At 42.4% G+C, this 60,948-nt stretch overlaps 1 protein-coding gene across 2 annotated transcripts; it reads left to right on the top strand.

Moving 5' to 3' along the window:
- The first annotated feature begins 30,486 nt into the window (after window positions 1-30,486).
- Window positions 30,487-60,732, top strand: LOC120064131 (pyridoxal kinase-like). 2 transcript variants are annotated; one of them, XR_005478568.1, is made up of 12 exons: window positions 30,487-30,891; window positions 31,546-31,600; window positions 49,388-49,492; window positions 53,435-53,518; window positions 53,641-53,675; window positions 53,800-53,885; window positions 55,460-55,505; window positions 55,618-55,729; window positions 55,830-55,966; window positions 57,172-57,401; window positions 57,536-57,602; window positions 59,439-59,481. XR_005478568.1 is itself a non-coding variant. In XM_039014496.1 (11 exons), exons 1-11 carry the CDS (start codon window positions 30,811-30,813, stop codon window positions 59,549-59,551), a joined length of 921 nt encoding a protein of 306 aa, XP_038870424.1. In that variant the 5' UTR covers window positions 30,490-30,810; the 3' UTR covers window positions 59,552-60,732. The 2 variants fall into 2 exon arrangements, 1 of the variants encoding a protein (XP_038870424.1); XM_039014496.1 differs by lacking the exon at window positions 57,172-57,401 and having other exon boundaries at window positions 30,490-30,891; window positions 59,439-60,732.
- Window positions 60,733-60,948: the final 216 nt, after the last annotated feature.

Consider the following 60,948-nt stretch of genomic DNA (forward strand, 5'->3'; position numbering starts at 1 on the left):
CTTCTGTCCAGTTTGCCCTAACTGCCCTACGGCTGGTACATTTCTGCAAACAGGTGCGAAAAGAAAGACATGCAAACCACACTGTCAGATCAATGAACTAACCAACTCAAGTGATTACTTGCTGGAATATTAGCTACATTTGCAAGACCTTGTTTTAATCTTGGGCACACTTCCACTTGAATTCTATCCATGCCTCCGCCTCACTACCCACAAAGTCAACTAGTGTTCTGACACAAAAGACTGTGGTAAGGGTCATTGTGAAAACTCCTAATCAACTCTCTGAGAAAATTAATTGTTTTCCATGGCTAATTCAAGGGGCATTGGCATAAATTGACAGCTGGGGTGTGCCATATGCATACGTAAATTGGTGAGTTAATTTCTAGGTCGTGTGGAGTCCTAGACATTGAGGTACAGTTAGCTCACAGAGGTCAGATGAAGGAAGCGACCCCCATCAGCATGGATGCCAACAGTGGAGTGCCACTTCAGCATCCTGGCTGATCCTGTTTGTTAGCAGAATTACACAACCCCCTGGGACACAACATCAACACAGAGACAAGGTCCCTTCTGAATCTTTAATTAGGCCATGGAGATAAATTACCAAAGTTTACCACATCTCCACAAAATCAATGACACTCTGATAACTATGGACACCCAGTACATTCTCTGGTGATATAGAGCTCTTCAGGTTACGAGGGTGTGTGCTTGAGGGTGTGGGTACGAGGGTGTGTGCTTGAGGGTGTGGGTATGAGACTGTGGGTATGAGGGTGTGAGTATGAGGGTGTGGGTGTGAGGGTGTGGGTATGAGGGTGTGAGTATGAGGGTGTGGGTACGAGGGTGTGTGCTTGAGGGTGTGGGTATGAGACTGTGGGTATGAGGGTGTGAGTATGAGGGTGTGGGTGTGAGGGTGTGGGTATGAGGGTGTGAGTATGAGGGTGTGGGTGTGAGGGTGTGGGTATGAGGGTGTGGGTGTGGGTATGAGGGTGTGAGTGTGTGGGTATGAGGGTGTATGAGAGTGGGTATTTTGATGTGGGTATGAGGGTGTGGATATGTGGGTGTATGAGGGTGTGGGTATGAGGGTGTGGTATGAGGGTGTATGAGAGTGGGTATTTTGATGTGGGTATGAGGGTGTGGGTATGAAGGTGTGGTATGAGGGTGTGGTATGAGGGTGTGGTATGAGGGTGTGGTATGAGGGTGTGTGCTTGAGTCATTGAATGAGACTGTGTTAGTAGAGATAAAGAGGAGTGTTGTTTAATTTGTGTATTTTCTAAGTTTCAATGCAGTCTATTTTTCCAATGAAACTACACTAGTTACTTTGCTATAGATTGCAGCATTGACCTTGAAACAAAGATAACAAGAATCTAGTTCTACAGAGATAGGGAGAAAACAGAGAGCTGTTTATCCCCAAATGGTCTATCAGAGTACCCATACCAAGTCCTGTAAAACTGGGGTTAGAGGTTCTCCATCCCTTATGTTTTTAGTTGTTATATTTACAGATTTTCAGGAACGTATAAACCACATTGCCAAAATATATATTGAATAGTGAGCATGTATCTCCTCGCTTGCCCAATCTTCTTTGTAATTGAACAGAGTTGGTCTTTGTAGCAGGGCTAACCTTTAATAATGACGCAAACAAGTATTTCCAATCAATGGGAATCTATGAGGCATGAAGATATATTGATCATTGTTTTGTTAGAGTTGTGTTATTACTCAACAGTTCTGTTAGTTGTGTTATTACTCAACAGTTCTGTTAGTTGTGTTATTACTCAACAGTTCTGTTAGTTGTGTTATTACTCAACAGTTCTGTTAGTTGTGTTATTACTCAACAGTTCTGTTAGTTGTGTTATTACTCAACAGTTCTGTTAGTTGTGTTATTACTCAACAGTTCTGTTAGTTGTGTTATTACTCAACAGTTCTGTTAGTTGTGTTATTACTCAACAGTTCTGTTAGTTGTGTTATTACTCAACAGTTCTGTTAGTTGTGTTATTACTCAACAGTTCTGTTAGTTGTGTTATTACTCAACAGTTCTGTTAGTTGTGTTATTACTCAACAGTTCTGTTAGTTGTGTTATTACTCAACAGTTCTGTTAGTTGTGTTATTACTCAACAGTTCTGTTAGTTGTGTTATTACTCAACAGTTCTGTTAGTTGTGTTATTACTCAACAGTTCTGTTAGTTGTGTTATTACTCAACAGTTCTGTTGTGTTATTACTCAACAGTTCTGTTAGTTGTGTTATTACTCAACAGTTCTGTTAGTTGTGTTATTACTCAACAGTTCTGTTGTGTTATTACTCAACAGTTCTGTTAGTTGTGTTATTACTCAACAGTTCTGTTAGTTGTGTTATTACTCAACAGTTCTGTTAGTTGTGTTATTACTCAACAGTTCTGTTAGTTGTGTTATTACTCAACAGTTCTGTTAGTTGTGTTATTACTCAACAGTTCTGTTGTGTTATTACTCAACAGTTCTGTTAGTTGTGTTATTACTCAACAGTTCTGTTAGTTGTGTTATTACTCAACAGTTCTGTTGTGTTATTACTCAACAGTTCTGTTAGTTGTGTTATTACTCAACAGTTCTGTTAGTTGTGTTATTACTCAACAGTTCTGTTAGTTGTGTTATTACTCAACAGTTCTGTTAGTTGTGTTATTACTCAACAGTTCTGTTGTGTTATTACTCAACAGTTCTGTTAGTTGTGTTATTACTCAACAGTTCTGTTAGTTGTGTTATTACTCAACAGTCCTGTTAGTTGTGTTATTACTCAACAGTTCTGTTAGTTGTGTTATTACTCAACAGTTCTGTTAGTTGTGTTATTACTCAACAGTTCTGTTAGTTGTGTTATTACTCAACAGTTCTGTTGTGTTATTACTCAACAGTTCTGTTAGTTGTGTTATTACTCAACAGTTCTGTTAGTTGTGTTATTACTCAACAGTTCTGTTAGTTGTGTTATTACTCAACAGTTCTGTTAGTTGTGTTATTACTCAACAGTTCTGTTAGTTGTGTTATTACTCAACAGTTCTGTTAGTAGTTGTGTTATTACTCAACAGTTCTGTTAGTTGTGTTATTACTCAACAGTTCTGTTAGTTGTGTTATTACTCAACAGTTCTGTTAGTTGTGTTATTACTCAACAGTTCTGTTAGTTGTGTTATTACTCAACAGTTCTGTTAGTTGTGTTATTACTCAACAGTTCTGTTAGTTGTGTTATTACTCAACAGTTCTGTTAGTTGTGTTATTACTCAACAGTTCTGTTAGTTGTGTTATTACTCAACAGTTCTGTTAGTTGTGTTATTACTCAACAGTTCTGTTAGTTGTGTTATTACTCAACAGTTCTGTTAGTTGTGTTATTACTCAACAGTTCTGTTAGTTGTGTTATTACTCAACAGTTCTGTTAGTTGTGTTATTACTCAACAGTCCTGTTAGTTGTGTTATTACTCAACAGTTCTGTTAGTTGTGTTATTACTCAACAGTTCTGTTAGTTGTGTTATTACTCAACAGTTCTGTTAGTTGTGTTATTACTCAACAGTTCTGTTAGTTGTGTTATTACTCAACAGTTCTGTTAGTTGTGTTATTACTCAACAGTTCTGTTAGTTGTGTTATTACTCAACAGTTCTGTTAGTTGTGTTATTACTCAACAGTTCTGTTAGTTGTGTTATTACTCAACAGTTCTGTTAGTTGTGTTATTACTCAACAGTTCTGTTAGTTGTGTTATTACTCAACAGTTCTGATTGAATTAGTCAAATTTGTGAGTTCTGCTGTGTTACAACAATCGCCTTTCAAGGTGATAAAGCTATTTATGGAGAGAGTGCGGATGGGGCTCCAGTGAATACAGATAAGGGAGGAATAGGTCTGTCGGGTAGAGAACACAATCAGCTGCAGAGCAGAAAGCACCAATGCCTCACTAGAGACATGCCTCCATTGTACTGTAAGAGACAAGTCTTAATTGTGCCTTTGAATGACTTGAGAAAGGCTGTCTGGCATCTGCAAAGAGACAGGCATTCATTTCCCAAAGCCATGGCTAATAGTTTTAATGATCAGATGTCCTTTTGTTCTCTCCAAAATATTATGATGTTTTCCAAAGCAACACGGTTAACTTTTAGACTTCTATGAGCATGACATGAATGGTTTTCATCAATTCAGTGCAATTTCCCTTTATTTACTGACTGACTGACTGACTACCTGACTAACTGACTGACTGACTAAGTGACTGACTAAGTGACTGACTAAGTGACTGACTGACTGTGTCACGTCTACTCCTGCTCCCCCTCTCTGGCGCTCATTGTGGCCAGTTCATACTATCATGGCTCAGGAGAAGACCCAGATGCAGACGGTTCGAAGGTACAAGGTGTATTACAAAAACAGGGGGCAGGCAAACAACAGGTCAAGGGCAGGCAGAGGTCAGTAATCCAGGGCAGTGTCACAAGGTACAGAACGGCAGGTAGGCTCCGGGTCAGGGCAGGCAGAGGTCAGTAAACCAGGGCAGTGTCACAAGGTACAGAATGGCAGGTAGGCTCCGGGTCAGGGCAGGCAGAGGTCAGTAATCCAGGGCAGTGTCACAAGGTACAGAACGGCAGGTAGGCTCAGGGTCAGGGCAGGCAGAGGTCAGTAAACCAGGGCAGTGTCACAAGGTACAGAATGGCAGGTAGGCTCAGGGTCAGGGCAGGCAGAGGTCAGTAAACCAGGGCAGTGTCACAAGGTACAGAACGGCAGGTAGGCTCCGGGTCAGGGCAGGCAGAGGTCAGTAAACCAGGGCAGTGTCACAAGGTACAGAATGGCAGGTAGGCTCCGGGTCAGGGCAGGCAGAGGTCAGTAATCCAGGGCAGTGTCACAAGGTACAGAACGGCAGGTAGGCTCAGGGTCAGGGCAGGCAGAGGTCAGTAAACCAGGGCAGTGTCACAAGGTACAGAACGGCAGGTAGGCTCCGGGTCAGGGCAGGCAGAGGTCAGTAATCCAGGGCAGTGTCACAAGGTACAGAACGGCAGGTAGGCTCCGGGTCAGGGCAGGCAGAGGTCAGTAAACCAGGGCAGTGTCACAAGGTACAGAACGGCAGCAGGCTCAGGGTCCTGGTGTAACAGTATAACTTTAAACCGTCCCCTCGCCCCGACACGGGCGCGAACCAGGGACCCTCTGCACACATCAACAACAGTCACCCACGAAGCGTCGTTACCAATCGCTCCACAAAAGCCACGGCCCTTGCAGAGCAAGGGGCAACACTACTTCTAGGTTTCAGAGCAAGTGACGTAACTGATTGAAACGCTACTAGCGCGTACCCGCTAACTAGCTAGCCATTTCACATCCGTTACACTGGCAGGCAGAATGGTCAAAACTAGGAGAACTAGAAAAGAGAGACTAGAGAAAAAACAGGAGTAAGGGAAAAACGCTGGTAGGCTTGATGAAACAAGACGAACTGGCAACAGACAAACAGAGAACAAAGATATAAATACACAATGGATAATGGGGAAGATGGGCGACACCTGGAGGGGGGTGGAGACAAGCACAAAGACAGGTGAAACAGATCAGGGTGTGACAGAGTGACTGACTGACTCAGTCTCGTTCCTCTAGGTTTCTGCCTTGCTAGTGAGTTTTTCCTAGCCACGTGCATTTACATCTGCATTGCATTGTGGTTTTGGCTGGATTTCTGTATAAACACTTTGTGACATCTGCTGATGTAAAAAGAGCTTTATAAATACATTTGATTAGACTGACTGACTGACCGACTAAGTGACTAAATGACTGACTGACTCATTGGAAGCAACATATTCTACATGCAGCAAATGGGGAAGAAAACAGGGGGACTGACTTGAACATATTTCACTCTGAGAAAAATAATACAAGAGCAAAACATTTTGGGGACAGCTTTTATGTCCCTCAATATTGTATGACATGCATCCACAACATGGCCATCACGTTTTGTTGACGACACAGTAAATAGAGGTTGTGGGAGCAATCAGCATAGTCTGACAAGCAGAAATGCTTTGTCTGGACACTCCTCATTTATCTTGGCTGTCTGATAAAGGTCAGCATTGGGAGAGGTGAGAACCCCAGTAAACAGATCAGCTGTGTCACCACAGAAACTTTCAACGCCGCCAATAAAATAACGAGATGACTAAACTGAGATGGTAATCAAGAATTGTGGGAAAAAAAGGCTTGAAAATTGAAATACGGGTTATTTTTGATACCAGTCTCTCCTCAAGCTGTATGATACAGTAGCCTATATGACCATGTATGAGTGCTGACAGTTCTCATTCTCAATCAGCCAACCACAATCGCAAAACAAATTCAAAAGTGACTAAATGTTTTTGATTAGCTTAAATGCAAGTGGAAAAGTACAGAATCACACATAAACATTGTAGACTCAGCGATAAGACGGTGCATGGATTTTGAGAAAAACATGGAAATATCAGGATCTTTAAAAGTTTTATAAAACAGATTAAAAACAATGTGCCCAGAAATGTACAGTTCAAGGAAATTCATTTAAAAATACTGATTTCAAACAAATCTGGTTGAGTAAATTCACCAAAGAACATGAATTAGATAAGCTTAGCCACTTTCCTTATGGAGGAGCAGGCCCATCACAAAATGTATGATACATTTTGAATGGTCAGAACGAAGCACAGGCTCATAGCTGAGGTTTTCTTGAAACATCTCTTCAAACTGTGAATTACATTTTAACTATGTATGTGCTTCCCTCTGCTGGATACAACCATAACTACATCCTCACTATGCATTCCATGTCAAACTCCAAATCAAATCAAAGTTTTTGTCACGTGAGCCGAATACAACAGATGTAGACCTTACAGTGAAATGCTTACTTACAGGCTCTAACCAACAGTGCAAAAAAGGTATTTGGTGAACAATAGGTAAGTAAAGAAATAAAAAACAACAGTAAAAAGACAGTGAAAAATAACAGAGGCGAGGCTATATAAAGTAGCGAGGCTATATACAGTAGCAAGGCTACATACAGGCACCGGTTAGTCGGGCTGATTGAGGTAGTATGTACATGTAGATATGGTTAAAGTGACTATGCATATATGATGAACAGAGAGTAGCAGTAGCGTAAAAGAGGGGTTGGCGGGTGGTGGGTGGCAGGACACAATGCAGATAGCTCGGTTAGCCAATGTGCGGGGGCACTGGTTGGTTGGGCCAATTGAGGTAGTATGTATAGTTAAAGTGACTGTGCATATATGATAAACAGAGAGTAGCATCAGTATAAAAGAGGGGTTGGGGGGGGGGGGGGGGGGGGGGGGGGGGGGGGCACAATGCAAATAGTCCGGGTAGCCATTTTATTACCTGTTCAGGAGTCTTATGGCTTGGGGGTAAAAACTGTTGAAAAGCCTTTTTGTCCTAGACTTGGCACTCCGGTACCGCTTGCCGTGCAGTAGTAGGGAGAACAGTCTATGACTGGGGTGGCTGGGGTCTTTGACAATTTTTAGGGCCTTCCTCTGACACCACCTGGTGTAGAGGTCCTGGATGGCAGGCGGCTTAGCCACAGTGATGTACTGGGCCGTACACATTACCCTCTGTAGTGCCTTGCGGTCGGAGGCCGAGCAATTGCCGTACCAGGCAGTGATGCAACCAGTCAGGATGCTCTCAATGTTGCAGCTGTAGAACCTTTTGAGGATCTGAGGACCCATGCCAAATCTTTTTAGTTTCCTGACGGGGAATAGGCTTTGTCTTGCCCTCTTCACGACTGTCTTGGTGTTTTAAGACCATTCTAGTGTGTTGTTGGATGTGGACACCGAGGAACTTGAAGCTCTCAACCTGCTCCACTACAGCCCCGTCGATGAGAATGGGGGCGTCCTGTAGTCCACAATCATCTCCTCTATTCTGCCCTTCTGTGATTCACATCCAAAGAATCCATTTAGCCTCTTGACATGATAAATGTTACAGGTTATGCAATATTCAGTAAACAGTTCAACAGACACCACAAACACACAACCCCTGGCTCATGTGCAAATTTTACATGACACTATGCTGGTTGTATTTAAAAGTAACTGCATCAAAATCAATTGAAAAGACAGGCCTACGTCACAAGTGGTAATTCAGAGTCCACTCAGTAAACATGATAATTATAGATAAGATGTGTGTGTAGGCTAGACTACTTCCTATGTCAGTGTTAGGTCAGATGGATCAACTTGCCGGCAATGAGGATGCTGCTGGTAAAAGGATCATTATTTTACTCTACATATAGTTCATATTAAGTCACACATACACGCGGGTTTACCGGAGCACAACCACAAGACATATGGGTCACTTCTGATGTCCCTCTACTGAACAGTGTGCTGTGTGTGAGTAGTTGTCACGTTCTGACCTTAGTTCTTTTGTTATTTCTTTGTTTTAGTATGGTCAGGGCGTGAGTTGGGTGGGTTATCTAAGTTTATGTTGGGTTTTTCGTTTGGCATGATATGGTTCTCAATCAGAGGCAGGTGTTAGTCGTTGTCTCTGATTGGGAACCATATTTAGGGAGCCTGTTTTCTATTGTGTTTTGTGGGTGGTTGTTTTCTGTGTCTGTGTGTTCCACACGGAACTGTTTTCGTTCGTTCACTTTATTGTTTTGTATTTCAGTGTTCAGTTTTGATCCATTAAATATTCATCATGAACACTTACCACGCTACGCATTGGTCCTCCTCTCTTTCTCCCAACGAAGATCGTTACAGTAGTTTAATTTAAGAAAACATGTTTAATTACGTAGTCTGTTTTTGCATAATATTATTGAAAGTTCCAAAAGACAAAAAGAACAGAGGCAAAACAAATCACAAAGTGTTAAAAAAAATTACACTGAAGCAGGTTTGTACTCTCCGTTAATAAACAGTGAATTGATTTCTTCTTTTTCATTTACAGTTTCTCATTTGTGTTTTTTGGAACTGTAGTTAAACGTACCAATAGCAGAACAGCCATGGTCAAATGATTAAATACATTTGTAGACTCATCATTTTCTCGCCTTTGTACCTGGATTGCATGTCTTAAACCCACTTTTGCAAAACTGTAAATACAAATGTCATCAATGAATACAAAATGCACTGTAAAGTGAATAAAGTCTAAGCCTTTGCACAGTATTGAATACATTGACTTGGATTGTGAGGATGCTGATGAATGAATCCTGTTGCTGCTTGCCGATGTAAAGTCTAAGCCTTTGCACAGTATTGAATACAGACACATGAATGATTCCTGCACACAATGTGCTGAATTCCCTTTTTTTATATGAAATAATATTGGATTTGATGTGTATGAAATTGTTTTGTGAAATATGCATAAAATGTGAGCAATTTTCCAAGCTGGTTGAGAGAATGCCAAGAGTGTGCAAAACTGTCATCAAGTTAAAGGGTGGCTACTTTGGTTACTACATGATTCCATAGGTGTTATTTTATAGTTTTGATGTCTTCACTATTATTCTACAATGTAGAAAATAGTTGTCAAAAATAAAGTATGTGTCCAAACTTGACTGGTACTGTAGTCTTAATGAATGTACTTTGAGAACAGACTACATTTTAAAAAATGCATTTACTGTCTTGAGAACACTTTTGAAAATCGACAACATTAATAAAAAACTGCTTGTATGTGTCTGAGAAAAACTGTCATCTCTTTTTCGATGCCAACACTTTGAAGTTGTATCAGTAGTCGCTTTGTTCACTTTGCATGCCAGTGTCTGAGTAGATGTGCCACTCTGAAAATGACTGACTCCCAGGCTTTCACACAGGCCCTGTGGGCCAGCAGAGATTATGAGAAAAAAAAGAGATGCTTATTTTTATATACAAACATAAGCAGTATGTGTTTTTTTGTGGTCTCTTGTTTTGAATGGAATATGTATGAAATATTTGTTATTCAAGCTAACAGCTTTGTTTTCCAGGGTCCGATTTAAGTTTTCTAAATATTGAAGATGACAAATTAGATTATTTTTTATATACACTACCATTCAAAATTTGGGTCACTTAGAAATGTCCTTGTTTTGAAAGAAAAACAATTTGTCCATTAAAATAACATCATATTGATCAGAAATACAGTGTAGACTTTGTTAATGTTGTAAATGACTATTGTAGCTGGAAACGGCAGATTTTTTAAATGGAATATCTACATAGGCGTACAGAGGCCCATTATCAGCAGCTATCACTCCTGTTTTCCAATGGCACGTTGTGTTAGCTAATCCAAGTTAATCATTTTAAAAGGCTAATTAAACATTAGAAAACCCTTTTGCAATTATGTTAGCACAGCTGAAAACTGTTGTCTGATTAAATAAGCAGTAAAACTGGCCTTCTTTAGACTAGTTGAGTATCTGAAGCATCAGCATTTCTGGTTTCGATTACAGGCTCAAAATGGACAGAAACAAAGACCTTTCTTCTGACCACAACACCTGTGCATATCTCGATTACCAGAATGTGAATGCGTGTCTCGATTACCAGAATGTGAATGCGTGTCTCGATTACGAGAATGGGAAACTTCTAGATGACAGGTTGAACAAAGTGTGTTGCTAAAAACCTCAAGCGTTTGAGTTACTGTCTTCCATTGTCTGTGATCTCAAGAACAAGCAATGCATGTACCGTGTTTTTGCAAAGTGTTGCTATGACGAAATAGAGCTGGCCCTACCTGAAGAGAATGCACCAATTTTCATGGCAACAGTGGCAAAGGGAGAAATCAAGCAACGGAGAAAGGTCATTCACAATTTTTGTGAAAAAAAAAGAAAAGAAGACGTGCACGTGGCTCGATCTGGTTAAACTTCAACGAGAAAGGCACCACTTTAACTGGCTCTTGTGAGGCACCACTTTAACTGGCTGCACCAAGTTGAGCAGTGCCGAAATTATTGTTATTGCTGAAGGAATCACATTTAATCAATATTTGTGGGCCGTAGTGATGTCATTCAGGGTAACAAAATATTGTCATACAGTATAACACCAGTATTTTATATTAAAATACAATAAATTTGTTTTGTTGACTCAGAGAGACAAAAACAAACCTCAAAGGATGAAGTGAAAGATATTTTCATAGATTTTAGCATTTTTTTGTAAAAAGCCTTCAACAAATTTTGAGTTGTACATGACACATCAAATATGTGGAATACAAAATAAAATGACATTTTTTTCTGGGTAGTTATATTTTTGCCAGTCTAAGCATGGATATAAACACAGCAGAAAAATAAACGTCCCTTTTTCAGGACCCTGTCTTTCAAAGATAATTTGTAAAAATCCAAATAACTTCACAGATCTTTATTGTAAAGGGTTTAAACACTGTTTCCCATGCTTGTTCAATGATCCATAAACAATTAATGAACATGCACCTGTGGAACGGTCGTTAAGACACTAACATCTTACAGACGGTAGGCAATTAAGGTCACAGTTATGAAAACTTAGGACACTAAAGTGGCCTTTCTACTGACTCATCCTGACATGACCCTCCAGCATGACAATGCCACCAGTCATACTGCTCGTTCTGTGCGTGCTTTCCTGCAAGGCAGGAATGTCAGTGTTCTGCCATGGCCAGCGAAGAGCCCGGATCTCAATCCCATTGAGCACATCTTGGACCTGTTGGATCGGAGGGTGAGGGCTAGAGCCATTTCCCCCAGAAATGTCCGGGATCTTGCAGGTGCCTTGGTGGAAGAGTGGGGTAACATCTCACAGCAAGAACTGGCAAATCTGGTGCAGTCCATGAGGAGGAGATGCACTGCAATACTTAATGCAGCTGGTGGCCACACCAGATACTGACTGTTACTTTTGATTTTGACCCCCACTTTGTTCAGGGACATGTTATTCCATTTATGTTAGTCACATGTCTGTGGAACTTGTTCAGTTTATGTCTCAGTTGTTGAATCTTGTTATGTTCATACAAATATTTACACAGGTTAAGTTTACTGAAAATAAATGCAAATGACAGTAAGAGGACATTTTTTTGCTGAGTTTAAAACTTTGTGATTATTAAAAATGGGCATAAAACTAAAATGTTTTTAAAAACACTATAGTATAACACAGTGTTATACTGAATGACATTTTACTTATTCATATGAATCAAATAACTAATATAAGGGCATAGCTGACACTCCAATGAACATAAACGTGTTTTAGGGAATTGTAATTGCTGTAAAAAAAAAAATGCTACTTTTTATTTTTATTTATTTTTTATTTCACTTTTATTTAACCAGGTAGGCCAGTTGAGAACAAGTTCTCATTTACAACTGCGACCTGGCCATGATAAAGCAAAGCAGCGCGACACAAACAACACGGAGTTACACATGGAATAAACAAACGTACAGTCAATAACACAATAGAAAAGTCTATATACAGTGCAAATGAAGTAAGGTTATACTACTGCAGCATAAATACTGCAGGCTGAGACAGGAGGGGTCGGGAGACACTGTGGCTCCATCCGACGATACCCCCGTACAGGGCCAAACAGGCAGGATATAACCCCACCCACTTTGCCAAAGCACAGCCCCCACACCACTAGAGGGATATCTTCAACCACCAACTTACCATCCTGAGACAAGGCCGAGTATAGCCCACAAAGATCTCCACCACGGCACAACTCAAGCGGGGGCGCCAACCCAGTTGGGATGAGGATGATGTAGTTGGGTGGGCTATTTACAGATGGGCTATGTACAGGTGCAATGATCTGTAACCTGCTCTGACAGCTAGGATAGTCAGTTTTACGAGGGTATGTTTGGCAGCATGAGTGAAGGATGCTTTGTTGTGAAATAGGAAGCCGATTCTAGATTTAATTTTGGATTGGAGATGCTTAATGTGAGTCTGGAAGGAGAGTTTTCAGTCTAACCAGACACCTAGGTATTTGTCCACATATTCCACATATTCTAGGTCAGAACCGTTCAGAGTAGAGATGCTAGACGAGCGGGCAGGTGAGGGCAGCGATCGGCTGAAGAGCATGCATTTAGTTTTACTTGCATTTAAGAGCCGTTGGAGGCCACGGAAGGAGAGTTGTCTGGCATTGAAGCTTGTCTGGAGGTTAGTTAACGGTGTCCAAAGAAGGGCCAGAAGTATACAGAATGGTGTCGTCTGCATCGAAGTGGATCAGAGACTCACCAGCAGCAAGAGCAACATCATTGATGTATACAGAGAAAAGAGTCGGCCCGAGAATTGAACCCTGTGGCACCCCCATAGAGATTGCCAGAGGTCCGGACAACAGGCCCTCCGATTTGACACACTGAACTCTATCTGAGAAGTAGTTGGTGAACCAGTCAAGGCAGTCATTTGAGAAACCAAGGCTGTTGAGTCTGCCGATAAGAATGCAGTGATTGACAGAGTCGAAAGCCTTGGCCAGGTCGATGAATGCGGCTGCACAGTATTGTCTCTTATCGATGGCGGTTATGATATCGTTTTGGACCTTGAGCGTGGCAGAGGTGCACCCATGACCAGCTCGGAAACCAGATTGCATAGCGGAGAAGGTACAGTGGGCTTTGAAATGGTCGGGGATCTGTTTGTTAACTTGGCTTTCGAAGACCTTAGAAAGGCAGGGTAGGATAGATATACACTGCTCAAAAAAATAAAGGGAACACTTAAACAACACAATGTAACTCCAAGTCAATCACACTTCTGTGAAATCAAACTGTCCACTTAGGAAGCAACACTGATTGACAATACATTTCACATGCTGTTGTGCAAATGGAATAGACAAAAGGTGGAAATTATAGGCAATTAGCAAGACACCCCCAATAAAGGAGTGATTCTGCAGGTGGTGACCACAGACCACTTCTCAGTTCCTATGCTTCCTGGCTGATGTTTTGGTCACTTTTGAATGCTGGCGGTGCTCTCACTCTAGTGGTAGCATGAGACGGAGTCTACAACCCACACAAGTGGCTCAGGTAGTGCAGCTCATGCAGGATGGCACATCAATGCGAGCTGTGGCAAGAAGGTTTGCTGTGTCTGTCAGCGTAGTGTCCAGAGGATGGAGGCGCTACCAGGAGACAGGCCAGTACATCAGGAGACGTGGAGGAAGCCGTAGGAGGGCAACAACCCAGCAGCAGGACCGCTACCTCCGCCTTTGTGCAAGGAGGGGCACTGCCAGAGCCCTGCAAAATTACCTCCAGCAGGCCACAAATGTGCATGTGTCTGCTCAAACGGTCAGAAACAGACTCCATGAGGGTGGTATGAGGGCCCGACGTCCACAGGTGGGGGTTGTGCTTACAGCCCAACACCGTGCAGGACGTTTGGCATTTGCCAGAGAACACCAAGATTGGCAAATTCGCCACTGGCGCCCTGTGCTCTTCACAGATGAAACAGGTTCACACTGAGCACATGAGCACATGTGACAGACGTGACAGAGTCTGGAGACGCCGTGGAGAACGTTCTGCTGCCTGCAACATCCTCCAGCATGACCGGTTTGGCGGTGGGTCAGTCATGGTGTGGGGTGGCATTTCTTTGTGGGGCCGCACAGCCTTCCATGTGCTCGCCAGAGGTAGCCTGACTGCCATTAGGTACCGAGATGAGATCCTCAGAGCCCTTGTGAGACCATATGCTGACACATGCACATTTGTGGCCTGCTGGAGGTCATTTTGCAGGGCTCTGGCAGTGCCCCTCCTTGCACATTGATGTGCCATCCTGCATGAGCTGCACTACCTGAGCCACTTGTGTGGGTTGTAGACTCCGTCTCATGCTACCACTAGAGTGAGAGCACCGCCAGCATTCAAAAGTGACCAAAACATCAGCCAGGAAGCATAGGAACTGAGAAGTGGTCTGTGGTCACCACCTGCAGAATCACTCCTTTATTGGGGGTGTCTTGCTAATTGCCTATAATTTCCACCTTTTGTCTATTCCATTTGTACAACAGCATGTGAAATTTATTGTCAATCAGTGTTGCTTCCTAAGTGGACAGTTTGATTTCACAGAAGTGTGATTGACTTGGAGTTACATTGTGTTGTTTAAGTGTTCCCTTTATTTTTTTGAGCAGTGTAGGTATGTAACAGTTTGGGTCCAGAGTGTCTCTCCCTTTGAAGAGGTGGATGACTGCGGCAGCTTTCCAATCTTTGGGGATCTCAGACGATACGAAAGAGAGGTGGAACAAGCTAGTAATAGGGGTTGCAACAATTTCGGCTGATAATTTTAGGAAGAGAGGGTCCAGATGGTCTAGCCCGGCTGATTTGTAGGAGTCCAGATTTTGCAGCTCTTTCAGAACATCAGCTATCTGGATTTGGGTGAAGGAGAAATGGGGGAGGCTTGGGCAAGTTGCTGTGGGGGGTTTAGAGCTGTTGACCGGGGTAGGGGTAGCCAGGTGGAAAGCATGGCCAGCCGTAGAGAAATGCTTATTGAAATTCTTAATTATCGTGGATTTATCGGTGGTGACAGTGTTTCCTAGCCTCAGTGCAGTGGGCAGCTTGGAGGAGGTGCTCCTATTCTCCATGGACTTTACAGTGTCCCAGAGTTACAGGATGCAATTTTCTGTCAGAAAAAGCTAGCCTTTGCTTTCCTAACTGCCTGTGTGTATTGGTTCCTAACTTCCCTGAAAAGTTGCATATCGCGGGGGCTATTCGATTCAAATGCAGTACGCCACAGGATGTTTTTGTGCTGGTTGAGGGCAGTCAGGTCTGGAGTGAACCAAGGGCTATATCTGTTCCTGGTTCTAAATTTTTAAATGGGGCATGCTTATTTAAGATGGTGAGGAAGGCACTTTTAAAGAATAACCAGGCATCCTCTACTGACGGGATGAGGTCAATGTCATTCCAGGATAACCCGGCCAGGTCGATTACAAAGGCCTGCTCGCAGAAGTGTTTTAGGGAGCGTTTGACAGTGATGAGGGGTGGTCGTTTGGTCGCAGACCCATTACGGATGCAGGCAATGAGGCAGTGATCGCTGAGATCTTGATTGAAAACAGCAGGTGTATTTGGAGGGAGAGTTAGTTAGGATGATGTCTATGAGGGTGCCCGTGTTTACGGATTTGGGGTTGTACCTGGTAGGTTCATTGATAATTTTTGTGAGATTGAGGGCATCAAGCTTAGATTGTAGGATGGCCGGGGTGTTAAGCATGTCCCAGTTTAGGTCACCTAGTAGCACGAGCTCAGAAGATAGATGGGGGGCAATCAATCACATATGGTGTCGAGGGCACAGCTGGGGGCAGAGGGTGGTCTATAGCAAGCGGCAACAGTGAGAGACTTGTTTCTGGAAAGGTGAATTTTTAGAAGTAGAAGCTCGAATTGTTTGGGTACAGACCTGGATTGTAATACAGAACTCTGCAGGCTATATTTGCAGTCGATTGCAACACTGCCCCCTTTGGCAGTTCTATCTTGGAGGAAAATTTTATAGTTAGGGATGGAGATTTCAGGGTTTTTGGTGGTTTTCCTAAGCCAGGATTCAGACACGGCTAAGACATCCGGGTTGGCAGAGTGTGCTAAAGCAGTGAGTAAAACAAACTTGGTGAGTAGGCTTCTAATGATAACATGCATGAAACCAAGGCTTTTACGTTTACAGAAGTCAACAAATGAGAGCACCTGGGGAGTGGGAGTGAAGCTAGGCACTGCAGGACCTGGATTAACCTCTACATCACCAGAGGAACAGAGGAGAAGTAGGATAAGGGTACGGCTAAAGGCTATACGAACTGGCCGTCTAGCATGTTTGGAACAGAGAGTAAAAGGAGCAGGTTTCTGGGCACGATAGCATAGATTCAAGGCATAATGTACAGACAAAGGTAAGGTAGGATGTGAGTACATTGGAAGTAAACCTAGGCATTGAGTAATGATGAGAGAGATATAGTCTCTAGAGACGTTTAAACCAGGTGATGTCATCGCATATGTAGGAGGTGGAACAACATGGTTGGTTAAGGCATATTGAGCAGGGCCTAGAGGCTCTACAGTGAAATAAGACAGTAATCACTAACCAGGACAGTAATGGACAAGGCATATTGATATTAGAGAGAGGCATGCGTAGCCAAGTGAACATATGGGTCCAGTGAGTGGTTGGGCTGGCTGGGGACACAGCGATTCAGACAGTTAGCAGGCTGGTGCTAACAAGCTAGCAGTTAGTAGGCTGGGGCTAACAAGCTAGCAGAGGTCTTGTGGTGTTGATCAGGAGAGCTAAGACAACAACGGGTAAATGGCGATGAATGGGCAGAGCGGGTCAGTTAGGTACATACAGGACCTGAGTTCAAGGCTGGGACCGACGGGTAAACAAAATGAGCTACCGTGTTATTGAAACAGTCCAGGGGGCATCAGCTGTGTAGCCGAGTGATCATAGGGTCCAAAGAGCAGCAATAGGTGAGTCAGGGTGCTGTTCGGTAGTCACTACTATGCTGGGCGAGCAGGGGACACAGTGTTCAGAAAAGCTAGCGGGCCGGGGCTAGTAGATGGTTCTGTGGCAATATCGTAACAGAATAGCCTGTTGAGATCACATCGGGCGATCAGGTCGGCAGTCCAGTCGTGTTGGATCGGCGGTTCTCCGTGTCGACAATAAAGGGTCCAGGCCAATTGGCAAATTGTAGCCCTAGAATTAGCTGGTATATGGGCTTAGCTCGAGGCTAGCTGGTGCTTGCTACGGGACAGAGGCGTTAGCTAACAGTAGCCACTCGTTTGCAGCTAGCTAGCTGCGATGATCCGGAGTAACGATCCAGTGTAATGATCCAGAGCGGCAGGAATCCGGTGATATGGTAAAGAAAAGCAGTCCGATATGCTCTGGGTTGATATTGCGCTGTGCAAGACTGGCAGGTGTTGTCCAAGCTAAGGCTGGCTGATGCCGGGGGGGAAAAGGCGAGGAGCTAGTTAGCTGGCTAGCTCCTGATTGAAGTTTCAGTTATAAGGAATGAAAATAGCAGATCCGTACCACATTGAGTGAGGCGGGTTGCAGGAAAGTATATTTAGTTTGTAGATAGAAAGTGAGATTAAGATGTATATGATAAAGACCGGCTATTTACAAGGGATAAGACAAGGGATAAGACAAAGACAGATATACACGTCCTACTCCGCTGCCATCTTGGATTGTCAATTTTTTAAGGTTTTGTAAACCTTTATACGTCTTTGACCCTAAAAAGAGCTATGAAATCACATATACTGTACAAATATGAACCATGTTCTTAATTAATACCATCAATAGAATATCAAAATCCTATGTTAAAAAGGATGGTCAATGAAAAAACCTTGTAACATAGTTCAATGAAGGAGCCAAATGTCTATTTAATCTGACACAGAACTGATTCATGATTAGAAAAAAAACACACATATTTCATACAGTATCTCCATATGAGGATCACAGTGCAAAAGCAAGGAAAGGGGACATCAGGATTGGATGTCGTGCAGTCTATATATTTGCTGTGCCTCCGCTGTCAGAAGATGAAAATGAACTAATCATACTGTAGCTAGCCACAGAACGCTAGCGAGGCGCTAACAGCCTGCTAGCAAGCAGGCAAACTATCTTCGTCATAATACCTCAGGAAGACAAACGTATAAAATCCTGACACCACACAAAGACATGGTTTACACTGTATGTGACCAATATTGTTATGAGTAAAGTACGTTTTCAGAGGTTACAATGTCCATTGAGTGAGTTTTATACATTTAAAAAGGGGAGGGCGGGAGAGACCACAGCCTACCTCGTTGAAATGGAAAAAGTTCTGAACGAGCAGAGAGCAGCGCCGACATCACACACAGAGCCCAACAAAATCAGATCTACGTTCACCAATGTGCAACACACTGAACTTAGATACAATTGTAACAAATAGAGCTGAAATGATTTCTTCCTTTATATGTGTCATTTAATATCTGAGCGCAGCCTTGTACTTTACTGTACAGCCAGCTGCTGGACTTGGGGGATGGAAGGCACAATATTTGAATAAAACACAGCTGTCCATCTTAGTTCATTGAATTTATGGACAGGAAAACAAATGCGCTCGTGAAACGGAATTTGAAAGACAAGCAGGGGAGGCTCAAGCATTGCACCCTTTCTCTCCCTCAACCGCTGCACTGCCTATGGTTCAAGTCTCTCTGCTTCACTGTGTTTCAAGTAGTCTGTGCTTTGTTGAACACCCACTGAGGAATTTAGTCCTCAGTTATTTGCTCCTTCATTAATTAATTAATTAATTCCATCTCTCTGGCTCTCTCCTCACTAACACCTAATAAATGGGTCCCCTGATAAGAGTTCAGTAAATGGGTCCCCTGATAAGAGTCAGGACAAAACTCCCGCCCTTCTCATAAACCCTAAAATACTTATGCTCACTAAACCCTGCCAGCTCCAATCCCCAACCCCTGCTCCCCTTCCTAACCTCCATCTGTTGGTGGATCCACTTGAGGGACTGGGGTGACGCGAGTGTACACCCCAGGCTTGTTCCTGTCAACACGGCCCTGGCCCCAGCTAATGGCCTCTACCAGCTTCCATACTGAATAGTCCTCACAGGCCAGAGGGCCCCCGCTGTTCCCCTGGGGACCACAAACACAACAGTAAAACCCCAGGCCCTCACAGACACAACAAAAAACAGCTACACAGGGAAACGGACAACCGGAAAAGACACTGCATGCTAATATTTTAACAGCTATAAAAACACATCAGCCTTTATGTAAGGGATGATCAACGAGGGGCTATAGATCCCCGGGTTGATTATCCCTTTTATACCCTGGTTATAATTTAACACATTTGCCACTAGAAATGTGTTAATTTGTCAATATAAATGTGTTCAACATCCACTGAAGTAGCTAGCAAGTTTACTAGATAGCTACAGTAGTTAGTGGTAACCAAACAAACAGGCTAGCTAGTTTAGCTAACCGAACCATCAAACATATTATGAAAAAACGAATTCAACAATACCAATAATGTTTTCAATTCAACTTTTGCTTTCAAAAGCAGCTCAAACAAAACATGTAAAAATGAACTATTGCCATTGAATTCTACCATGCAAAATGACAGTGCGTTATAGGGAAGTAATGCACACTCTAGAATGCCCTTCAAGCCAATCAGAAAGAGTATTCAACAATGCCATGGTATAAATATGTTAAACAACAAATATTTAACATTAATGAAAACATATCAGCATGTGTATATTTAACACCAAATTGTCAAAAATGTCCCACTCTGCACTAAGGCTCACCACCATGGGCTTACAGTACCTGGGAGGAGTCTGTTTCTCTCTCCAGGTAACCTGCACAGATCATCCCGGGGGATATATTGATGGTAGACACCTGGAGTGCTGCACACCTTAGTGGAAAGGAAAGGGACCTGGACAGAGAGTAATGAATCACTAGCAGACTACACTCAGACAGAGCTTAAACTTATGAAAAACATTATGACTCCTAGACTGACTACTGGTCTGTAACTGTGAATAAAGAAACAGCATGTGACATGCTTAACAGCCTTGACTCACCCCCATATGAAGTGGCCCCCCAGCCTGAGATCCGGCACATGGTCCCGTCCTCAAAGTCCTCCCCAAAGTTAGGTAGGCAGATAGGTTCCACTGCACCTGGAGCAGGGAGGGAGGACGGTTCAGAGAAACAAACTAAACTTCCCAGAAACACCTGGGTTTAAAATAGTGATAAAGTGAGAGTTCACTGAGACTATTGACTACTTACTATGGACCTGATTCTTATTCCTGGGGTAACTAACTACTAAGCAACGTATTCAATAGTGAGAAGTGAGCTGGAGCAGAGATGCAGGGTCACAGGGAAACAAGAGTATGGGTGTAGGTGAGCCTTGTGGCCTCAATCACAGACAGACCATACACATAATGACATGTCGCTGTCAGAGCCCAGGCGACCCTGAGAGCCCAGGCGACCCTGAGAGCCCAGGCGACCCTGAGAGACAGACAGGTGACCAGAGAGAAGAGGGGGTGTGTCGGTTTAAAATAAAGAGTGGGCAGTGTGGGAGAAAATGAGGGTTGGAGGGAAAAGATTAAGGTTGATACAGAAACAAAGCCTCCATCCCTTCCTCCCTTCATAAAGACACATGGAGAGAGATCAGAGATACAGTATGTCTAAAGACAGTGAGGTCCCTACCTACCGTTAAAGACAGTGGGGTCCCTACCTACCGTTAAAGACAGTGGGGTCCCTACCTACCGTTAAAGACAGTGGGGTCCCTACCTACCGTTAAAGACAGTGGGGTCCCTACCTACCGTTAAATACAGTGGGGTCCCTTACCTACCATTAAAGACAGTGGGGTCCCTACCTACCGTTAAAGACAGTGGGGTCCCTTACCTACCATTAAAGGTGAATGGCTGGACCAGCTTCACCAGAGCGACGTCACATTCCAGAGCCTTGGGCCGCTAGATAATCTTCTCCACTGCCAGAGCCTGAGCCCCATTCACCGGCTGCTCTGCCCCATTCACCGGCTGCTCTGCCCCATTCACCGGCTGCTCTGCCCCATTCACCGGCTGCTCTGCCCCATTCACCAGCTGCTCTGCCCCATTCACCAGCTGCTCTGCCCCATTCACCTGCCTGATCTGTCAATCCTACAAGCACTGCCAACGGTGTGGGGAATGCAAATCTGAGGAGGGAGAAACAGTATGAGGGGTGTGGGATTGTGTTTGTGCGTGTCATATGATTGTGTGCGTGTACGTGTAGGAGTGTGTTGAAACATTACCCCCAACCATACGACTGCTGAACTGGGGTCTGGAGCCACACTCTGCAGACAAACACACATGCTGTTAATAAAACTCCAAATAATCTGGAAGCTTTGTGTATAGTTTCCCACTTTCCTTAAATATTCACTCACCCAGGCATTTGATTGCGGTCACCGTCCCTGTGCTGCGTTACATTTTATTGGACAAACAGGAAAGGGAGAGTAAGACGAAGGGAGAGCAGAACACAGAGACAGACAGAATATTGATTGCAAACTAATTCTCAGACGAACTGAGACAGTTTTCTTAAAACAGCATCAGTCCCTATTATCTGTCTTGTTCTGGTATGGTGACAGTGGCCAGGATCTGGAGATGGTATCCAATCCCAACACGGCAGTACAGCAGCTGTTGTTTGACCATTCCTTTGATTGGATGAGGAAATGGCACAACCGAAGAGAGAGAGAGAGAGAGAGAGAGAGAGAGAGAGAGAGAGAGAGAGAGAGAGAGAGAGAGAGAGAAGGGCGGGGGTGGTGGATGTTTAAGAAATAAAATTGTGGACACACTCATCTCATCAGTGGATCTATAGTTCTGTTTTCCTTCTCTTTTGTTTAAGTTTGCTTTACAGTAAGAGTATTAGGTAGGGAAGGTCCGATCTCTCAAGGTGACAGCAAAGCCAAGGTTAATGTATTTTATTAGCTGATCATGGCAGCCTGGCCCAGACACAGTTACATAAGATACAAATATTTATCTAAACAAAGTGACCTCAGTCACAGCAGTTAAAAACTGTCTGGCAGAGAAACTTCACAGCAGGTGATTGATTGTTCAACGTTTAAACTTCCTAATGAACAAACATCTAAGAATCCTCTGCCGCGAGTAGGAAGGTCATTATCTTACAGTTTCTAGGGCCAAGAGTTTACAGGAAAAACTCTGGACCCTGGTAATAACATTGGCCTCTTGCAAGAAGGCACAAGATTCTTGATATTTCATCGCATGCTTTTCTCACCTTTGGTTATCTGCTTTGAGTCTTTCATAGACAACCTCCATAGGCCTCGCAGGCGACTGCCCTGGTCCTTGTTTGTATCTGCACAGTGATAATCCATACACACAGCCAGTATACACACAGCCAGTATACACACAGCCAGTATACACACAGCCAGTATACACACAGCCAGTATACACACAGCCAGTATACACACAGCCAGTATACACACAGCCAGTATACACACAGCCATTAACGTCATCATCAGGCGGGGCACAGCTGGTGAGCATCATTAGATACAAATCAATGGGCACCAGTTCCATTCTGCCATGTTGACTGCAAAGCCCCACTCAGGGACAGGGAAGTTAGGCACGCACACTGTCCCTCCGTTTGGCCCACTCTTTCAACAGACCCACCAGCCAAATTGTGGTGTTACGGCTGTCAAAGTGCATCCAACCCTTGATACTTTTCCTAATCAATGTGGTTGATACCACTCCATTGACTCCATTCCAGATTATTTTGAGTCATCCTCCCCTCAGCAGCCTCCACTGCTTCCCATGTGACTAATTGTTTAAATCCAGATGAACCTGTTACAGTGTTTCATGTTCAGAGATAGACCATTAGAATGCTGTAATACTAACCTGATTTTAGTTGGTATAATATACTTTTTTTTTATACATTTATCAGGGAAAAGTACAGATACAGATAAACCTAATGACGTTGTTTGGGAATGCGTATTTGTGTCAGTTTGACTTTGACATACATAGGTGCTTGAAATTGTGTGATCCAAAGGCATTACAGTGCCTTGCAAAAGTATTCCTCCCCCTTGGCATTTTTCCTATTTTGTTGCATTACAACCTGTAATTTAAATTGATTTTTATTTGGATTTCATGTAATGGACATACACAAAATAGTCCAAATTGGTGAAGTGAAATGAAAAAAATAACATGTTTCAAAAAAATGTCAAACGGAAAAGTGGTGCCCCTAAATAAGATATGGTCCAACCAATTACCTTCAGAAGTCACATAATTAGTTAAATAAAGTCCACCTGTGAGCAATCTAAGTGTCAGATGATCTGTCACATGATCTCAGTATATATATATACACCTGTTCTGAAAGGCCCCAGAGTCTGCAAGACCACTAAGCAAGGGTCACCACCAAGCAAGTGGCACCATGAAGACCAATGAGCTCTCCAAACAGGTCAGGGACAAAGTTGTGGAGAAGTACAGATCAGGGTTGGGTTAAAAAAAAATATCAGCAACTTTTAACATCCCAAGGAGCACCATTAAATCCATTATTAAAAAATGGAAAGAATATGGCACCACAATAAACCTGCCGAGAGAGGGCCGCCCACCAAAACTCATGGACCAGGCAAGGAGGGCATTAATCAGAGAGGCAGCAAAGAGACCAAATATAACCCTGAAGCTCCACAGCGGAGATTGGAGTATCTGTCCATAGGACCACTTTAAGCCGTACACTCCAAAGAGCTGGGCTTTACGGAAGAGTGTCCAGAAAAAAAACATTGCTAAAGAAAAAAATAAGCAAACACGTTTGGTGTTCACCAAAACGCATGTGGAAGACTCCCCAAACATATGGAAGAAGGTACTCTGGTCAGATGAGACTAAAATTTAGATTTTTGGCCATCAAGGAAAACGCTATGTGTGGCGCAAACCCAACACCTCTCATCACCCCGAGAACACCATCCCCACAGTGAAACATGGCGGTGGCAGCATCATGCTGTGGGGATGTTTTTCATCGGCAGGGACTGGGAAACTGGTCAGAATTGAAGGAATGATGGATGGCGCTAAATACAGGGAACTTCTTGAGGGAAACCTGTTTCAGTCTTCCAGATATTGGAGACTGGGACGGAGGTTCACCTTCCAGCAGGACAATGACCCTAAGCATACTGCTAAAGCAACACTTGAGTTTTTATTTTGAATTTTTTTATTTCACCTTTATTTAACCAGGTAGGCCAGTTGAGAACAAGTTCTCATTTACAACTGCGACCTGGCCAAGATTAAGCAAAGCAGTGCAACAAAAACAACAACACAGAGTTACAAACAAACGTATAGTCAATAACACAATAGAAAAATCTATGTACAGTGTGTGCAAATGTAGAAGAATAGGGAGGTAAGGCAATAAATAGGCCATGGAGGCGAAATAATTACAATTTAGCATTAACACTGGAGTGATAGATGTGCAGATGATGATGTGCAAGTAGAAATACTGGGGTGCAAAAAAGCAGGAGGATAAGTAACAATATGGGGATGTGGTAGTCGAGTGTGCTATTTACAGATTGGCTGTGTACAGGTACAGTGATTGGTAAGCTGCTCTGACAGCTGATGCTTGAAGTTAGAGAGGGAGATATAAGACTCCACCTTCAGCCATTTTTGCAATTCGTTCCAGTCATTGGCAGCAGAGAACTGGAAGAAAAGGCGGCCAAAGTGAGTATTGGCTTTGGGGGTGACCAGTGAAATATACCTGCTGGAGCGCGTGCTATGGGTGGGTGTTGCTATGGTGACCAGTGATCTGAGATAAGGCAGGGCTTTACCGAGCATAGACTTATAGATGACCTGGAGCCAGTGGGTTTGGCGACAAATATGTAGTGAGGGCCAGCAGACGAGAGCATACAGGTCGCAGTAGTGGGTAGTATAAGGGCTTTGGTGACAAAACGGATGGCACTGTGATAGACTACATCCAGCTGGCTGAGTAGAGTGTTGGAGGCTATTTTGTAAATGACATCACCGAAGTCAAGGATCGGTAGGATAGTCAGTTTTACGAGGGTATGTTTGGCAGCATGAGTGAAGGAGGCTTTGTTGCGATATAGGAAGCCGATTCTAGATTTAATTTTGGATTGGAGATGCTTAATGTGAGTCTGGAAGGAGAGTTTACAGTCTAACCAGACACCTAGGTATTTGTAGTTGTCCACATATTCTAAGTCAGAACCATCCAGAGTAGTGATGCTAGTCGGGCAGGAGGGTGCGGGCAGCAATCGGTTGAAGAGCATGCACTTAGTTTTACTTGCATTTAAGTGCAGTTGGAGGCCACGGAAGGAGAGTTGTATGGCATTGACGCTCGTTTGGAGGTTTGTTAGCACAGTGTCCAAAGAAGGGCCAGATGTATACAGAATGGTGTCATCTGCGTAGAGGTGGAGCAGAGACTCACCAGCAGCAAAAGCAACATCCTTGATGTATACAGAGAAACGAGTCGGCCCGAGAATTGAACCCTGTGGCACCCCCATAGAGACTGCCAGAGGTCCGGACAACAGGCCCTCCGATTTGTCACACTGAACTCTATCTGAGAAGTAGTTGGTGAACCAGGCGAGGCAGTCATTTGAGAAGAAAAGGCTATTGAGTCTGCCGATAAGAATGCGGTGATTGACAGAGTCGAAATCCTTGGCCAGGTCTATGAAGACGGCTGCACAGTATTGTATTTTATCGATGGCGGTTATGATATCGTTTAGGACCTTGAGTGTGGCTGAGGTGCACCCATGACCAGTTCTGAAACCAGATTGCATAGCGGAGAAATTACAGTGGGATTCGAAATGGTCGGTAATCTGTTTGTTAACTTGGCTTTCGAAGACCTTAGAAAGGCAGGATAGGATAGATATAGGTCTCTATCAGTTTGGGTCTAGTGTGTCTCCCCCTTTGAAGACGGGGATGATCGCGGCAGCTTTCCAATCTTTGGGGATCTCAGACGATATGAAAGAGAGGTTGAATAGGCTAGTAATAGGGGTTGCAACAATTTTGGCTGATAATTTTAGAAAGAGAGGGTCCAGATTGTCTAGCCCAGCTGATTTGTAGAGATCCAGATTTTGCAGCTATTTCAGAACATCAGCTGTCTGGATTTTGGTGAAAGAGAAGTGTGTGTGGGGGGGGTTTGGGCAAGTTGCTGCAGGGGGTGCTGAGATGTTGGTAGGGGTAGCCAGGTGGTTTAAGGGGAAACATTTAAACTTCCAATTGAGAATCTGTGGTATGACTTAAAGATTGCTGTACACCAGCGGAACCCATCCAACTTGAAGGAGCTGGAGCAGTTTTGCCTTGAAGAATGGGCAAAATTCCCAGTGGCTAGATGTGCCAAGCTTATAGAGACATACCCCAAGATACTTGCAGCTCTAATTCACAATAAAAAATATTTTGTATCTTCAAAGTGGTAGGCATTTTGTGTAAATCAAATGATACAAACCCCCCAAAAATCTATTTTAATTCCAGGTTGTAAGGCAACAAAATAGGAAAAGTGCCAAGGGGGTGAATACTTTTACAAGCCACTGTATATACATAATAAACTACAATATTGCCTCTGACAGGGAAAATGTATGCTTTATCAGATCAAAAGAATACAAAGGTGGGTTATATCACTCATCATCATTCTCTGCCCACCAGACATGTTATATCACTCTGCCCACCAGATATGTTATATCACTCTGCCCACCAGACAGGTTATATCACTCTGCCCACCAGACATGTTATATCACTCTGCCCACCAGATATGGTATATCACTCTGCAGACCGGACATGTTATATCACTCATCATTCTCTGCCCACCAGACATGTTATATCACTCTGCCCACCAGACATGTTATATCACTCTGCCCACCTGACATGTTATATCACTCTGCCCACCTGACATGTTATATCACTCTGCCCACCTGACATGTTATATCACTCTGCCCACCAGACATGTTATATCACTCTGCCCACCAGACATGTTATATCACTCTGCCCACCAGACATGTTATATCACTCTGCCCACCATACATGTTATATCACTCTGCCCACCAGATATGTTATATCACTCTGCCCACCAGACATGTTATATCACTCTGCCCACCAGACATGTTATATCACTCTGCCCACCATACATGTTATATCACTCTGCCCACCAGATATGTTATATCACTCTGCCCACCTGACATGTTATATCACTCTGCCCACCTGACATGTTATATCACTCTGCCCACCTGACATGTTATATCACTCTGCCCACCAGACATGTTATATCACTCTGCCCACCTGACATGTTATATCACTCTGCCCACCAGACATGTTATATCACTCTGCCCACCTGACATGTTATATCACTCTGCCCACCATACATGTTATATCACTCTGCCCACCAGATATGTTATATCACTCTGCCCACCAGACATGTTATATCACTCTGCCCACCTGACATGTTATATCACTCTGCCCACCAGACATGTTATATCACTCTGCCCACCAGACATGTTATATCACTCTGCCCACCTGACATGTTATATCACTCTGCCCACCTGACATGTTATATCACTCTGCCCACCAGACATGTTATATCACTCTGCCCACCAGACATGTTATATCACTCTGCCCACCAGACAGGTTATATCACTCTGCCCACTGACATGTTATATCACTCTGCCCACCAGACATGTTATATCAATCTGCCCATGTAGGAGTAAATGAGATGTATAGGACAGCACATAGATGTATAAAATGGCTGAACATTAAAGATAGACCACACTAATGAAAGGGAGAGAACACATGGTCTGCTGACCTGACACTAATGATAAAGAAACACATGGTCTGCTGACCTGACACTAAGGATAAAGGCAAACTGAACAGCTGACCTGACACTAATGATAAAGAGACACATGGTCTGATGACCTGGCACTAATGATAAAGAGATTCATAGTCAGCTGCTTCTAAACAGAGGTTTCTAGGACCGAATCTGCTGATTCCAATAAAGGCAAACTGAACAAAGAGTACATAGACACATTTAAGAAAAGAATTGAGACATTATGCTGACACACTAAAAGATAGAGGGTCCAGCCACCATTATAATCAAATTGAAAACAGATATGAGCGTTATTGGGCGTGAACAAGTAGGAGGCTTGAACTAAAAGATAATGGTGGTGAAAGACTTAAGAAAAGAAAGGTCATTTGCATAAGGGATGGACATAATACTATGTGTGTATAAATATAACAGCTGGAGTTCTGAGAAGGTGTGTGTTCCGCGGGACATTCCGGCTGGCAATGCTCTGTATTAAAAGCCTAATTGATTTCACAAGTTCTTACGAGTGTTATATTTTTGAGACGATGTTCCACGACACCCACCAGACATGTTATATCACTCTGCCCACCAGACATGTTATATCACTCTGCCCACCAGACATGTTATACCACTCTGCCCACCAGACATGTTATATCACTCTGCCCACCAGACATGTTATACCACTCTGCCCACCAGACATGTTATATCACTCTGTCCACCTGACATGTTATATCACTCTGCCCACCAGATATGTTATATCACTCTGCCCACCAGACATGTTATATCACTCATAATTCTCTGCCCACCAGACATGTTATATCACTCATAATTCTCTGCCCACCAGACATGTTATATCACTCTGCCCACCAGACATGTTATATCACTCTGCCCACCAGATATGTTATATCACTCTGCCCACCAGAGATGTTATATCACTCTGCCCACCAGACATGTTATATCACTCATAATTCTCTGCCCACCAGACATGTTATATCACTCTGCCCACCAGACATGTTATATCACTCTGCCCACCAGACATGTTATATCACTCTGCCCACCAGACATGTTATATCACTCTGCCCACCAGACATGTTATATCACTCTGCCCACCAGACATGTTATATCACTCTGCCCACCAGACATGTTATATCACTCATAATTCTCTGCCCACCAGACATGTTATATCACTCATAATTCTCTGCCCACCAGACATGTTATATCACTCTACCCACCAGATATGTTATATCACTCTGCAGACCGGACATGTTATATCACTCATCATTCTCTGCCCACCAGACATGTTATATCACTCTGCCCACCAGACATGTTATATCACTCACATGTTATATCACTCTGCCCACCAGACATGTTATATCACTCTGCCCACCAGACATGTTATATCACTCTGCCCACCAGACATGTTATATCACTCTGCCCACCAGACATGTTATATCACTCTGCCCACCAGACATGTTATATCACTCATCATTCTCTGCCCACCAGACATGTTATATCACTCTGCCCACCAGACATGTTATATCACTCTGCCCACCAGACATGTTATATCACTCTGCCCACCAGACATGTTATATCACTCTGCAGACCGGACATGTTATATCACTCACATGTTATATCACTCTGCCCACCAGACATGTTATATCACTCTGCCCACCTGACATGTTATATCACTCATCGTTCTCTGCCCACCTGACATGTTATATCACTCATCGTTCTCTGCCCACCTGACATGTTATATCACTCATCGTTCTCTGCCCACCTGACATGTTATATCACTCATCGTTCTCTGCCCACCTGACATGTTATATCACTCTGCCCACCAGATATGTTGTATCACTCTGCCCACCTGACATGCGTAAGCCTACTGTACACTACAGTATCAGTATCACTGAGATTGAATATCAGGCATAACCACTGGTCTAAGCTGGCCTGCAGTCAGAGACACACAGAGAGTGTGATTCAGTGCATTTAGGCTGTTTATTAAGTCTCTAAGACCAGATTCAAGACTGGTGGTGATACAGGACGTTTCTTGTGTAGACCCTCAGTCTGTAAAAAGCGAGACTGATCATTGAGATAAAACAAGGGAAAACTCTTGTCTTCATCTTTATGAGACTGACGTATGTGTGTGAGCTGTGTTCTTCAACAGACAACAACGTCTGACAAGAGAAATCATATCATTCAGACAAGTGAAATGTTGATTGATAATAAAAAACACTGTGATCATTCTTTTAATTTTTAAATATTAGCTGCAATAATTGCTGATGATAAACAATGACAACCATTAAGCTCTTTCTTATTTTCATCATCATGTTATGTTATATGTTATAATCAAAGAAGTAGCAGTACTGAATGTGCAGTGTATGTTATGCTGACCCCTGCTGACAGCCAGTGGCAGTAGCAACAGCTTGCAATATAAATGAATTTCGCAACTCTAGTTCAAAGGACCACACTTCTGTATCCCTGCCTTTCAATTATCATGTGTTTGACTCCGACCCTATGTAACCCATGGTTGAATCAGGTTGGATGTCAGTTTACATTGGGATAGTTTGTGTGAATCATTTGTTTGTACTAGAAACTTAAATCATTATCCACTTTAAGGCGCCAGGGACTTTTCTTAGGTGTCCATATAGTTGCCTGCGATATTGCAGCCAGTCAGTCTTCTTGAATCGTCAATGCTGTGTCGTGTCCTTATTGTAGCCTACAGTTGAATACAGTGGAGTTTTCGCATACGCTCGTGTAGCCTACAGGATTGTTTGCTTAGTGAGCGTCGTTAGCTCGTGCACGGAACACATCTTATTCCACAGCCTTCGTATCTTCATTTTTAACTTCATCCTTGAAATGGAGTGTCGTGTGTTATCTATCCAGAGTCATGTTGTCAGGGGATACGTCGGGAATAAATCGGCGACATTTCCATTGCAGGTAAGAAATGAATATGTTTCCGTTACTTGCTCGTTCGACAACTCTGATCGACTTGCCTGGCTACATGCTGAGAAAGAGGAGCTACAGTATCCAAGGGTTAGGAGAGATTCGCAAAACTGGTTAGATTAGCAGAATTAGCTAAATTACATGGGTATACAGTAACCTGTAGTGTATTTAGCGAATAGAAGAGGTTAGGAGAAGCTTCGAATAGTCATTCAGAATAACAATAGTGCAGCCTATACTTGCCAGATGATTTTTTAATGTATTTTATTTCACCTTTTATTTAACCAGGTAGGCCAGTTGAGAACAAGTTCTCATTTACAATTGCGACCTGGTCAAGACAAAGCAAAGCAGTGCGACAAAAACAACAACACAGAGTTACACTGGGTATAAACAAACGTACAGTCAGTAACACAATAGAAAAATACAGGATACAGTGTATCACAAGCCTGTTATAATGACGTGTCACATCTATTCCACAGACTGTTCATAGTGCCTCAACCAACCATGCAGATATAATGAATCAATGCAATGGGGGTTATGATGTTGTACTCAAATGATTGTGTGTGTTCATGAAGAAAGACATGTCATAAACCCACAAAAGTGATGCAATATTTGCAAGCATTGTTATGATTTGCTTGTCTCCCCTCACAGGTGCTTGGGTTCGAGGTGGACTCCATCAACTCAGTGCAATTCTCCAATCACACAGGTGTGTGCAGTGCAGTAACTCCGTGCTCGTTTTTCAATGTAACATTTGACAGAAACATCTGGTAAATAGAGGCAACAATAGGCTATGTATAAGAAGTACACTAGAAGAAAAGGTTATCAAGAATCAAATGAAATCCTATCCCACACTTTGGTCTTATGTAGCAACATTAGAAATTGTGTTTTTTTTATATTGGATAAAAGTAAAGACTCAGAGGTAGAAAACGGTACATCATAGACTACAGTCGAGGAACAACGGGAAAGTAATTCTGCTTTGAAAGCTGATAAACCCCACTTTTTGAGAAAATGGTCCTTGAATGTTTTGGTACACCTACTGGAGAGCTCTTCTTTGTCTACACTCGTTCAGCATAGTTCACACCCTCTTAAGCCTTAGCCCCACCCATCTCTTTAAGGATTCACATGTGAGGCCATGTGCTAAACAGAGTGAGTAAGGTAGTGTAGTAAATAACCAAAGATTTCAAGACTAAAGACTGATTTAATACGATGACTATCAATATGTCTGTATACAGTTGTCACAGTGACATCATGATCATTGTCGGACGACAGTAGAAAAGTATAAACACTCAAATGACAGGCTGCATGACATCAGCAGCCTGATGGTCCAAAATAGCATATCTGGTGTATTTTAACACCAATAAACCAATCTGTTTAAAAATGAATTTAGTATATGTCAATGTAGCAAACCAGGCAACTAAAAGCAACTTTCTAAACAATGTTTTGTCGTTTCTAGCTTGTTAAGTTAGCTAGCCAGTTCAAATAATGACCATACCATATAGCTGACAACGCCTTAACTTTAGATCATTTGTATTCATAATTACGCAAAAATAAACTCACAACAAGATCATTTTTTACAAGTTAATGGCGAGCTAATTCCAGAAAATAGTTTACGGTTTTGAGTGTGACAAAATAAAAGCAGGCCATTGTCTCGTTGGCCTAACGTTATATCCTAATTTCACTTTTGTGACGATCATGTTATTCTTCACATTACCGTCTCTGGGAAACGCACACTATATCAAATAAATCTAAGTTTATTTTTCACATGCACAGGATACAGAAGGTGTAAACAGTACAGTGACATCAAAAACATTCTATTGAAATGGTTACTTGCATAATGGAGTCTTTTGTTTACACATGTAGCTAGCTAGCTAAACAGTGAACCATAATCCCAACTCATAACATTATTATTATCCTGCATGAATCTACAGGTAGCTTAAACTAACCAATCATGTTCAATGTTAGCTATCTATCATTAGGGTATAACTAGCAATACAAATGGCGCTGAGATACGAATAATATTACTACACAGATCCTACACATAACATTAGCTAGCTAGCTAACAGTACGCTTTAACTTGCAATGAAAATTAATTTGACAATTTTAAACCTATAATATCTGAAAATGTAGCTAGCTAGACTCTAGCTAGATGCTTCTCCCTCTCTGTCACGGATGTCATGTTTGCCCTTAGCTTGAAGATGTAATCTGGAGACAGGTGTTTTATACAACAGCCTTTGGGGGGGTCTCTTTTCGACTCCTTCTGCATATTTGCAAACAGACGCATGGATTCTCCATCCCTTTATACCCTGCTTCCACTGGGCCTTCCACTGATTTCAAAACTCTGTCCTCCAGAAAGTGGAGAGCATTAAAAAACACTTTTGCAGTTCTTTGTGATATCTCTCAAAAAAGCAGCATTACAAAGGATTACTTACACATACAGCGCAGCTTGTGTTATAGACAAAAGCATTCTACATGGCAGACCAATCCGAACTCATCTCTTGGCATGTCCAGCCCACTCATTTCAGCCAATCATGGCTAGCGGGAAGGTTCCTGCCTTTTTCCGTGGCTAAACCAAATAGAATTGTCATTTTAATTAGTTTTATTTGTATTTTCATATGGCATACAAGTTTGTTATTAAGGCACATTATTATTTTATTTAACTAGGCAAGTCAGTTAAGAATAAATTCTTATTTACAATGACGGCCTACCAAAAGGCAAAAGGTCTTCTGCAGGGATGGGGGCTGGGAGTAAAAATAAAAAACAAAATATAAATATAGGACAGAACACGCATCACGACAAGAGGGACAACACATCACTACATACAGAGAGACCTAAGACAGCAACATAGCAAGGCAGCAACACATCACAACACAGCATGGTAGCAACACAACATGACAACAACATGGTAGCAACACAACATGGTAGCAGCACAAAACATGGTACAAACATTATTGTTCACAGACAACAGCACAAAGGGCAGGAAGGTAGAGACAACAATACATCACGCAAAGCAGCCACAACTGTCAGTAAGAGTGTCCATTATTGAGTCTTTGAATGAAGAGATTGAGATAAAACTGTCCAGTTTGAGTGTTTGTTGCAGCTCGTTCCAGTTGCTAGCTGCAGCGAACTGAAAAGACGAGCGACCCAGGGATGTGTGTGCTTTGGGGACCTTTAACAAAATGTGACTGGCAAAGTTCACATGTTCCAGAAGGCATTTCTGCCACCCCAAAAAAACATATGTTCAATTTCCTCCTGTGAGGTAGTGAAGTGCGACATATGCCTAGTTTTCTTAAACGAGTACCTTATGGAATGTATCACTGGTTGTGGTATTCTTTTTGGCCCATATCAGTAGCCAATATCATCTCGGCCCACATTCAAGATGTATTTAGTAACCACAGTGTGTAGCACTAGCCTCACCCTCTTCATTTTTGGTGAGCCCTTTTTTTTTAACCTCTCTCCCCAATTTGAGGGTTTCCACCCATCTGTTGTAAAGTTCAACAGTGTTCACTCTGAGAGAAGAATTTAGCCTTTTGTGCTTATTCAAAATGTGTTTTTGGCTCTAACTAGTGCAATTCCCCAAACTATTTTTTCTAAAGTTAAGTCTAGAAAGACTGAATGTTTGGAGTAAAATGATGAGGCAGTGAACTCGTACATTACCCTGCAGTCTAAACAATCGCTCTTTCCACTTTGCATTACATGAACTCAGAGAAAGTACTTTTGTATCTGAGCAATTGCACTTATTAAATTAAATACAGTAAGGTGTTGGAGATAGTCCTACAGTTAATGATTGATAATCTGTTAACTGTACAGAAAGGAGATAGTGAACTGTTAAGTAATGAGTTCATAGAGTACATGCCATTCACTCAGAGATTGAACCCTGGGATGGTTGCCTTTTAACTTCTAGTTGGCTACAGGATCTATGTTAGATCATGACTTGACCTCCCAATATGGGGCTTGGTAGTAGATGAAAAGAGATGTTTTTTTTGCCATGAATCCTTTGATGGTGAGAAGTTAAGATCAATGTCAAGTTAGGCCTACAGCCCTCAGCCCAATCTGTTTAATGGAACAAGCTATAGAATGAGACCTGTTGTTCCTCTACTGTTCCTCCCCACAGACCCCCTTAGAAATGTTTGCAAATGTATTAAGAATTTTAAAAACTGATATCACATTTACGTAAGTATTCAGACCCTTTACTCAGTACTTTGTTGAAGCACCTTTGGCAGCGATTACAGCCTCGAGTCTTCTTGAGTATGACGCTGCAAGCTTGGCACACGTGTATTTGGGGAGTTTCTCCCATTCTTCTCTGCAGATTCTCTCAAGCTCTGTCAGGTTGGATGGGGAGTGTCACTGAACAGCTATTTTCAGGTCTATCCAGAGATGTTCGACTGGGTTCAAATCCGGCATCTGGCTGAGCCACTCAAAGACTTGTCCCAAAGCCCCTCCTGCATTATCTTGGCTGTGTGCTTAGGGTTGTTGTCCTGTTGGAAGGTGAACTTTCGACCCAGTCTGAGGTCCTGAGCGCTCTGGAGCATGTTTTCGGCAAGGATCTCTCTGTACTTTGCTCCGTTCATCTTTCCCTCAAACCTGACTAGTCTGCCAGTCCCTGCTGCTGAAAAACATCACCACAGCATGATGCTGCCACCACCATGCTTCACCGTAGGGATGGTGCCAGGCTTCCTCCAGACGTGACGCTTGGCATTCAGGCCAAATAGTTATATCTTGGTTTCATCAGACCAGACAATCTTGTTTCTCATGGTCTGAGTCCTTTAGGTGCCTTTTGGCAAACTCCAAGTGGGCTGTAATGTGCCTTTTACTGAGGATTGGCTTCCGTCTGACCACTCTACCATAAAGGCCTGATTAGTGGAGTGCTGCAGAGTTGGTTGTACTTCTAGAAGGGTATCTCATCTCAAGAGGTACTCTGGACCTCTGTCAGAGTGACCATCAGGTTCTTGGTCACATCCCTGACCAAGGTCCTTCTCCCCCGATTTCTCTGTTTGGCCGGGCGGCCAGATCTAGGAGTCTTGGTGGTTCCAAACTTCTTCCATTTAAGAATGATGGAGGCCACTGTGTTCTTGGGGACCTTCAATCCTGCAGAAATGTTTTGGTACCCTTCCCCAGATCTGTGCCTTGACACAATCCTGTCTCAGAGCTCTACAGACAATTCCTTCGACTTCATGGCTTGGTTTTTGCTCTGACATGCACTGTCAACTGTGGAACCTTTTATATAGACAGGTGTGTGCCTTTCCAAATCATGTCCAATCAGTTGAATTCACCACAGGTGGACTCCAATAAAGTTGTAGAAACATCTCAATGATGATCAATGGAAACCGGATGCACCTGAGCTCAATTTCGAGTCTCATAGCAAAGGGTTGGAATACTTATGTAAGTAAGGTTTTCTTTTTGTCATTATGGAGTCTTGTGTGTAGATTATAGATATTTAGAAAAATAATAATTTAATCAATTTGAGAAATAAGTCTAACGTAACAAAATGTGGAAAACGTCAAGTGGTCTGAATGCACTGTATATACCAGTTATTTGATGTTCTGACCTCATTCTCTCCCCTATCAACACTCTTAACTTTTGATACCAGCGAAAATGACATAACAAAGTAGTCAAGACGACTAGCTTCATTGAGCCTCCGCCATGTACAGTTGAAGTAGGAAGTTTACATACACCTTAGCCAAATACATTTAATCTCAGTTTCACAATTCCTGACATTTAATCCCAGTAAACATTCCCTAATTTAGGTCAGTTAGGATTACCACTTTATTTTAAGAATGTGAAATGTCAGAATAATAGTAGAGAGAATAATTTATTTCAGCTTTTATTTCTTTCATCAAATTCCCAGTGGGTCAGAAGTTTACATACACTCAATTAGTATTTAGTAGCATTGCCTTTTTTAAATTGTGTCACTTGGGTCAAACGTTTTGGGTAGCCTTCCACAAGCTTCCCACAAATTGGGTGAATTTTGGCCCATTCCTCCTGACAGAGCTGGTGTAACTGAGTCAGGTTTGTATGCCTCCTTGCTCGCACACGCTTTTTCAGTTCTGCCCACACATTTTCTATGGGATTTAGGGCTTTGTGATGGCCACTCCAATACATTTTACTTTGTTGTCCTTAAGCCATTTTGCCACAACTTTGGAAGTATGCTTGGGGTCATTGTCCATTTGGAAGACCCATTTGCGACCAAGCTTTAACTTCCTGAGTGATGTCTTGAGATGTTGCGTCAATATATCCACATAATTTTACTTCCTCATGATACCATCTATTTTGGAAAGTGCACCAGTCCCTCCTGCAGCAAAGCACCCCCACAACATGATGCTGCCACCCCCGTGCTTCACGGTTGGGATGGTGTTCTTCAGCTTGCAAGCATCCCCCTTTTCCTCCAAACATAACGATGGTCATTATGGCCAAACAGTTCTATTTTTGTTTCATCAGACCAGAGGACATTTCTCCAAAAAGTACGATCTTTGTCCCCATGTGCAGTTGCAAACCGTAGTCTGGCTTTTTTATGGCGGTTTTGGAGCAGTGGTTTCTTCCTTGCTGAGCGGCCTTTCAGGTTATGTCGATATAGGACTCGTTTTACTGTGGATATAGATACTTTTGTACCCGTTTCTTCCAGCATCTTCACAAGGTCCTTTGCTGTTGTTCTGCGATTGATTTGCACTTTTCACACCAAAGTACGTTCATCTCTAGGAGACATAACGCGTCTCCTTCCTGAGCGGTATGATGGCTGTGTGGTCCCATGGTGTTTATGATTGCATACTATTGTTTGTACAGATGAACATGGTACCTTCAAGCGTTTGGAAATTGCTCCCAAGGATGAACCAGACTTGTGCAGGTCTATAGTTTTTTTTTTCTGAGGTCTTGGAGGATTTCTTTTGATTTTCCCATGATTTCAAGCATAGAGGCACTGAGTTTGAAGGTAGGCCTTGGAATGCATCCACAGGTACACCTCCAATTGACTCAAATGATGTCAATTAGCCTATCAGAAGCTTCTAAAGCCATGACATAATTTTCTGGAATTTTCCAAGCTGTTTAAAGGCACAGTCAACTTAGTGTAGGTAAACTTCTGACCCACTGGAATTGTGATAGTGAAGTAATCTGTCTGTAAACAATTGTTGGGAAAATTACTTGTCATGCCCAAAGTAGATGTCTTAACCGACTTGCAAAACTATAGTTTGTTAACAAGAAATTTGTGGAGTGCTTGAAAAACAAGTTTTAATGTCTCCAACCTAAGTGTATGTAAACTTCCGACTTCAACTGTATATCTCACTAGATCAGGATTTTCAAGACTCCATATATCCACTAGTTCCATTAAAGCCATCATATTCATGATTTCCTTAAGTGCATAAGGGTGATAGTTTGTAGTGTGATTTCCTTTACTGTCCACTGAGGTATTTAAAACCGTATTATTATCTCCCACCATAATAATAGTCTTGCATGTAGGATTTATACATTATTAAATATATTTTCAGTGTGGATCATCATTATTTGAACTGTATAGATTAATGAGCCAAAACTGTTTTATGGTCCAATAACATATTTAAAATAATCTATCCACCTTGCAGATTGTTTTGAACAATTTGCACAATCGGATCAAAATGATTGTTAATTAATATCATCATCTGTTTTGAGTTTCTTTGCCCATGGGAGAAGTATGTTTCGCCTCCCCAGTCCTTTCTCCACATAACTTCATCTAAAATAGTTGAATGAGTTTCCTGTAAACAATAGACATTATACTCCTTCTCTTTTAGCCAGGTAAATACTTATCGTCTTTTCTTATTATCTGCTAAGCCATTACAATTATAACTGTCTATACTTATTTCACCATTTACTATAAATGATATAGAAGTTTCAATTGTATTTATCATAATATATAGTTTTTTTGTAAACTTACCTTTAAAAAGTACCATAATGATATTACCATAGCTATACCATGGTATTTGCACTGCTACTGAGTAAACCTCCAATTGTTATCCACTATTCCAACCACTAAAACCTCCCCCCATCCCAAGTTGGATTGTCCCAGTGACTGGCGGACCACCCTTTTCCACCTGGATCCCAGGGCCTTCGAGAGATTGGGACCCATCCTTTATAAAGAGCACCCAGTGCCACCCACAGAACAGAATCAGATTAACTGCCAAAAGCATTTCCAACACAGTCACCTCAATTGTATTGCATACAGTTATTTAAAAAAATATATGCAGTACCAGTCAAGTTTGGACACACCTACTCAATCAAGGGTTTTTCTTAATTTATATTTTTACTCTTTTCTACATTGTAGAATAATAGTGAAGACATCAAAACTATGAAATAACACATTTTGAATCATGTAGTAACCAAAAAAGGTGTTACACAAATCAAAATATATTTTAGATTCTTCAAAGTAGTGTTAGCGGCTGATGTTAAAGCAAATCAGGGAGGGGAAAATAGGTTTGTTTATTCAAAGAGAACAAATCATGCGGGAGGTAGATGGTAGATGTTCATGCTCCCCTGTCCTCAGTGATTCTCTCCTGGGATTCTCTCCACAGAACAAAGGGACAGGATATAGTTTCATAACCCAGCCTTAGCCTGTGGTTGACCAATTAGAATTCCTTGCAATAAAACTGGGCCAATGGTCAAATAACAAGTATCCTATTTCAGGTTCAATGTATAAACAATTTGGACCAATGAGAACTTGCCATGTAGCTGTGAGTTATGTCTCTGACCCATTTGATATTACAGAAAAAACACTATTTCCATTGATCGTTAGTACTCTATTGACCTCTCGTCGTCTTCTGCGTTGTGTATTTATCTTCGAAATATTCTTACAGTAGCCACCCTTTGCCTCGATGACAGCTTTGCACACTCATGACATTCTCTCAACCAGCTTCATGAGGTAGTCACATGGAATGCATTGCAATCAACAGGTGTGCCTTGTTAATTTGTGGAATTTCTTTCCTTCTTAATGCGTTTGAGCCAGTCAGTTGTGTTGTGACAAGGTAGGGGTGGTATACAGAATATAGCCCTATTTGGTAAAAGACCAAGTCCATATTATGGCAAGAACAGCTCAAATAAGTGAAGAGAAACGACAGTCCATCATTACTTTAAGACATGAAGGTCAGTCAATCTGGAACATTTCAAGAACTTTGAAAGTTTCATCAAGTGTAGTTGCAAAAACCATCAAGCGCTATGCTGAAACTGGCTCTCATGAGGACCTCCACAGGAAAGGAAGACGCGAAGGAGAATTTCATTAGAGTTAACTGCATCTCAGATTGCAGCCCAAATAAATGCTGCAATCACATCTCGACTTCAACTGTTCAGAGGAGACTGCATGAATCGGGTCTTCATGGTCGAATTGCTGCAAAGAAACCACTACTAAAGGACAACAATAATAAGAAGAGACTTGCTTTGGCCAAGAAACACGAGCAATGCACATTAGACCAGTGGAAATCTGTCATTTGGTCTGATGAATCCAAGTTTGAGATTTTTGGTTCCAACCGTCGTGTCTTTGTGAGATGCAGAGAAGGTGAACGGATTATCCTCCGCATGTGTGGTTCCCACCGTGAAGCGAGAAGGAGGAGGTGTGATGATGATGGGGGTGCTTTGCTGGTGACACTGTCTGTGATGTATTTAGAATTCAAGGCACACTTAAGCAGCATGGCTACCACAGCATTCTGCAGCGATACGCCATCCCATCTGGTTTGTGCTTAGTTGGACTATCATTTTTTTTTCAACAGCACAATGACCCAACACACCTCAAGGCTGTGTAAGGGCTATTTGACCAATAAGGAGAGTGATGGAGTGCTGCATCAGATGACTTGGCCCCCACAATCACCCAACCTCAACCCAATTGAGATGGTTTGGAATGAGTTGGACCGCAGAGTGAAGGAAAAGCAACCAACAAGTGCTCAGCATATGTGGGAACTCCTTCAAGACTGTTGGAAAAACATTCTAGGTGAAGATGGTTGAGAGAATGCCAAGAGTGTGCAACGCAGTCATCAAGGCAAAGGGTGGCTACTTTGAAGAATCTCATCTCAATATATTTTGATTTGTTTAACTATTTTTTGGTGTTACTACATATCTGTTATTTCATAGTGTTGATGTCTTTACTATTATTCTACAATGTAGAAAATAGTAAAAATACAAATTTAAGAAAAACCCTTAAATGAGTAGCTTTATCCAAACGTTTGACTGGTACTGTGTGTATATATAAAAAAATCTTGCATATCTTATTTTATTGCCACAATTAACTAATAATAAACAATTATTGTGATTCATCCTGTATTGTTCCTAACATCATTACCCCATAGCAACAGATGTGGGATACACACACTCACACTCACATACTCCCTGTCCTTCCCCCTCAAACAACCACAAGCTCAGATGTTCAACAGATGTTCCATCCCGAGCCCAATTCAAGAGAAGACTTGATGTGCGAATGCATACACAGTTGTAGTTGTTTGAGAAGGCATGCTAGAATGGTGAGATTTGATTAATCAATCTCAAGTTCTAGCTGATGGCGCTCACATACACACACACACACACACACACACTGGTCCCCCGTTGTGACCATTTTCCCAAGCCTCTCTGTGCAGTCAGACCTTATGATTATTTTGTGCCACCAGGGACACAAGAATTTGCCCCTTCTCTGATTGTCTGAGTTTGACCCACTCCCCATGGGTTGCTGCAGCTAGTTTTGCCAGCACTGACACTACCTGGGTGGGGGCACCCCACCGGAATCCCCACCGGCTAGGTACAAGGTCATCAAGGTTCTCATTAGCAGCTTTGAGAAATTCCTTATTATGCTCACCCATCAGGGGGCTTTGGCTTTGTTGTACCAACCCTGCCAGGCAGACTCAGACTCTTGAGGGGTAAGTGCTGCTTTAGTGGGTCTCTCACAGCATTTATCTTTCTGTCTTGGCTGCATATACTTGCACTAGGGCTATAAAACAGATAAGGATTTCTCCTTTTTGTGGGTCGCTCAGGTGGATGACTAGGGTACAGGGTTGGGGACCGCTCCATCATGATAAGACAAATAAATAAACTTTATTTATGATCTATTTTAAAATGTATATCCCATATTGGCACAAAATTGAAAGCTCTCTGTCACAACTCCTGCTCGCAGACACACATGGGCTCTGGCATTTGCAACCATTTTCTTTTTTCACTCACTTAACTCCAGACTTTATCAAACACAAAAACACACACCCCACCTTCCATCACAATATACCCACATACTGTGCCTTCTGTTTGCTGTTTTTATCCCTACCATGCTGATTCCTACCTCATTTCAGGCTTTTCAGTACTTTGTTTTCCTGTTCCTTATATTTGAAGATTTATTATTTCAATAATTATCCTTTCTTCTAATGCTGTCTTTTATTTATAAATACTATGAATAGAAAGTCAAATTATTTATTTAACATTCCCTATCTTGAATGGTATAGTGTATTTGTGACTCATTTCAGGAAACTATGCGTATGTCGCCCGTCACGACTTTTTGAATGTAAACTTCTTTTTTTTATCAAAATGCGTTTTTTTTGGCAGAAATGTCTTCTGGAACATGTGAACTTTCATGTGCCTTATTAATAACAAACTTGTATGACATATGTAACTACAATTAAAAATTGTTAAATTATGAGCCACGGAAATAGTGAAGCAACCTTCCCGCTAGCCATGATTGGCTGAAAAAAATAAGTGGGCTGGACATGCCGAGAGATGAGTTTGGATTGGTCTGCCATGTAGCAAGCTTCTGTCTATAACATGAGCTGGTCAGTATGTGTAGGTAATCCTTTCTAACGCTGATTTTCACGTAGTAGAACTGTATAAGTGTTGCTCTCCACTTTCTGGAGGACCGAGTTTTGAAATCAGTGGTATTAGAGTGATAGCTCAGGAGATGGAGAACATTCTGGCGTTTGATTGCAAATATGCAGATGGAGTCGAAAAGAGAACACACAGAAGTCTGTTGTATAAAACACCTGTCTCCAGATTACATCTTCAAACTAAGGGTAACCATGACATCCGTGAAAGAGCGGGAGAAGTGTCCATCCATGTGTAAGATAGTCTAGCTAGCTACATTTTCCAATATTACACGTTTCTAATTTTGTCAGAAAGTTGTTTTCATTTCAAGTTAAAGTGTACTGTTAGCAAGCTAGCTAACGTTAGCTGACTGGCTCGCTAGCTAACGTTACATGTATGATGTGTAGTAATATTATTTGTATCTCAGAGCCATTTGCATTGCTAGTTATAGCCTAATGTTAGCTAGCTAACATTGAACATGCAAGTAACCATTTCAATAGAATGTTCATGATGTCACTGCGACAACTGTCGATAGACGTAGCTGGTAAATTCGCTCTACTCCGATTTCAGAGCACTCTCGCTCGTCTGAGTGTGCCAGAGCGCAGAATAACGTGATGAATTTACGAACGCTCAACACCCGTTGAATATGGTCGGTGTCGGTAAACGTTGGGAAAAAGCGTGATTAAATTATTGCCAGCAGCACAGCTACAGTCACCAATGCTTTGGATAACATAAAAACAGCCTGGCCAGCTCTACTAGGGCGAGTAAAATGGTCAGTGAGCTGTTCTCTCATTTGTGTCTGGAAGTAGCTGGCAAGTTAGCCAATGTTAGCCAGTTAGCTTGGGTTTCAGACTGCTGCTGTTAGGTCAGAACGCTCGGATCAACCCTACTCCTCGGCCAGAGCATCCAGTGTGCGCTCTGAACACTCCAAGAGTGAAAGGCTCTGAATTTACAAACGGACAATCTTGACAATGCTCTGAATTTACGAATAGAATTTACTAACACGCGTAGTATAAACCAGCCTTTAGTCTTAAAATCTTTGGTTTTTTAGTACATGGCCTCACATGTGAATCCTTACACGGAACCCAAACCGGCTGCGCACGTGCGCCATCGTGCATAAATGTATTTTGTCCCCCCCCACACCAAACGCGATCACGACACGCGGGTTAAAATAGCAAAACAAACTCTGAACCAATTATATTAATTTGGGGACAGGTCGAAAAGCATTAAACATTTATGGCTAGTTAGCTTGCACTTGCTAGCTAATTTGTCCTATTTACTTAGCTTGCTGTTGCTAGCTAATTTGTCCTGGGATATAAACATTGACTGGTTGTTTTACCTGAAATGCACAAGGTCCTCTACTCCGCCAATTAATCCACACATAAAACGGTCAACCAAATCGTTTCTAGTCATCTCTCTTCCTTCCAGACTTTTTCTTCTCTTGACTTTATATTGCGATTGGCAACTTTCATAAATTATGTGCATTACCGCCACTGACCTCGTTCGTCTTTGTCACCCACGTGGGTATAACCAATGATGAGATGGCAAGTGGGTACCTGCTTCTATAAATCAATGAGGAGATGGGAGAGGCAGGACTTGCAGCGCGATCTGCGTCAAATAGAACTGATATCTATTTTAGCCCTTTGCAACGCAGACGCTCGTTGGCGCAATAATTGAATAACACAGATTTCTACATTTATTTTGCAACGGTGTGGTCAGCCTGTTAGAGATGGGTGGGGCTAAAGCTTAAGAGGGTGTGAACGATGCTGAATGGGTGTAGACAAAGAAGAGCTCTCCAGTAGGTGTACCAAGACATTCAAGGGCCGTTTTCTCAAAATTGAGGTTACAAGTTTATCAACTTTCAAAGCAGAATTACTTTACCATTGTTCCTCAACTGTAGTGTATGATTTACCAATTTCTTGCTCTGAGTCTCTACTTTTATCTAATGAAAAAATACAATTTCAAATTTTGCTACATAAGACTGAATCGAGCCACATGTCACATTTGTAGTTTATTTATTTTATCAATTGTTGTATTTGATTGTTTTCCTGTTTTTGTTTTTTATTTATTACAATCCCTACAATGGACAGTATTCGGTGTTCCATTATTCGACTCCTCTATGGAAACTTTGCATTATTTAGAATAGCCATGGAATAGTCTTGGTGTCTCAGAACAGTTGGTTATCAATGTACAGTTGATCAACTACAAGAGCTACACGTTTCCCTTTTAAATCTATTATCCTTAAAGAGTGTGTACAGAACTTTGTGCCGTTCTGCAATTTCCTTTGGGAACTGATCATTCATTCCTATTTTTGTACCAGTGACTATTTTGCACAGGGTTTTAACCATTATTTTATCTTTGAAGAATGCAAATTTGGCAACGATTGGGCGCTCGTATCGCTGTGCTGTGTCTGAAACAGTGTACACGTTCAAATTTGATTTTGTCGGCAGTATCGCCTGGAATCTGTAGCGCTTTAAGGAGAAATTCTTTCACCACGCTTTCAGACTCTCCCCACCTCATTTTATTTAATACCAGTAAGTACCAGATTTTCTCGCATTGATCTAGTCTGTATACCAAGTAAGGCTTCTCTCAGAAACATGTCCTTTTTAAGTTCATTAACATCTGTTTCAATTAGAGGTCGACCGATTATGATTTTTCAACACCGATACCGATTATTGGAGGACTTAAAAAGCCGATACCGGTTAATCGGTCGATTTAAAAAAAAAATATATATATATATATATATATATATATATATATTATATATTTGTAATAATGACAATTACAACAATACTGAATGAACACTTTTATTTTAACTTAATATAATACATCAATAAAATAAATTTAGCCTCAAATAAATAATGAAACATGTTCAATTTGGTTTAAATAATGCAAAAACATAGTGTTGGTGAAGAAAGTAAAAGTGCAATATGTGCCGTGTAAGAAAGCTAATGTTTAAGTTCCTTGCTCAGAACATGAGAACGTATGAAAGCTGGTGGTTCCTTTTAACATGAGTCTTCAATATTCCCAGGTAAGAATCTTTTAGGTTGTAGTTATTATAGGACTATTTCTCTCTATACCATTTGTATTTCACATACCTTTGACTATTGGATGTTCTTATAGGCACTTTAGTATTGCCAGTGTAACAGTATAGCTTCCGTCCCTCTCCTCGCTCCTACCTGGGCTCGAACCAGGAACACATCGACAACAGCCACCCTCGAAGCAGCATTACCCATGCAGAGCAAGGGGAACAACCACTCCAAGTCTCAGAGCGAGTGAAGTTTGAAACGCTATTAGCGCGCACCCTGCTAACTAGCTAGTCATTTCACATCGGTTACACCAGCCTAATCTCGGGAGTTGATAGGCTTGAATTCATAAACAGCAGAGCTGCTGGCAAAACGCACGAAAGTGCTGTTTGAATGAATGCTTACGAGCATGCTGGTGCCCACCATCGCTCAGTCAGACTGCTCTATCAAATCATAGACTTAATTATAACATAATAACACACAGAAATATGAGCCTTAGGTCATTAATATGGTCGAATCCGGAAACTATCATCTCGAAAACAAAACATTTATTCTTTCAGTGAAATACGGAACCGTTGCACTGTTACATTGCACAACCTTCAATGTTATGTCATAATTACGTAAAATTCTGACAAATTAGTTCGCAATGAGCCAGGCGGCCCAAACTGTTGCATATACCCTGACTCTGCGTGCAATGAACGCAAGAGAAGTGACACAATTTCACCTGGTTAATATTGCTTGCTAACCTGGATTTCTTTTAGCTAAATATGCAGGTTTAAAAATATATACTTCTGTGTATTGATTTTAAGAAAGGCATTGATGTTTATGGTTAGGTACACGTTGGAGCAACGACAGTCCTTTTCCGCGAATGCGCACCGCATTGATTATATGCAACGCAGGACACGCTAGATAAACTAGTAATATCATCAACCATGTGTAGTTATAAATAGTGATTATGATTGATTGATTGTTTTTTTGTAAGATAAGTTTATTGCTAGCTAGCAACTTACCTTGGCTTCTTACTGCATTCGCGTAACAGGCGGACTCCTCGTGAGGCAGATGGTTAGAGTGTTGGACTAGTTAACCGTAAGGTTGCAAGATTGAATCCCTGAGCTGACAAGGTAAAAATCTATCATTCTGCCCCTGAACAAGGCAGTTAACCCACCGTTCCTAGGCCGTAATTGTAAATAAGAATGTCTTCTTAACTGACTTGCCTCGTTAAATAAAGGTGTAAAAAAAAAAAAACGGCAAAATCGGCGTCCAAAATTTCCGATTGTTATGAAAACTTGAAATCAGCCGTAATTAATCGGCCATTCCGATTAATCGGTTGACCTCTAGTTTCAATAGTATTGACTGTACCTTTTTAGCTTGTTTGTTTCTTTCTCCATTGTCACATCTTTTTAAGTACTCATTTCGAGGCTCTCCTTTTAAGTCTTTACTGACACGTTCAAGTACGCCCAATTGATCAATTATTGACTTTAGCAGGTGGGTTTCCACTCTTACCGTATCAGGTGGGTTTCCACTCTTATCGTACCAGGTGGGTTTCCACTCTTACCGTACCAGGTGGGTTTCCACTCTTACCGTACCAGGTGGGTTTCCACTCTTACCGTACCAGGTGGGTTTCCACTCTTACCGTACCAGGTGGGTTTCCACTCTTACCGTACCAGGTGGGTTTCCACTCTTACCGTACCAGGTGGTGAAAAGCATAAATCCTCAGTGTCTGTATAGGAATCTCGTAGTTTTCACATGGAGTTTGGTTCTCCAATTTTTTATTTTTTTTCATAGTTCCTCTCAGACATGTTTTGACCTCAACTGCGTTCGTAATATTTATTAATTCACTTCACTAGCCTTATACATTTTGGGGGGGTTGTTATCCAACTTGAATATTATTGCCCCAAGTAAATCACATCAGTGTAGTGCTACTATTTAGTCTGTCTTAGAGATAATGAATATTGAGATTTCTCATGAGGCATTCTGTACCGCAATCTTCAGTCCGCCATCATATCTGGGATGGTTGCATTTGAACTATTAGTAGGCTACGTTATCTACGTTAAATCATGACTTGACCTCCCAATATGGGGCTTGGTAGTTGATGATGTTCTGCCATGAATCCTTTCATGGTGAGAAGATCAATATCTAGTTAGGCCTACAGCCCTCAGCCCAATCTGTTTAATGGAACAAGCTATAGGAGCCCTGTTGTTCCTCTACTTTTCCCTTTCACCCCACAAGTCCCCCTTATCTCTCTGTTCTTGGGCCTGGGCCAAGGGGGCCTCCACTAAACTCAGTGGGAAGCCTGTGTGTTTCCTGGTTGAAACATTTATTTTTTCCCCTCGTGCATTCTTAATGCTGGAATGTCTCTTCATGATTCAGCAAAATAGGCCTAGCTTGTGGTCACCATATTTGTTATCTTGCGTACAGTGTAGTTAGTATCTAATTTGATAGTTCAGTGAGTTGCTCTGCTGTCTGTTTTATAGAGTAATCCGGTAACGTTATCTGGCTGAAGTGAAACCTGAATCTGTGTCAGTGAGTTCACTACCTACAGGGAAGACGAACAGAAAGATGTTGGGGAGGACAAGGAAGGAGTGACTGTAAAGCGGGAGAGCGATAATGTGGGATTAAAGCAGACAGACATTTTGTAGCCCAAACACTTCACTTTGGCCTCAATAAGGTCTGTGCCCAAACCTAGATTCCTTTGTGTGCAAATCACTTATTGCCCATCAACAAATGATTTGGGTAATGGTGTAAGTGCAGCATTTTCTTGGAGTTTCAACCCACTGTGTCCCCTCCCTATCACAGACGCTCACAAACGCTAGCACAGGCACTCTACACACATACATGTTGTATTGTAGATATATAGTGGTGTAATAATATTATGTGATGTAATGTTTTATATTATATTTTATGTGATGTAGCTGCCATGGCAGCATTTTAATGGAGATCACTAATATATACAAATGACTGACCAACTGTTTAAGTCCTAGCCCCTGCTCATGATTAACTATCATTTCCGTTAAATGTGTTCAACTCATGTTCAGGGTTAGAAGTTAATAAACACATTCCTTAGACGTTTGAACTTTGAAACCCGAGGCTGTATTATTTTTGCCCCCAGCAGGGGGTTTATTAGAATTGTTTAGAGATTAGAATCGTTGCTGAGCCTGTTTCTTGCTCAGTTGTGAATGGCTTGTTTTCTTCAATGAGCTGCTATGTTCTCAGCCCAATGTCAGAGAGAGAGATGCTAGTGAATGATTGATGCAGGTAACTGAATGTCTAACAATGGAGATTGTAGTCAGTCTTCCTCTGTCAGCATGTTTGATTGTCTCTCAGCCTCTTTATCTCTCCCAACAATCTACCAAATCCAAACCTGAATAACTGCTTGCTGACTTCTACTTCACGTTGACCCCTGCTGGTCATAAGAAGAACTGATCACAGACAGACTATATTGATTGATGACTGAGATCATTGTTTCTATAATTACCTCAGCAACCAAATCTGCCTCTGGAATTACTTAAAAAAACATCTTGCCAACTTACCAGTTCACACTCTCCCTCCATAAACAACAGCCCCCTTTGTTGTTGGAACTTTTTATTCAGGATAATTGCAGGCATCGACAGACTTAACATTCTGTTGAGTGTGCTTTGGGTCTTAAGGTGATCCCTCACCTCTAACACTTAACCTCTCTTGTTTCCAAGGTTATGCTCATTGGAAAGGGCAAGTGCTGACGGCAGAGGAGCTTAACGTTCTCTATGAGGGTATCAAACTCAACAACGTCAACCATTATAACTACATCCTCACGGGTGAGACTTGCAGCTGTTTCTATTGTCAATATGGATTCTGCCATTTTAAGCAGTTTTTTTATAAAATTTCTAGGATAGTATGTAGGATTGTTATGGCTGTGTTGATCTTTAACCCCCTAAGGTCGATGGCCGCACCCCCGCGGAAATCAAATTAGTATAATACAAAAAAATCCCCATTTAAAACTGTTGGTTTTAAGATAGAGAGATCTGTTGTTGTTTTTTGCATTGGATGCGTCTCAATCCACCACATCCGCCTATGTTGCCCTTCCGCATCTGCTGTGACAGGGCTAGAGCGGTGTTTGTCAGACCATGAGACATCCCGAAAACTGGTCTTCTCACAAAGTCATCTGTAGCGTCTTAATGGTTTGGCCCAGAAAATATTATGACCCCTCTCTCACGAACATGATGGTGTTCTCCATTTTGCTCTATGACGCCCACAAGCGTCTTGGGACTCGCCTGAAGTCGGTACAGCTGATCTGCCAACTTCTGTCTGTAAGGTACGAACAGTTTGGGCTACACATTAATATGACCCCTCTGTGCAAAGGTGAGACTCACGAACACATTGTTTTGCTTGAGTACGCCCACAGCCCTCACAAGATTCGTCTGATGGTCCCCTGGTGCCAGATCAAAAAATAAATGGAAGTATAAATGGAGACTGTTTAGTACCAAATATAAGGGGTTAAATACATGTCAAAATTAATCATCCTAATCTTTCTTATCTCTCTCAGATATAGGACAGACACTTCTGTTATTCAATGTGTTTGTATGGGCTAATAGCACTAAGGCCAAATAAAAATGTTCATCAAATATTTTGATACTTTATAATACAATTCCATATAGCTTAGTAGAACCCCCCCCCCCCCCCCCCCCCCCCTCTCCCAGCATAGACAGGGCTTAAACTGTTTAGTGGCAAGAAATAAGTGGTTATATATACATACATACATACATACATACATACACACACACACACACACACACACACACACAGTCGTGGACAAAAGTTTTGAGAATGACACAAATATTAATTTTCCACAAAGTTTGCTGCTTCAGTGTCTAGATATTTTTGTCAGATGTTACTATGGAATACTGAAGTATAATTACCAGCATTTCATAAGTGTCAAAGGCTTTTATTGACAATTACATTGATGCAAAGAGTCAATATTTGCAGTGTTGACCCTTCTTTTTCAAGACCTCTGCAATCCGCCCTGGCATGCTGTCAATTAACTTCTGGGCCACATCTTGACTGATCGTAGCCCATTCTTGCATAATCAATGCTTGGAGTTTGTCAGAATTTGTGAGGTTTTGTTTGTCCACCCGCCTCTTGAGGATTGACCACAAGTTCTCAATGGGATTAAGGTCTGGGTAGTTTCCTGGCCATGGACCCAAAATATCAATGTTTTGTTCCCTGAGCCACTTAGTTATCACTTTTGCCTTATGGCAAGGTGCTCCATCATGGAAAAGGCATTGTTCATCAACAAACTGTTCCTGGATGGTTGAAAGAAGTTTCTCTCGGAGGATGTGTTGGTACCATTCTTTATTCATGGATTGTTCTTAGGCAAAATTGTGAGTGAGCCCACTCCCTTGGCTGAGAACCAACCCCACACATGAATGGTCTCAGGATGCTTTACTGTTGGCATGACACAGGACTGATGGTAGCGCTCACCTTGTCTTCTCCGGACAAGCAATCGGAAAGGGGATTCATCAGAGAAAATTACTTTACCCCAGTCCTCAGCAGTCCAATCCCTGTATCTTTTGCAGAATATCAGTCTGTCCCTGATGTTTTTCCTGGAGAGAAGTGGCTTCTTTGCTGCCCTTCTTGACACCAGGCCATCCTCCAAAAGGCTTCGCCTCACTGTGCGTGCAGATGCACTCACACCTGCCTGCTGCCATTCCTGAGCAAGCTCTGTACTGGTGGTGCCCCGATCCCGCAGCTGAATCAACTTTAGGAGACGGTCCTGGCGCTTGCTGGACTTTTTTGGGCACCCTGAAGCCTTCTTCACAACAATTGAACCGCTCTCCTTGAAGTTGATGATCCAATAAATGGTTGATTTAGGTGCAATCTTACTGGCAGCAATATCCTTGCCTGTGAAGCCCTTTTTGTGCAAAGCAATGATGACGGCACGTGTTTCCTTGCAGGTAACCATGTTTGACAGAAGAAGAACAATGATTCCAAGCACCACCCTCCTTTTGAAGCTTCCAGTCTGTTATTCGAACTCCATCAGCATGACAGAGTGATCTCCAGCCATGTCCTTGTCAACACTCACACCTGTGTTAATGAGAGAATCACTGACGATGTCAGCTGGTCATTTTGTGGCAGGGCTGAAATGCAGTGGAAATGTTTTTGGGGGATTCAGTTCATTTGCATGGCAAAGAGGGACTTTGCAATTAATTGCAATTCATCTGATCATTCTTCATAACATTCTGGAGTATATGCAAATTGCCATCATACAAACTGAGGCAGCAGACTTTGTGAAAATTAATATTTGTGTCATTCTCAACTTTTGGCTACGAGTGTGTGTGTGTGTGTGTGTGTGTGTGTGTGTATATATATTTTGTATGGGCTAATATGCTATATATACAAAAGTATGTGGACACCCCTTCTGGATTTGACTATATCTGACACACCCGTTGCTGACAGGTGTATAAAATAGAGCACACAGCCATGCAATCTCCATAGACAAACATTGGCAGTAGAATGGCCTTACTGAAGAGCTCAGTGACTTTCAATGTGGCACCGTCATAGGATGCCACCTTTCCAACAAGTCAGTTCATCAAATTTCAGGCTTGCTAGAGCTGCCCCGGTCAACTTTAAGGGCTGTTATTGTGAAGTGGAAACGTCTACGAGAAACAACGGCTCAGCCGCGAAGTGGCATGCCACAAAAGCTCACTGAACAGGACCGGCGAGTGTTGAAGCAGGGTAAAAGTAATCTGTCCTTGGTTGGAACACCTACTACAGAGTTCCAAACTGCCTCTGGAAGCAGCGTCTGCACAAGAACTGTTCGTCAAGAGCTTCATGAAATGGGTTTCCATGGCCAAGCAGCCGCACACAAACCTAAGATCACCATGCACAATGCCAAGCGTCGGCTGGAGTGGTGTAAAGCTCGCTGCCATTGGACTCTGGAGCAGTGGAAACGCGTTGCTATGGAGTGATGAATCACGCTTCACCATCTGGCAGTCCGACAGACTAATCTGGGTTTGGCGGCTGCCAGGACAACTCTACCTGCCTCAATGCATAGTGCCAACTGTAAAGTTTGTTGGAGGAGGAATAATGGTCTGAGGCTGTTTTTCATGGTTCAGGCTAGGCCCCTTTAGTTCCAGTGAAGGGAAATCTTAACGCTACAGCATACAGTGACATTCTAGATGATTTTGTGCCTTTCCTGTTTCAGCATGACAATGCCCCTGTGCACAAAGCGAGGTCCATACAGAAATGGTTTGTCGAGATCGGTGGGGAAGAACTTCACTGGTCTGCACAGAGCCCTAAACTCAACCCCATCAAACACCTTAGTGATGAATTGGAATGTTGACTGTGAGCCGGTCCTAACCGCCCAACATCAGTGCCCAACCTCACTAATGCTCATGCCTCAATGGAAGCAAGTCCCCGCAGCAATGTTCCAACATCTAGTGGAAAGCCTTCCCAGAAGAGTGGAGGCTGTTATATAGCAAAGGGGGGACCAACTCCATATTAATGATTATGGAATGAGATGTAGTGTAGCAGTAAGGACAAATATAATTTGTCATCAAATAATAATAATAATTATTACTATTATTATTATATTTTTTTGTTACTTCAAGGGATCTTAAAATTCCAAATCGCCCAGCTTAGACTCTTATGGGTTAACCTATGCTCTGTAAAGATTGGAATATGTTTATTTATTTTTTAAGTTTACACACAAGGTTTGTGACTTTTGAAGTGACCTTTGCGTAACTCTCTTCTTCCCCAAGGGTACACCAGGGACACATCTTTCTTAGAGACAGTGGTGGACATTGTTCAAGAGCTGAAGAGGTTGAATCCCAAACTGGTATATGGTGAGTAACTATTGCTACACAGTTGTGTATCCCATACACTGTAGCTATGCTCAGCAAGGTTGTGGATGGATGTAGAGCTTGGCTGTATGTGTATTCCATATTTTCTTTCTTTGTGTTATCAGTGTGTGATCCAGTAATGGGAGACCAAGGCTCTATGGTTAGTATCCATGCTTTCATAGCACTTTTATTATAGATTTATCCATGCGTATAGTCCATTCTTATTATTATTGTTATAGTCCTGTTCAGACCACTCATGAACATTCTACCCTCTTCTTTTCCAGTATGTCCCTGAGAATATACTGCCTGTTTACAGAGACAAAGTCGTTGCAGTGGCTGATATCCTCACACCCAACCAGTTTGAGGCAGAGTGAGTACAGTGGCTGATATCCTCACACCCGACCAGTTTGAGGCAGAGTGAGTACAGTGGCTGATCTCCTCACACCCGACCAGTTTGAGGCAGAGTGAGTACAGTGGCTGATATCCTCACACCTGACCAGTTTGAGGCAGAGTGAGTACAGTGGCTGATATCCTCACACCCGACCAGTTTGAGGCAGAGTGAGTACAGTGGCTGATATCCTCACACCCGACCAGTTTGAGGCAGAGTGAGCACAGTGGCTGATCTCCTCACACCCGACCAGTTTGAGGCAGAGTGAGTACAGTGGCTGATCTCCTCACACCCGACCAGTTTGAGGCAGAGTGAGTACAGTGGCTGATCTCCTCACACCCGACCAGTTTGAGGCAGAGTGAGTACAGTGGCTGATCTCCTCACACCCGACCAGTTTGAGGCAGAGTGAGTACAGTGGCTGATATCCTCACACCCGACCAGTTTGAGGCAGAGTGAGTACAGTGGCTGATCTCCTCACACCCGACCAGTTTGAGGCAGAGTGAGTACAGTGGCTGATCTCCTCACACCCGACCAGTTTGAGGCAGAGTGAGTACAGTGGCTGATCTCCTCACACCCGACCAGTTTGAGGCAGAGTGAGTACAGTGGCTGATCTCCTCACACCCGACCAGTTTGAGGCAGAGTGAGTACAGTGGCTGATCTCCTCACACCCGACCAGTTTGAGGCAGAGTGAGTACAGTGGCTGATCTCCTCACACCCGACCAGTTTGAGGCAGAGTGAGTACAGTGGCTGATCTCCTCACACCCGACCAGTTTGAGGCAGAGTGAGTACAGTGGCTGATCTCCTCACACCCGACCAGTTTGAGGCAGAGTGAGTACAGTGGCTGATCTCCTCACACTCGACCAGTTTGAGGCAGAGTGAGTACAGTGGCTACTAGGATACATCGGCTTACATGTATTAAGTTGCTAAGTGCTACACAACATGTCATAATGTAGCTGTTACAGTAATGAGACTATCAATGCTTACTACAGTAGTACTACCTCAGAGAAAAACCTGGTTGCTGTTCTTAGCCCTTTGTAAAGTGAAGCAGTAAGGCCCGAGGGGGTGTGGTATATGGCCCATATACCACGGCTAAGGGCTGTTCTTCTGCTCGACTCAATGTGGAGTACCTGGATACAGTCCTTAGCCGTGGTATATTGGCCATATCCCACAAGTCCCACGAGGGGCCTTATTGCTGTTATAAACTGGTTTCCAACGTAAGTAGACCAGTAAATATACATTTTTTGTCATGCTCATGGTATGCGGTCTGATATACCACGACTTTCAGCCAATCAGCATTCAGGGCTCAAAGCACCCAGTTTATAATAACTCTTATAGGTCACAAACTCTTTCTTCCCTCATGTTTTATTCATAAAGCAGCAGACCAAACCTGTAAGGGAACTGTGCCCTGGTTTATGTATTCAGAATCACACATAGCTTGACTTGATTTGCCTGCAAAATACACCCTCTGGACTAATGTGGGATTACATTGGGCATGTGTGCAAGTATGTCTAGCACCTCTGTGCCTGTACTGTAACCTCTCTGCGTGTGTCTCTTAGGCTGCTGACGGGGAGGACGATCAGCACAGAAAAAGACGCTCTTGACGTGGGTTCCATTGTCCGTTATAGAGCTAATACACATGATGATGATGATGATGATGATGATGATGATGATGGTTTTAATCTTGACTTATAATGAAGGCTTCTTGCCCTCTCAGGTGATGGAGCTGCTCCATCAAATGGGTCCTGATACGGTGGTCCTCACCAGCACAGACCTGACCTCTCCTCATGGGGATCAGTTCCTGGTGGCCCTTGGGAGCCAGAAAATGGGTAAGGCCAGGGAGGGAGGGTGAAAGTTTAACTTGCCAATGTTAAAAGGTAACATGTTAAAAGGTAACAGACTCATACTGACACTGTGTCCTTTCCTCAGTTAGGACAGATGGGAGCAAGTCCACCCAGAAGATTCGTATTGAGATGCCCAAGGTGGATGCAGTGTTTGTGGGCACGGGGGACCTGTTCACTGCCATGCTGCTGGCCTGGAACCACCACCACCCCAATGACCTGAAGGTCAGTAATACCCCCAGCAGGGGGTTTATTAGAATTGTTTAGAGATTAGAATCGTTGCTGAGCCTGTTTCTTGCTCAGTTGTGAATGGCTTGTTTTCTTCAATGAGCTGCTATGTTCTCAGCCCAATGTCAAAGGGAGAGATGCTAGTGAATGATTGATGCAGGTAACTGAATGTCTAACAATGGAGATTGTAGTCAGTCTTCCTCTGTCAGCATGTTTGATTGTCTCTCAGCCTCTTTATCTCTCCCAAAAATCTACCAAATCCAAACCTGAATAACTGCTTGCTGACTTCTACTTCACGTTGACCCCTGCTGGTCATAAGAAGAACTGATCACAGACAGACTATATTGATTGATGACTGAGAGATCAGTGTTTCTATAATTACCTAAGAAACCAAATCTGCCTCTGGAATTCCTTAAAAGCAAACATCTGGCCAACTTACCAGTCCACACTCTCCCTCCATAAACAACAGCCCCCTTTGTTGTTGGAACTTTTTATTCAGGATAATAGCAGACATCGACAGATCTGTTGAGTCTGTTGAGTAAAGTTGAGTATGCTTTAGGTCTTAAGGTGATCCCTCACCTCTGACCCTTAACCTCTCTTGTTTCCAAGGTTATGCTCATTGGAAAGGGCAAGTGCTGACGGCAGAGGAGCTTAATGTTCTCTATGAGGGTATCAAACTCCACAACATAAAAATATGTCCGTTTTAAGATTTTTTTTGCATTGGATGGGTATCAATCCGCCTATGTATGTTCTCATGGTACATAACCCAATTTAATTATATTACTCAGTCTGCAAACCAGAATTTGTAAGATCCTGGTCGAATGAAACAGACGGAGATCCAGCTAAAATAGTCAAAAAGGTTTATTCACGGGAACGTTCTAAAGTCAAGAATACAAAACAATTCATTTTATACTGACTTCTCACACCCACACATTCACACAACCATACGCACACACATACACACAACCATACGCACACACACATGTCCTGCTACCCAGCCGACAGAGATTAGTGACCTTGTCCTTGAGACGTACTCCCCGTTCTCTCCCAAATCTCTAGTCAGGTCGGCACCAAGCTCAGACAGTCTGTGTTTATAATACCATAAAGACATATTGTCTTTACCCTAATTCTGACTAGGACTACACATTTATTGATTATGATTTTATACATTCTAATCAATTCCATACAATTATATGTTTCAGGGTGGAATATTCTAATCGTTCAATTAACAGATAATTTTCACCTATCAGTGGTGAAAGGTGATAGAGCTGGATTGGTCAGACTACGAGACATCCCGAAAAAGCCGGTCTTCTCACAAAATCATCTGTAGTGTCCGAACAGCTTGGCATAGAAAATATTATGACCTGTCTTTGGAAAGATGAGACTCTCACGAACACGATGGTGTTTTCTGTTTTGCTTTAACGACCAGAAGGTCAGTAATGCAGGGGACTGGGGAGGTTATCAATGCAGAGATAAAAAAACAAGCTACATTATCCTTAATAATGTAATAAATGTGGTTTGATCCATGGACTAGTCTATCTTTTCTAACATACTTGTCTCTCTTAGTCGGCCTGTGAGAAGACGGTCTCAGTCCTGCACCATGTTATCAAGAGGACCATCACCTATGCCAACGGTGAGATAATATTCAAGGCTCTACTTGCCTGTTTGTATGACTGTCTAATCTACACAACAAATGCAACATGCAACATTTTCAAAGATTTTACTGAGTTCCAGATCATAAGAAAAATCGGTCAATTGAAATAAATAAATTAGGCCCTGATCTATGGATTTCACATGACTGGGAATACAGATACGCATCTGTTGGTCACAAATACCTTCTTTTTTTTTAAAGTAGGGGCATGGATCAGATAACCAGTCAGTGTCTGGTGTGACCACCATTTGCCTCATGTAGCACAACGTATCCTTCACGCTGTTGATTGTGGCCTTTGGAATGTTGTCCCACTCCTCTTCAATGACTGTGCAAAGTTGCTGGATATTGGCAGGAACTGGAACACACTGTTGTACACGTCAATCCAGAGAAATCCAAACGCGCTCAATAGGTGACGTGTCTGGTGAGTATGCAGGCCACTGAAGAACTGGGACATTTACAGCTTTCAGGAATTGTGTACAGATCCTTGCGACATGGGGCTGTGCATTATCATGCTGAAACATGAGGTGATGGCGACGGACGAATGGCATGACATTGAGCCTCAGGATCTCGTCACGGTAACTCTGTGCATTCAAATTGCCATTGATAAAATGCAATTGTGTTCGTTGTCCATAGCTTATGCCTGCCCATACCATAACCCCACCGCCACCATGGGGCACACTGTTCACAACGTCAATGTCAGCAAACCGCTCGCCCACACGACGCCATACACGCTGTCTGCCATCTTCAGGGTACAGTTGAAACCGGGATACATCCGTGAAGATCTTACTTCTCCAGCGTGCCAGTGAAAGGGGGATACCTCGTCAGTTGTACAACTGAATGCATTCAACTGAAATGTGTCTTCCGCATTTAACCCAACCCCTCTGAATCAGAGAGGGGGGGGGGGGCTGCCTTAATCGACATCCACGTCATCAGTGCCCACGTCATCGGTGCCCAGGGAACTGTGGGTAACTGCCTTGCTGAGGGGCAGAATTACATATTTTTACATTGTCAGCTCGGGGACTCGATCCAGCAACCTTTCGTTTACTGGCCCAACGCTCCTACCCTCCAGGCTACCTGCCGCCCCCGTGGCCATTGAAGGAGAGCATTTGCCCACTGAAGTTGGTTATGACGCTGAACTACAGTCAGGTCAAGACCCTGGTAAGAACGACGAGCACGCAGATGAGCTTCCCTGAGACGGTTTCTGACAGTTTGTGCAGAAATCCTTCGGTTGTGCAAACCCAGTTTCATCAGTTGTCTTGGTGGCTGGTCTCAGACGATCCCGCAGGTGAAGAAGCTGGATGTGGAGGTCCTGGGCTGGCGTGGTTACATGTGGTCTGCAGTTGTGAGGCTGGTTGGACGTACTGCCAAAATCTCCAAAACGACGGAGGCGGCTTATGGTAGAGAAATTAATTACATTCTCTGGCAACAGCTCTGGTGGACATTCCTGCAGTCAGCATGCCAATTGCACACTCCCCCAAAACTTAAGACATCTGTGACATTGTGTTATGACACAACTACATATTTTTGTGGCCTTTTATTGTCCCCAGCACAAGCAGCACCTGTGTAATGATCATGCTGTTTAATCAGCTTCTTGATATGGCACATCTGTCAGGTTCGATGGATTATCTTGGCAAAGGAAAAATGCTCACTAATGTAAACAAATTTGTGCTCAACATTTGAGAGAGAGCTTTTTGTGCGTATGAAACATTTTGGGGATTTTTTTATTTCATCTCATGGGACCAACTCTTTTTACATGTTGCGTTTTATATTTTTGTTCAGTGTATATTCCAGTCTAACATCTCTCCTCCTCTCCATCAGAGATGGCCGGCCCTGGTAAGAGACCCAACCCTGCTCAGTTGGAGCTGAGGATGGTCCAGAGCAAAAAAGACATTGAGGACCCGGACATCGTAGTGGAGGCCACCATCTTATAACACCCAACGCCTCATAAATAAACGTATAGGACTTTTACATCATGAGGTGTCATCTTGCCTTATAGGATCTTGTAGAGAGCACTGTTTTCATGATGGACATCAGACTATTTGACCTGCACACCACACACACACATTTACTTAGTCACTGCCATGTGTCTTTACTATGACCTGAGCATTGTCACCCATTTGAAAACATAGATGGTCTTAGAGCAGGGTCGTTTAACTTTTCTCAGCTTGAGATCCAGTTGAGAAATTGACCGTCCTTCCGTGACCCAATTAATCCTCTTACGACCCAAATTAAGAATAGTGTGTGATTTTTATAGATGTTTTCTCATAACTCACAACCCACCTCTCACATTACCCAGGGCCCACTTTGGGTCCCGACCCATAGTTTCAGAAACCCTATCTTAGAGGAACACACACAGGTTGTGGATATTACCATACATCAGAATAGTGAAGTGACTGTATGGATACCTGATTGGCCCTCAATACGGCATAGGTATTGGCATGGGCCCTGAGTTTCCCCTGACAATGTGAGCTGACCAGGAGAATCTCTGCGCTCCAGTTATGGGTTGGTGATACATCATAGGCTTTTATCAGATCCAGTGACGCATTACATTTGTGCTACCATGAAGCATGTTATGCAGTACTAATCCGTGCACGTTTGATCATCAGATTTTCAATTGTCCATTTAAAAAAATATATTTTAGGCAAAAAGTATAATATTTCATAGTTTGACAATTGTATGTTTTTGTTTTCATACTTTTTATGATGTGAATGATTCATACATTTATTTTACTATTAATGTACTTTGTCCTAATAATAATGCTTGTCATTCTTAAATGTCTTACACATTTCTAACTGAGGTAACAATATTTGCACAGATAATCTTGATAAACATGTTTATTATTAATGTTAATCATTGAATGCTTTTCATGGTCTTGATTGTCTTACTATTTTCATATCGTTACTAGAACACAGGCCTATGTTGGTATGGAAAAAGTACAATTTGGCCTTAGCCAAATAGTCGTTTAGAGGAATACCGTCGTTGAATGTTTTGTATCTATGCCTGCAAAGGTAATGAAATAAATATTTATTATACAATGTTAGAAAGATAAATGCCAAAGCTGAAGCTCTGATAAATGATGAGGAATAATAAAATATTATTTTAATTAAACCCACCCGTCTCTGTTGTAGTTGGGCCTCTATGCCTCATGTTCCTGTTGCTATGTCTCCCTTGAGTGGGATAACAGTGAGATCAGTAGTGTTCTGTTCTACAGTTCTATAAGAGAGTGTAGATAGGGGCAGGCTTTAGCTTTGTTTTGCACTATTAATTGATCCCACAGGTATTGGGAAATGAATGATTTATGCCACCAGTGAATCTCTATCTTCTATAT

The sequence above is a fragment of the Salvelinus namaycush genome, chromosome 19, assembly GCF_016432855.1.
Source record: "Salvelinus namaycush isolate Seneca chromosome 19, SaNama_1.0, whole genome shotgun sequence".
Lineage (NCBI taxonomy): Eukaryota > Metazoa > Chordata > Actinopteri > Salmoniformes > Salmonidae > Salvelinus > Salvelinus namaycush.

Excerpts from the sequence above, each read along its gene's own strand:
- LOC120064131 (XM_039014496.1), top strand. The coding sequence starts at position 30,811 with ATGGAGTGTCGTGTGTTATCTATCCAGAGTCATGTTGTCAGGGGATAC. Across the intron at positions 55,506-55,617 it reads CAGAAAAAGACGCTCTTGAC|GTGATGGAGCTGCTCCATCA; the intron begins GTGGGTTCCATT and ends TTGCCCTCTCAG. Across the intron at positions 55,730-55,829 it reads CCTTGGGAGCCAGAAAATGG|TTAGGACAGATGGGAGCAAG; the intron begins GTAAGGCCAGGG and ends TCCTTTCCTCAG.